This window comes from Pinus tabuliformis, chromosome 1_1 (genome assembly GCF_031772625.1).
Source record: "Pinus tabuliformis cultivar Carrire ecotype Pingquan chromosome 1_1, CPIR1, whole genome shotgun sequence".
Lineage (NCBI taxonomy): Eukaryota > Viridiplantae > Streptophyta > Pinopsida > Pinales > Pinaceae > Pinus > Pinus tabuliformis.
The window spans coordinates 827,291,986-827,364,074 of record NC_142297.1 but is presented as its reverse complement, the minus strand read 5'-3'; positions in this window follow the sequence as shown (position 1 = coordinate 827,364,074).

Below are 72,089 nucleotides of genomic sequence, written 5' to 3'. Positions count from 1 at the left end.
CGACACATTCATTCGCATGGATAGAATCGTACTATTTCGGGAAGTAGAAATGAAGACCCTGGATCTAGTTTCCGCCATCCAGGCTGCGAGGAATTTTGTATTCATTATACTGTGGACTATTCATAAACAGATGGTTGCGTCCATACTGCGTCTACATGTGTCTATACTTGTGATGTATTACAAGATCATTCCTATATCAAAGCAGTAGTTAGTTTTCTAGTCAATTTTGATCTGAGTATGGGAATGCCTACCTCAGCGATGATATGATCTCATATATATATTTTTCATTGAATGTTTTTACAGGTTCCAACCAAGCTCTCCACAAGATGATCCTCAAAATGATAAAGTACTTTACTCTTCCTAGATGATAAATGAAATCCTCACCTACTACAGACTTCGCACTTTAGGGGGTAATCTGTTACACAAAATATTGTCACCATGACTATTTGTAGTCAGTATGGGTCTATGATCATTCATACTGTCCTCCTAAGCAAGTCTCAGACCTCAGCTCTTCATGTCAAGATTTTAAAATGAGAGAAAGACATTAAAAATTAATAAATCTCTGGTTCCGCACTTTCTCTCACTGTTGCTTGCGGTCTCGCACCCCTTGTTCACATTACCTATGGACCTGCCCGCTTTGTCTCTAAAGGAGTGGGTGCAGACCCCTATGAAAGTAAAAAAGGCGCAAGTTTATTCTAAAAACTCACTTTGGGTTAATTCTAGATGATTCTAGAAGGAATTTTGACATGGATGGTTCGCTCTTAGGTGGTTCATGCATCCCAAAAGAGAAGGAGCTAATCCCTTGATGAGAGGAGCTATCCCTTTGAAGGAGGGCTTTATCCCTTTGAAGGTGGACCTAGTAACTTCCCTCCATTGCACTATAAATTAAGGCATTGGGCTGGTTGCTAGGGAGGTTAGAAGCTGAACATTTTTGAGGGTAAACGCTGGTGGAATTGAGACTTCCTAGTTAAGCTTGAGAGGAGAGATCACGTACCTTTTGGCTTCATTGGGAAGAGAGTGAAACTTGTCAAAGTAGAGGAGACTTCTTGTTGGACCCTGGGAGGAGCTTGTATAGCATCAAGGCATAGGTTGTAAAGTTCTTCTTTGATTTGAATTAATACAATCAGATTCATTTTTCTCAACAAATTGTCTTATGTCATTTGTTTCATGAATTCCTTGATCATCATAATAAGTATGCTTTATGATATTGGATTTTCAGGTGCTATTTAATTTGTGTGCTTGTTTGTGTTTGCAGATTCGCTACAAGGGAGCTCATTTGGATCAAAGGAGCGAGGCTTCCACAAACTTGCATTGGACCCAAGGTAGGCCTAAAAAACTTGTTTGCCTTTGTTTATAAATTGCATATTTAGAGAAAGATAGAGTTTGATTGGCTTGGTTGTCACTAGATATCATTAGATACTAGGGAGGTCGATCTTGTCCGCAAGAACGACTCATTCCATGTGACAACAGCTATGGGACATCCTGTAGAAACCTATTCCACAAAAAAATCCACAGCAACTCCAACCCACCTTTAGCACAAGGACTACAGGTATAAGGAAGCTCCTCTAGATATCAAAAACAACAAGAAGCCTAGAAAGAACAAAAGCCAGCTCCTGTACATCATCAAAGGAACAAACCATCAAGAAAAGAAGAAAAGAAAACAATTGAGAATATGCAGCTAGGTCAAGAACAACAAATTGACACCACTCTTCAGCATGAGTCAGCAAGGGAAAGGACCAACAGGTATGTCATCTCACCAATATTCCCTCATAGCTACGAATATGATTAAATTGTAGGAATATGCAGAAAGTTGATTTTATAAGTCAAGGTGGTCAGTTAACTTGGCCACCCTCAATCAAATAATGAGAAGAAAAAGGGTTAGTCAATTGCACACATGGCAAGGTCACATCAAAAAAATGGGAATGAATTGAAAAAGTGTTTAGTTACGAAGAATAAAAGTGGGAGATGATTACGAGGTAAGGTGGTATGATGAACTTGTAGTGGGGCCAACGGTCCAAAAGGAGGTATTCGTACTCAACCATTTAGCACATCGCCCAACGAAATCATCCACAAATAGAAATAATCATTGACTCCCATGCAAGGTATTGGTTATTTAAAAAATGTGAAGGCAGAGGTAACCTCGAGGAGTCAACAAAGGAAGAAGTTACTCTTGGCCTCCCTGCAGTGAGCACCTATAGGAAACAATCAACACCTACAACAAACAAGAGCACCTATAGGAAACTACATGAAAGCTACAAGATACAGGGAGAATTATCACACAGAGTTGTAAGTGGACACCGAGGGCCATCAATTCAAGAGTTCTCATCACCAGAGCATAGCAAAGGGAGGTAGGTGCCATACCTTCTGTGTTTCTCATTTGTAGAAAAAAGGAAGATATCCTCATTTCTTTTAAGTATTTGTAGTACGCAGAAAGGTAGACACATTTATGTGAAGGTCAATGAAGAATAAACTCTGAAACATCATCACCTACAAAAGTTCTTAAACTATAGCCACACAAACCTCATTCAGACAAAAATTTCTAGAAAATATGACAGGAGGTTTCAACAAAAGAGAGCCCACCAGCACAACTAGAATACACTAGCATCCTCCTGTGGTAGAAATATTTACAAGGCATCAATGGATGGGGTTCTTTGAGCTACTGAGGGGATACGATGATGCTGTGGCTAGAGAATTTGCAATGTCATTCATACCTCTCACTAGAGCGAGTGCCACTGCTGTAGTGAAGGGTTTGTTAGTGGAAATTACCCTGAGAGTATTAGCAGGATAACTACACTCCCCCTAGGGTTGCAGTGGAGAAATTGCAGTGGAGAAAAGAGGACAAGGCTACCAACACTTTTGCCAAGAATTGTTTTTTCTTGGAAGGAGAAGAACCAAGTGAAAACAAAAATGGGGTTAGAAGGGAAAGCATTTCATATCCTTGGAGTGAAGTAAGTTACCACATCATCAAGTATATTTCCTGTGAAGGGAGATACAATGTAGTGTATGGGTACCACTTTAGACTCCTCCATGAGCTCAGATTTGGAGGGGAGACACTTCCTCATAATAGACTTAGTGTACCTTATATTATGTTACAATAAATAATAGACATGAGCATTAAGTTACAATAAGGGAAACACTAGCACCTAGCACATCATGGGTTGATCAAACTCATCCTAGAAGATGTTATAAACAATTTAAGAATCCCTATTGCATGGTCAACATTTGCAGAAATGTAGGAAGAAGGTGCAATTCGAGCCATTGAGTATGACAGATGCCCTACTCCTAGTGAGGGAGAAGAAGGAAAAGAGGATGAAAAAGAAGAAGAAAGTGAGGATGAAAAAGAAGAAGAAAAAGAGGATGCAAAACAAGAAGAAGGAGAAGATGAAGTACAAAAGGATGAACAAAATTCTGAAAAATAGAGCAGGAAGAAGAAGAATCACTAAAGGTGTCTTCGGAGCCCACAGAGAAGGAGGCATCAGCTACTCTAACTGCCCTAAGTACACCTGTCAAATCAAAGGGAAAGAGACAGAGGCAAACTCCCCTTTACTTTAGAACAAGAAGAGCACTCAGATTAAACAAGGGAGACCTCAAACCTCTAACAAAATTCCAATTATCATAGAGGACTCACCAAAAGAACAAGAGGAAGTAGTCCCTCTAGAGAAGAAGGAAGAAGAAGAAACATCAAGTCAAGCTTCTCCTACATCATCAATTACCTATGTTAGCAGTCCTATCACCACGTCGGCCTAAACGAAACAAGTTAAACAACCTTTGACCCCCTCATAAAAAGGGAAAGGTCTCCTACAAGAAACACAGAAAGAACTACAAGAAGCAAAAATGGTCCTACAGGAAACCTTATCAAAGTTGCAGGAAACACATAAAAAAGATCAGGAAAGGTTGCAATGGCAAAGGTTAGTAAAAGAGTAGAAATTACTCAAGAAACAATAGAGGAAGAGTCTAAGGAGATGAAGGAGCCTAGCCCATAACCAAACCTCAGCTCCTATTACAAATTCATTGAAGGAGGTAGGGTGATACCACACAAATTTTCCATTCCTCTATTCTTTGAACTTGAAAAATAGAGAGCAAGGACACATCAGTGGATGCAAATTTCTAAATCAAAAGGGGTGGAGGATGTAGGCCACATGGAAGAGAAGCTACGAGAAATGGGGAGAGAATTAAGTAGCATAAGAGACAGGGAAACAATGATGAAATTTTAATTAGAGGCTAAGAACACATGGCTAAGAATGCAACTACAGGAAAAGGAAGGCCAATTGGAAACTATGGCAAGTTTATCCATGAAGGCAATTCAATGCAAGATGCTAGAAAAATTATATGCCTTATACCTCAAATAAAAATGCCTGTAGTTTCAGATAAAAACACTAGCACAAAGAGGAACTATGCATTTCCAAGACTACAAGCAATTCATTGAACTCTGTGACTAAAGCACCCTGGAGGATAGAGAAAAGATATCTAAATTCTACCTACACAATTTAGCTCTGACATATTTAGATGTGTGGGACCCCAATCCAAAGCTAGGGGACTTACAAATAATGGCCTTGGCATCTTGGATGATTCATGAGGAAGCCAAGGTTTTTTCCACAAGAGGAGGATACTACAACAGAAGCCTAGAATGTTAGGGAGGCCACCAAGGCAATGAAAGGCATGGACATAGATTTAGTTTCTCAGAGGATGAGAAAAATTTTCAGTAGGGGGTGATGATGAGGCTCATCAATGGGTAAATTATATGGACCTTAATGCACCTCCATCTTACTAAATCAATTTTTCTCATAATTCTTTACATGTTTTAATTATATTTTTCTTAATGAGGAGAGTAAAGATGAGATGGCATGTCTAGTGGTCTAATGTGCATTGATTGCAGGTTTTGAAGAAAAGTTTGGCTAATTGAAGTGCAGGAACTCAAATGAGACAAGTAAGAGGGATTCTAGGAGATAGGATCCCCCCCTTAACTCCTCACTCACTCAAAGATTCCTCAATCAAATCTCATCAACTCGGAGTTGCAAGCAGTCGAGTCATGAGTTTCATTGGCAGCCAAGCCAGTGATAGTTGAAGACTAGTTGGTCTCGAGATTGGGAGCCAAGCCTCCATAAATTTAAGGAAGTTGTTGGTAACTTCAATTGTATAAATCAAGAGGCCTAGAGCCTCATTAGGATTCGAATTTTTTGTTCAAGATAGCTAAGCAACATTTCCGAGTTGAAGCATTGTAACCAAGCACTCTTGTGTATTTATGATATTTCAATGGAAATGAAAAGCACTCCCTTGATCTAGCACTAATTTGACTTAGAGGGTTGAAGCTCTTGGGTTAGGGCCCAACCCTAGTAGCAGAGGTTCCTCTTGTTCTATATGTATGCTTAGATTATGCTCATAATTGTTTGTTGATCTGATTTTGGTGTTGTTAATTTGCAAATATTGGTAGGGTTAATTAATTTTCTTCCATTTGTGGATAGTTCTAATAGTAGCATCATAGTGAAAAGAAGATATTCCAAAAAGGTTGACATCAAGTGGTTTTCACCTCATTTCTCCCTTTCACGGATTATGGCTTGATGAACACTTCCCATACAGCCCCAAAAAAAGAATTCTTACTTTTTGCATAATCTAGGGTTTCCTGCTAATTAGGTCATTATCTTTCAGTTTCATAGGATAAGCTGTGATTGAAATTTATGATCTCTTAGGTTTTGCACTAATTTCATATCGCTTTTGTATTCGTTTCAAGCACTTACATGCATGAACTTAGAAAATAAATGGTGGCAACTCTATTTTCTTCTATTTGAATAAACCATTCTTGTTTTTAGATGAATTTATGTATAAGTGCCAGCAATGATGTGTGTTGTTGTAGGAGTTTCTACATTGAATGAAGACCTCATCTCATCAGCCTCATCCAAGTCATATCCATCCATGATTTCCAAAAGTCACTAAGGTCTCAATTCAAATTCTTATTTTATGAAAAAAATTTCCATTTCCATTGAGCAAATGCAACCATCTTAAATATTTTTCTTGAGTTCTGAGTAAGTGCCTACCACTTCCATTCCTTATTCCCTCCTTATTCACCTTTTCCAAGCTCCATCCCACCTTCTAGACCACTCCCTAAGCTTTCAGATTGTTCTTGTAGTAAAACAGGGGATCCTGTAGGAGAACTAGTACATCACGTAGACATCTTGTAGGAAAACTTGTAGCAGCCTGTTTTGAGCCCGAATTGAGAAAAATCATCACTAAAGCTAGGATTAGGCCCCTACTTGACCTCTAAGCCATCAGAACCATTGTACTCCTCTTCCTCCACACTTGTCTCCCCTGCCAAAGAACAAATAAAGATTAACATTTACATTTTCCAAGCAAAAAGATAAAGAAAAAGAGTCCTTTTATATTTATTCATGCACGTAGTAGTTAGTACTCTCTAGATCAGATTTCATGCTTAGATTATTTAAAACGTCACATGTGTTAAAGTGAGGTTATTTTGCAAGAAAGGTATGTTAGCAAGTAGATAGAGGATTTCATGTTATTTTGCAAGCATTTTTTCAGTCTTTCATTCTTGCAATAGGCAACATTTATTTTCTCCCAATTAAGGTAAATTTCCCCTCTCCAATTCATAATCGGAATTCTTCTAGTCAATAGAAGTCTATTTTGAGAAACCCTAGTGGTCTATCTCCCCAACTCAACAGTGACAGAGTAGACCAATTACATCTATTTTTTTATACAACACAGTCACCTCCAAGTTTTTACGAACTGTAGGTTTTAACCCCGTACAGAAATTACCTGCATATGAATTCTAAAACATAGAAAATAAACAATGCAAGAGCATAACACATAAAACACATATACACAGAGATTTTCCCCTGGATCCCAAAACTGGGACTACCAACTTGATTTTTCATTATATTCCTTTCAATGTTACAATACATATTTATACATGTCGAAGCATTCAATACCATGGAATGAAAACCATCGTGTCCAAAACCATGGACCAAAAACCATGCGTCCAAAAACATGGACTGAAAACCATCGTGTCCAAAACCATGGACCGAAAACCATCGTGTCCAAAAAGATGGATCGAAAACCATTGTGTCCAAAACCATGTGTGAAAAATCATGCACAAAACCATTGGTAGGTGTGCCCGGACCCCATAGAATGGGGTTACCTACACCACTCAAACCCCCTGTGACCCCCCTAGCTACACAATTGGCGCAATGAAGCGGGGGCTCCGCCCCCCTTCTAACCCCCCAGTTAACTACGTCGGCTAGTTGTGGAAAGGATACAACACAACCCAACATGAACCCCGGGTTGATGAAGTAAAGTTAGTAGCCCTAGGAGTTGCAACATCCTTGCTGCAATACTGGTGCTCATCACATTCATACCTGACATGGGTTGTTGGTTGCATGGGGCTTGACCCAGGTTTAGAAGTGAATTAGCCGAACAAATCCCAAAACTATCGGCCCTTTCAGAAACAGTCCACAGTGCACGGACTGAGGTCCCACCCGAGGTAGTATGGGAGGATGCTGGAACTAGGTTTCTGCACCCTAGGGATGTCTTTGATGAGTCTTGAAAAGGTTGTGATCCGAATTTGCGCACTGTGCTACTTCCACGATGTTGTCTATCCATCGCAACCTGCGTAACTACCTTCCCATGACGATGTGATGGGCGTGAAGGAGGTATCTTCTCAATGCGTTACTCTTACTTAGTAGTCTTAGTTTAGGCCGAATATTCTTATTTATTATTCAACATTTGTAACCAATGTGCGGATATATAAAACTGTAAAAAGATGCATAAGATAACAGAAACAAAGAAACACAATAATTCTGAATCAACTTATCTTTATTATTAGGGTTCTTCAATACAATCCCAACCCCCACCCTGTGCACTCAGCTGCAGGGGTCCGTGCACTCAGTTATGGACTCTAGGCCTCTGTGAACTCAACTGCAGAGCCTTCTATCTACTACTACAATCCAAGACTCAAACTTACAAACTCAACGTTATTCTTTTATCGACAAAGACTTTCTATCCCCAAAACCCCTCTCTTTAAATCTTAGAGCCTCGCTCTATTCATACAATCCCATGCTCCACGGACCATGGGTAGGCTGACATTACAATATAATACCTTACATACTTAAGGGTAGATAACCCTTTGACTTGACCATTCACTTTCGCACTTCATGCACTTCGCAGAGTCTTTACAATACACTTTTACCCAAAATGCGAGCTTTAAGCCCCAAAACTGTTGCATGGGGGATACGATGCCCAACAAGCCCCCAACACAAACATCGTGACTCACCCTCGATTCACTCTATTGGTGTGGTGATCTTCGCGCGGAGATCATCCAGCAGCTTCTGCGCTTAGCATAAGTCCGCAACGCATTTATCCGCTGTTTGTTGTACCAGTTGTGTGCGTATCTTCGATGCTTCACTGTCAGGAACACATCCTTGCCTTAGCACATATATGCCTTGCATCTGTGCCAACCTTCCCTCGATCTTGGTGGTGACCATGAATGCTTCTTCGAGCCAAGGCTAGATGTGCGCTTTTAGCACTGCTTCTTTCTGTCGCGCGGCATCCACTTGTTCCTTTAGGACCTGGGCCTCCTTCATCTTGGCCAGTCACTGAGTAAGGGTGACCATCTACGTGGTCCCTCGGACATTATCATAGGCTTACTGAAACTCCCACGCTTCTGTCTCTATACGATGTATAGTTGGATCCTCCTGCAGTGATGTGAGTGTGAAGAGTGATCGATCTAACAAGCCCGTGCAGTCCTGTACCATGTGTTCTATGGTTTCTAACGCTGATTTAATGGTGCAGGTGCACTGCTCTCTGACTTCAGGGGGTGTAGAAGCTTTTGCCTTCAAACGTAGCTCGACGATCTGCAGGTTCAACTCCAACTGAACCTTCGCTGTCTCCTCCTTGGCCTCACGGACTCCAACCCCCAGTCGGTGAATCTTATCTTTTGTTGGTAATACTACCGGAATAGCTAACTTTGGTATGCTACTACAGGCCTCCTCAATGCCCTGTTCCAATCCATGGGTTTGTACGACCAGGTCGTTGCTCTGCAGGCTGAGCTGCTCCATATTTATCTTCTGCTCGCTCAAGACCTAGAGTGCATGGCCCTCCCTAGCACAGAGCTCAGCAGTTACCCCATCCTGTAGTTGGTATAGGGTTTCCCTCAGAAGGGAGACCAAATTCCACCCTAAGCCTTTCATCTTTCTCACCATGGCCATGTTGCCCTCTGTTGTTGTTGAGACTGCGCCTTCTGGTAACACCAAAGTGTTCATTGTGCGCACACGCAACATTTGTTCGGTTTCGAATGTACCTACCACGACATATGGTTCCATCATTCCTGGGGGTCACACCTGTAACTCCTGCAACTGCACGCTAAGCACCCCCAACACAGTTGTCTGCTCTGTCATTAAGGCTTCAAAGGTATCCTTAGTGACATAGCGAACTGTTTCACTGATGTTAAAAAGGTCTCCTTCAGTGAGCGATATTGGATTGACGGAGATTTTTGTTACCTTTAGCTTTCTCCGCAGGGCTGGCTTCTCATGGATGCATGACCTCTTGAGTTGATTCGATTCTAGTACCAGGTTCATGTGTTCCTCTGTTGTATCTTCCCCCTGATTGTCCTGTTCTGTGGACATTTCCTGGCCCTCCACGGGCTCTGTTGTTGTTGTTTCTTTTTCCTGTGTTGTTGCTACTTCCTTGACCTTCTTCTGTGCTGTTGTTATCAATACGACTTCGCGACACGCCCTGACTTCTACGACTTCTTTCTCATTATGGTGCTTCTCTGCTAGCTATGTGACTCAGCACTTGGCTTCCTCTTTTTGTTTCTGTGCAGTGTCTTTGTCCAACTCTGTCAGGTCTAGGGTATGCCACTCTGGGGGCTGAGACTCCAATACAACAAATATTACATTGTCTGTTGCGATGAACAGAATATTTACCCAGTCCCGCATGGGGTCCTTGTGCGCTCGAATATACACATTATGCATATCTGCCTTGAATTTGGCTAAGCCCTGTAAGCTGTTATAGATGGTAGGGGAGAGGTGCGACTGTTTATTTATCCACATGTAGATGCTTGCCTCCATCAGCACCCAAAATATCTTGACCTTGCGAATCCACTTCAGGTCCTTTGTGGCTCACAACGAAGCCTACCACGTGGCCTCTGGTGAGCCCTGTTCAACACTGGGGAACTGGTTGTCCTCCAGCAACTCTCCTGCCACCAACAAGATGGATAAGAGAAACCACGCATAGTGGAAGGTCTTACCCTGCTCTTGGGCCTCCCTGTAGTTAATGAGAAATTCCTCACAAAGGAATTCCACCCAGTTGAACTGGACGCCTTCCACGCACTGTTACGCCAATGCCACCACTTCATCAGCACGACACTTCCTCATGAGCTTGTTGGCCAGTAGCTGGGTGGCCACGCGTACCCCCTTATCTCATATACTCGCGATAACATACCCTCGCTTCTTCTTTTCTAGCTTGTACTTGGCCTTCATCACCTTCGTGAGGGCCAAGTTGCTGCTCTTTCCCGAAATCGCCACGGGGTCACTCCCTTGGTAGGGCAACCGAGTAACCCTATGAATCAGCATGGTCATGATGGGGATTGGCTCTTCCAACCACAGATACCCATCATGCACTAGGCACAACAGCTGCTTGATGACAAAAATCATAATTGGCATGCGGTGATAGTGGGGTATCCATCGCAGATGGAGTAACCCAGCTTTCTCTACATTGCGTAACCATTTATGTGGATCCAAAACTATCACTGACCCTGCAACATTCTGCTTCATCAAATTTTCAACTGTCAAGTGTGGGAACTTCTCGTTATCCGCGAGTTCCAAATACTCAAATTTTAACGTAGGAATCCGGACTAATGGCGGACCCTAAAAAGTGATGCCATCAAGGAGAAGCAGGGACTGGAGCGCAATCTTCGTGGCCTCAAAATCCTTAGGAACCATTGCTTTATCTTTCCGCGGAGAAACGTACGTGGGAATCTTTGTTGAGGAAACCATAGGTGGTGTGTCCTCCTCTATATCGTCCTGCTATTCTATCTACGCGATGAGTTCCTATAGATCCTATTCCTTTTCCTCAGATTCAACGTTCACTGCCTTGCCCTTCTCTTCCATGGAAAACCGGCCAGAGGGCGGATTTCACGAGGATATGTAGACTGGCCCCTACGTCTGGGTGTTCTTCTTTGGCCTCAACATTCGCGGACATTTGGGGACCTCCGGCACCACACCCTCCAGCGCAGCTTCTGGGGCGATAGCTTCGACCAAACTCTCTCCGAGTCTAGTGGCAGTCATGATGGCTGGTCTGAAATCCGTTGATCATGCACGCAACTGCTCTATAATCACTCGATGCTTAACACTTTGCAACAACTCAATTCTCAAGAGACGCAATGTTGTTTCGTGGTAGGCACTTGTAGTTTATAGCACTTTCCAAATTCGAATTCAACTACTCCCCCCAAATTTGAATCATAAATGTCCCCTTGGCAGCAGATTTTCCAAAATCTTGTCCATAACTGTCATCTTAATTGACCGCCACCTCCTCCAGTTTGTCTTAATTTCACCATCTCATCATGAATAGTGACACCAATGGTCACATCATACTTTATTCTCACGGCAGCGCCCCCTCCAGTGCACGGGCATGAACCTTGTGACATAATGATCCTGTGCGTAACCTCATTATTACGTATCTTCCCTATAGACTCGTTTATAGTCCCGTTCTCTCTTTCAACTACTTGGAGCACTGAGACTGATCTTCCAATGGTTAGTGAGGTGGTCGTACCACCCACGCAGAGCTTTATTGCATCCCCTTGAATGGTCTGTGAAATAGCCTTCATTGTTGTTGTCACACACACTACAGGTTGTGGTGCGTTCTGCTACGTTCCAGCCTGAATAAGTTGTAGCCTCAACCATGGCATTACACCAACTAAATTTTGATGGTCCTTCTTCAATCCTTTGTTAGGGGTGTGCACACCCGGCTGCACTTTTCTAGTTTTTTCCTGAAGAATGACTTCCTTTGGCTCGCTTTCCAACTATTTGACCTCTGCGTCCAGCAACATTCTCTTCTTCCTTAGCAATATACGGTGTTCTTCCAGTGCATGAAGTTGTTGATTCCCTTGCCAAATGGCTTCCTGAAGTCTTTCATATTCCCTGTCGCGCAGCTTTGTGATTCCTTCTGATAGGTTTTCACGCGAGGTTCCTTTTGTTTGAACCTTATGTGGGGGTTTTTCAGAAATATTAGTTCTTTCTTCCTTCTGAAATCTTAGGATCAACTTCGCAAACCTATTTTTTCATATTGTGTTATAGGCCCATTTGATCGTTGGAACGCGTAGGTCCCAATTTGTACATCATAGCTTATGTCCTCTATTCATGATGATGCATACCTTGGTGAACGCTTCTCTATCGATAGTTGGTAGCACGAATCTCCTTTTTGGCTATCGCACCCTATTTTGGCTTTTAATCCTGAGACTGGTGGTCGCTGGAACAAACTACCTGTTATACGTCATGGTCCCTTGATGTGGATTGCACTAGGCTTGTGTAGGTGTTGCATATATTGCCCCTTTCAGCATAGCGTACTGCTGTTGTTCTAGTACTGCGCTTTCAAATTTTTCGAGGAGTTCATCCACCACCATCACTTCATTCATTGTTGGCTCTTCTTAGCTTCCATAAATGTCTCCTTTGCGTGTTCCAAATCGAATTTAGGTTCCTTTGAAAGAACCTTGCGAACCCATGTATCTTCTGTGGGATGCTTCCCCTTATCTTCCCCTGTGGTCGCGCCACTTCTGAGCATCATGTTCACATTCAGGTCTTCTTTGCGTGGTTCAGACCTCATCATTTGGATATTCTGAGTCGGAGGAGGCTGAAAAACCCCTTTTTTGTGCATCTGGGAGATCAACATAGGACAATCTATTGTTTCATGATAAAACTGAGCACAGTACGAATAGGATATCATTGTCGGGTTGGTAAAATAGCGGGCGTAGCGCCCTGGTCCTCTGAAATTGTAGTAAATCAATTTTTTTCGGCCTCTTCTTCATCCCATTCCTCCTCCTTGTTGACCTCGGCCCTAAAATCCAGCACTTGCCACCCTTGTAGCTGGGTCGAGGGCTTGCATTTCTGTCTGCATTCTATAGGCTGGGGTCCGATCAATCATTAACTAGTAACTACGACAAGTGCACTCATCGTGGCCTACTGCCCTGCAAAAATTATAGAACAACTATTGCGACGTCTGTGTATACTTCTGTAGTAAATGGTAATTGTCTGTATTATGTTTTCCCCTATCTGGCAGATCACGCACCATAGTTCAGGTGCCGTGTTGGGCCTTGCTTGTGCTTCTGGTCTTAACGGCATTGGCCCCCCTCCCACCAAATAGTTCGCGAACACTGGACAATGATCCTTGTCATGGCCCTGGCCTTTGCATTCTATGCACCATACTTCCTCGCACGCCTCTGGCCGCGGTGCCCTATCGTGCTTCAAACTTTGCATTTCCTGGCATAGGTTCTGTAGCTGTGCTTGGATTTGTTGAACTCCTAACCCAGGATCTTGTATCGAGGTCTCATGAAATCTCATCGCCATTTCCAATGCTTCATCCTGGGTTGAAAGTTTCTGTTGTGACAGTGTCGTCCTCAGATGTAGTGTTAGAGATGCCACAAACCATGCATGGTGCTGCGCATCTGTTAGCATCATATTAGCCTTGCGGATTGTACTTTACATCCGCTAATCCAGATCCTAGGGGGTCTTTCCTGGGAGCATCGTAATCTCTTTAAACTCAATGATTGACTAGGTCTCTGATTTTGGCTGGCTAAATTCTCTATTCAACACATTCTGGATCTCTGTTATCCCTGCGTTTGGTTGATCATTAGAGTGCTTGATATACCATGTTAATGTGCGATCCTGCAGTGCGCTCACCAGTGTAGCCTTTTTAATGTTGTTGTCCATGACCCCTTATGCTCTCCACATTTCTCTTACCACGAATTAGAACTGGTTTGGACCCTCATTCCCTACTCCTTGGAATACAGTTAGTTTGATCGTGCTCACCATGCTGAACTGCGAGGTTGGTGGAGGTGGAGTGGGTGGAGATGGAGGTGAAGGAGGTGAAGTGGGTGGTGGTGCAGGCAGAGGTGTTAACTGTACGATGTGCTGTCTTATCAAACTAACCACACTTCTCAGAGAGACCCGCGCGAGTTCTTCCTTGCTTTCACGCGATGGTGAAATTAAGGGATTGTTTCCTAATTTCCCGCTGCCTTTGTAGATCTTTCTACTCGGTGTTATCCCAAACATTAATGTATTCACATAACCCGCTTTTCACATAACAACATCTTAATCCAGGTATTCAAAGATTTAATATACCTACCTCGTGGTCCCTCGAGGAACTATTATTGTAGCTCACGGTCATGTCTACCATGAACTCAGTGATAAATCCCCCTATTATCCAGTGGAGCCAATACTCGAAAGCGCACACAATTTTATCTTCTGAAGCTTCTAATCTGCGCACTAGTTTTGGAGTCCACACGATCAGTTTATCAAGCCTGCACCATCCCTGATTGTCTTCTAACTTCGCGATCCACTCATATAGTTCGGATGGGAAGGAGGCAAAGAAAATTTCATGTATTTCAGTGTAGCAATCCAACCACCTTTTCTCAGATAGTTGCGGAGTTCTGTTTTCCTATGTCGCGAACTCATGAATCTTTTTGTCCAACCAATCTTCAATTTCCTTCTTTGTTAGATTCCAGCATTCCTACATCAGACATCCCTTAGGGAGATCCCGGTCTTGGCAACAGAACCATTTGTTGGCTATGTGGGGTCTGACCCAGGTTTAGAGGTGAATTATCCAAACCAATCTTGAAACTACCGACCTTTTCAGCAACAGTCTGCGGTGTGCGAACTGAGGTCTCACCTGAGGTAGCATGGGAGGGTTCTAGAACCAGGTTTTCACACCCTAGGGATGTCTTTGATGAGTCTTGGAAATTTCATGGTCCGAATTTGCACACTGTGCTACTTCCCCGATGTTGCCTATCACTCGCAACCTGCGTAACTACCTTCGCGCGGTGATGTGACGGGCGCGAAGGAGGTATCTTCTCAATGCGTTACTCTTACTTTGTAGTCTTAGTTTAGGCCGAATATTCTTATTTATTATTCAACATTTATAACCAATGTGCGCATATATAAAACCATAAAAAGATGCGTAAGATAATAGAAATACAGATACACAGTGATTCCGAATCAACTTATCTTTATTATTAGGGTTCTCTGATATAATCCCAACTCCCACCCTGCGCACTCAACTGCAAGGGTCCATGCACTCAGCTGCAGACTCTAGGCCTCTATGCACTCAGTTGCAGAGCCTTCTATCTACTACTACAAACCAAGACTCAGACTTACAGTCTCAGCGTTATTCTTTTATCGACAAAGACTTTCTATCCCCAAAACCCCTCTCTTTACATCTTAAAGCCTCGCTTTATTTATACAATCCCATGGTCCGTGGACCATGGGTAGGTCGACATTACAATATAATACCTTACATACTTAAGGGCGGACAACCCTTTGACTTGACCATTCACTTTCGCACTCTGCGCACTTCGCAGAGTCTTTAAAATACAATTTTACCCAAAATTCGGGCTTTAAGCCCCAAAACCGTTGCACGGGGGATCCGATGCCCAACACGGGCTGATCCAGGAAGGCCCATTGTGACACGAAACGAGGGTCAGTGATGAGTGGAGTAAAAAGGACTTAGTAGCTTGGGAGGATTTAATTATCCAGCATGTTGTCCCATACAGAGGGGAAATGAGGTACCACCCAGGGGTCCTCCGCTTCAGTACTGTGGCATGAAACTTATAGTGCCCACTCCAAGCTTTAAATGAGGGATTACTCAAGCAATAAAGGCTGAAGCGATGGGAGTCAGTTGAGTAACATAGGAGGCCAGACCATGAGCACAATTCAACCTGAAGGAGTGGCGATCACAAAGATGGGCACAAAGATATATTCTTATCATGTTCATTTGATTTTGACTGATATGTTCTCTTGTAGCGTACCACCCTTAATGAGGCATTTAATATGTGTAATTTTTTTGGGCCATAGATCCATCCTCGACCGAGACATCTAGTCAATCTGACAACTGAGACTTAGTTGAAGATAGTTTGTTGCAATCAATGTTCTACACTCCCCTCCCCAGATAAATAGGGGGAAGCAACAATTCACAAAGGTTCACAAATCTGAAAGAAAAGTTGCATTTTGTTTCAGAATGTATGACTTTAATATATAGATAATTCAGAATTTCAAGAAATGGTGGTGATTCCCCCTTTGAGTATTACTGTATGTTTTCCTCCTGTTAAAGCCCATTATGTTCATGTTTCTTCTCTAAATTCATGCAATCATAACTGCTAGAAATGTTTGATACTTCCTTACAGATTCACTTTTATTGATTTGTTAATGCATGTGCCCCTGTGAATTGCTGAAACTATCTCTTTAAAATTTTTCTACATGAATCATAACATCCAACATCTCTTCAGTCCGTTATATCTACTTGTAACTCAAATAAGTGGTGAAATTATTATTGCTTTAATCTCTATGTGTTAAATATAGAATTCTTGATGCTTTGGGCTCTATGTGATGAGTTACTCTTCTCTTTATCCTCTTTCATTTTCTCTACAAATCTTATTAAACTGTAATTCCTTGAACTACTCGGCCTCCACTGTTTTATGCACATATTTCTATGAACTGTGTATGTGAAGAAGTAACATAAATACATAGCTCATATTTTTTGATGAATGAATCAACCCATTCCTTTACATATATCTATATATCTATCTATCTATATATATATATATATATATATCTATATATATATATATATATATATATATATATATATATATATATATATATATATATATATATATATATATATATATATATATATATATATATATATATATATATATATATATATATATATATATATATATATATATATATACAGAGAAAGAGAGAGAGAGAGAGAGAGAACATAATTGATGTCTCAAGTTTCATGCAAATCATTTGAGACACACAAATCTAGATGTGCCCAGGCACTGGTCTTGTAAGCAATCCAAGGTTGTCTCTGGGAGCTACAACATGTCCTATTTTCCTTTGTCTCCTAAGTCACATTAAGGAAGTGAAACCAACAGAAACACACCATACATACATTAAACACCAGCTAAAGGACCCTCGGGAACCAATCTAATACTTTAGAAATCTTGCCTTGGGTTCCCACTGAGGTTTTGGAAAATTTAAGGCTCAGTTGTTCCCATGCTATAAGCATGATGGTGACCAGAAACCAAAAGTCGCTCCCACAGGCTTTCCTATCAGTGACCGAAGCCCAAATTTGTCAGTGCTATTCCAACAACTCTGAGATTTGAGCCACTTTTTTAGGCCTAGAGCCCAGGTCACTGCTAAGAATTAAACCATCTCTGCAAATCAATAAAATAGCATGGAAATGACAGTACTAAAGCAAATACTTGTTCAAGACCTTGATTTGATCCCTACTAGCCATGAGAGGCATTTCATCAAACATATTGCAAATGTGTAATCTACAGGTGTAATTCACAGTTCTGAGCATAGGGGTATCATACTTAGTTGAAAATTGCTAAGAACCATTGATGCCTCAACACATCAACTGCCATTTCATCCATTATGTCATATATACATTGATCATTCAATTACATGTAAAAGCAAGATGAGAGCCACACATGGTTGTTGTCATAAAACAAATACATAACTAGCATAATAGCAACGAAAATACTCATGAAAGTAAAATCATATAGGGCACATATAATCCATAAAAATTCTCAGAGAAATACAAGGAGCAATATCCTTTCATTAATGATGCAAATCCAAACCCGGGATGGGACTTCCATGTTCCACCTGACCATAGAATGGCTGAGACAAATCTCTCTTCAGCCATTCACCCTCGTGCCATATTCCAAGCATGAATGTGGGATCTCATAGAACACATCAATCAAAAACTATTTAGGGCTTCTGGAGGCCATCCACCTCAACCCATCAAATAGCGATTTAACCTCACAGTTGGACATAACAAAACCATCGTCAGATCGGTCTCTATCCTAGCCATCCAGGGCTCCAGAGCATTTGTTCCAACCAAGGCTCCAAGACTAGTAACTCAACCCACAACTGCCGCCAGGATCCTCAATGTTTGTCCAACCATGGCTCTATTACTAGTAACTCAACTAACCAAGGGCTCCAAATAATTTATCCAACCAAGGCTATGGGACTAGTAACTCAAACCAAGTTGTTATAGGGTTCCAGAGCGTTTGTCCAACCAAGGCTCCAGGAACTAGTAACACAACCCAAGCTAAGGAAACATGAGAACCAACCAAAACAAATAATGAAAGTAAACCCACAATCACCATGGCTATCCAGGAAATGGAAAGGCTAGGCAATCCACTATCAATCTAGGCAATCCTCCATGCCAATGACATATCACAACCAATAAACCACATGCATGTGCCATGCATGCCAAAACTAGTGAAGGAAACATACATGCAACTTGGTACATACAAGAAAATATGATGTAGCTACTGATCCTAATGCCTTCTTGCAATTTTCTACTCTTCCTTTACCTTCTTGCTCCAGTAACAACCTTGGTGAAAATTTCATGTAATAAAAGTTAAAAACAATAACCATGGATGAATGGGACACTTATTCCAAGTTGAATTTTGGGAAAGAAATCCTAGGGGGGTGTTCATTTGGTTGTTTATGGCTAAGGAAATTGGAAAAGGCAATGGCTAAGGCTTTGGAAAGGCAAAATGGAATTTTTGACACAATTATTTATGAAAAATATGGAAATTAGGAGGAAAAGGAGGTGAAAGGTCTGTTGATGCCCCGAAAATCGTTGTATCAACATTGGAGGATAACCACCCAGTCCGGACCTTAATATAGCTCCTTTTCCGTTTGGAATGGTGGCTTCGACTGGGGATAATGGGACCAGTTTCCCAGCAATGAATAAACGTGATGAATGAATGATTGATTGACTAATCTAATGATAGGCGAATAACTTAATTTATCAATGAAATAAAAAGAATTACTACTAATCCCGGGAACTATTGTACTTTGAAGTGTAGCGCTTGATGATCTATGTTTATTAACAAGCATGTAGATGACTCCATCTAATAAACATGGACATTTACTCATTCAAGGATTAATTTGCTTAAATAGTTAAACAAGGTGATTAACGCAATATTGCTACACTCATCATTTATATCATCAATACATATATGATCAAAAGAAAAGCATTACCATAAACATCCAATAGTGGAGGGAATAAAGAAATGATGTTAAAACACATACATATATTCGATAATAGCAAAGGCGATCAAATAACAATTCATATAAAAAGAATGGATTCAGACATAGATAATAGTACCATATGAGCTGCGAGTCACTCTCCAATATCAATCGCTATTTGAAATTCTTCCTCTAACGCATAAATACTTTCAAACAAAGACAGTAGTGCACATTTGCATGAAAGCTTCTTTTCCAAAATCAGAATGATTGGTCCAGTTTTATAAAAGAATATGCTTGAAGTACAGTAGTGCAACTTCAGGTTTTAAGTCAAGTACAAAACTTTACGACCCTTTCTAAAAATATGAAAGGGTCTATAAATACTGAATTAAACTAACTATCTATGAAACTGAAATCCTACTTAATTGGTATCAAATGATCTTGAATATCTCCTTCTCAGCAGCCCGGCAGTCGGCGGCATGAATCATCAAGTAGGCTGTTTGCCTTTAAACTTGAGCTGACTTATCGCAAGCATTGGCTCCACTTCGGGCGGTCTATTGAGGCGAGAGTTAAGCTGGGCAGCATAGGTGGCATCCTGAATATCAGGGATAATATACCTGATTGCATCTGTAAGGCATTTGAGGGCGGCTCTTTGACTGTGTGGTTTTACCAAGAAGAACCAATAGGTGTCCCATGTTAAACTGTTAATTTCAGCAATTAATCTCCCTTTTTCCTCTATATCTGGATAACATGACTGCTCCAATGTTTTCACCACTGTCAATTTACCTGGAGTGCATTGGGAAATCATGTTTGACAAGTAGAGAGTATTATTAACCAATTCAACCAAATTACTTGTGGTTGATTTGCATCTTGAAATTGCCCTCTCTGCTTTCATTAACTGGGACTGCCATTCTGTAAACAATATTTCTTTATGTGACTCTAAAATTCTTGGTAAATTTGCCGCTTGTCCCTGATCGGTATCTTGCCAGTCAAGAAATTCAGTTAGTGTTTCTTCAGCTTGATCCAATTCTGTTCTAGCCTTTTCTCTTTGTTTACTTATTGATGCCATCAATTCACATAGTGGTTCCGCCTGGGCGATTTGTTGACATAGAAGCTTGATTTGTGTTATTAATGCCTTATTTATCTGTAATGCTTCTAATTTGAATTCGGCTATCTGTGGAACGCCCTTTGTCTTCTCAAGCTGTGCTGATAGTTGAGCAATCTGCTCATCTTTTGACTTCAACATTTGTTCATTTGCTGCCCTCAGTTGTGCCAGGGCTTTAGACAACTCTTTCTGCTTCTGGATTGCGCTGCGATCAATCCTCTGTTTCTCTTCCCGCAATTGTTGAGTTAATTGATTATTTATTTGTTGTTGTGTTAACAATTGCTGTTCTGCCTGCTCCGCTTTCTGCTATGCTTTTGTTAGCTGTGCTTGCAATAAAAAGATTTCCTGGTCTTTCGTTTTTAATAAAAGACTCACCTCTGATGCCTTGTCTATTGTTGCTGCCGAATAGGCTCCAGCATATTGTGATAGTTTTGTTAGGTCATCAGAGGGGTCAAATTCCTCCTTCCAAACCACATTGCCCGTGACCGTTCGTTCTGGGAAAAGGGAAGGTTGATCAGTCCTTCTTCTCTTCCTCTGTCATTTTACCACAGCTTTGTGCCTTGGGCTATAGAAGACATCCAAGGGAGGAATTTCTTCTAGCTGCAAAATAATTTGATCGGAGGGGTCCTTTGGGATTATTTCTACTTCTTTTGAATTGGGTAGGCCGCTGGTTCCACTTGGAACCTGTTGTGAAGTGGTTTCCTGTGTATCTGCTGCTTTCGAAGTTTTGGTGTCCTTTGAACATTCAAGACTACTGATAATTGAATCAAATTGCTGCCATTCCTGGAGCAATTTGGGATCAATTTGAGTATCCACATTCACCTCTATGTTGCTCTGTTTCTGCTCTTTAGTCTAGGTTTCCTCTTGCACTTTCTCCTATTTTTCTGTTGTAACCGGCGGTTCCTTTGAATGTTGTTGTTCAGGCTCGCTTGGCCTTGTTGCTGGGGCTGTTGCTAACAGATCTAGAGGCAGAGTTTGCAACATCTGTTCTCTAAGTCTGTTGAATTCAACCAACCCTTCATCTTTGTATTCCATTATGGCCAGCGATCTAACTTGATACATTGATTCAGCCGAGGAGAATAGGTCATCAAATTTATCTTCTATATGATCGAACTTTGTCAATTTGGCCTGTTCAAGAGCATTATAGGTGATTTTGTTGGGATCAAATCGCCTGGTAGGGAGAGTCGCTAGAATTAATGATTTCATCTTCGTAGCTTCTTTTTCCGCATGTTTAAAATCATGCAAAGTGTAGACACCACATTTCAGAGGAAAGGAGGGCCAGACCTGCTTCTTATTTTTCTTTAGAGTTTGTGTAACTCCCTCGGCAATAATCTAATAGGCTATCTCCCTTGCCAGCAGTTTGTCAGGTATGTACAAAGGAAGGACATGAGGTTCGGCTTGGCTGCCGAAAATTCTTACATAAGTAAATTTCTCCTCTCCGAACCATCTTCCTATTGATGTTAAATCAATCCCCGCTTGGTAAGAAATCTTGTGAGCAGGTTTATTAAAAATAGAATAATGAATGGGTAACATGAAGCCGTTGCAGACTTGGTACAAATGGTGCTTATAGGAAGTCTTCCACAATTTTTGATGGTATATATGTGAATAGGCGTGGGGTCTTGTAGAGTCCACCTCCAGCCAAGTACAGGAAACTCAGAATTAAAACACAGGGTATCTAGTATATAAGCATTGTAGTAGAATGGGGGAATAATCCTTTCTGAGACGGAAGTTTTAGTTCTAAAACTAAGAACTGTGGTCGCTAGCTTATCTGACAGTATGGTTTCCCAATCCATTATCGCACTATTACATGCCGCTTCCATCAAGGGAACCATTTCTATAGTGAAATTAGCGGAATCGTGCAACCCCCACAATCTACACATAATTATCCCAGCATAACAATACGGAGAACATAGAGAATCAACAGAGTACTTACCGGAAGTTTCATGCTTGTGTTTCGCCGGATTTTTCCTCCATTACCGAATGGGTTCGGATTCAGTTTCGTTCTCATTTCGGAATTTCTCCATAAATGCCTTGTTGTATTTCTTCTCTGGCTCAGGCAAATGATACATTTGCCTTAAATCATCAACCTTGAATGAACCGAAGATTCTCCCATCTCTGGTGCAGAAAGTTCTGTCTGTGATTGGGATTTCCTCAATTTCCCACTTTACTACATCCGTATATGGGAGAATTTGTTCCCGAGCCGCTATCCGATGAAGGAAAGAGTCGGCCAAGTCTTTCAAAGTACCATCAAATTTTCTACTGGAACCCGCTGTAGCTTGCATTGCTGTCACCTTTGGTTCTTCGGCTTCGATCAAATTATAGGTACTTTTCCATGTGGTCTTGGCAAGTCCTGAACATGTAGTATCAGATATTAATCCTTTCTTTTTATTTGCTGGATCAACGACGGCTTGTCCTGTGGCTGGTGTAGTGGAAGCGACCGTGGTTTTCTTAGACTTCTTCCTCATTCTGCTTGAATCTATTACTTCGGAAGAATTTTGCACAGTGGTGGAAATAAGCGTAACACAGAGAATTGGTAGCGAAAACCAAATACGAGTGAGATATATTGATCAATGCATGATGAGGGATTAACTTAAAGTGGCCGCAGATACAATCTATGAGAAGATTTTTTAAGCTTACTATTTCATTAAATGGCCATTAAAACCTGCCAATCCTTTAAATGCTCATCATATCTCTTATCGGCCGCATGATTTGTTTAAGCGTGCCTTGGACGTTTTGGCGGTTGAGCGTAGGTGAATCACTGTTTGAAAGATAAGTCCTTAAATACGAATTAATCGTAATACCTCTGCTTTAGCGGCTTTTTGAAGTTTGTGCTTATGGCTTTATCGCAATCCGGTGTCGGGGAAAACTTAAATCTTTATATTGACACCTTTTGAAATCCCCGATCACTGATAGCGATATCGCATCGCATCGCATTGGGAGTATGGGCACTTTAAAAAGCATGCACGGTATATCCCCGATCGCTGATAGCGATATCGCATCGCATCGGAGCGAAAGGGACGTGATCGCATCGCATCGGAGTGAAAAGCATTTAATCACATCGCATCGGAGCAGGAGGCACTTTTGTTATGGGAACTTATTATTGCCGATATCCGATAGCCTACTGCATGTCATCGCATCGGAGAAAACCAATGGGCCTTTAAGTTATGCCTCCTTTGTCATTGCGATATGCGATCTTGCGATCGCTTTATCGCAATGATAAAAGATTAATTATTTATATTATAAGACCAAATAATTGGTTTGTCAAAAAGGTTTTTTATAATGCTTTCATTTTGTTTTTCGGACCTTTTTGAATAATACAAAGTTGATACCAATTAAAAACAAAAAGGGACCCATTTCATATTATAGTTTTATGATTAAAATGGTATGAAATGGGGGGTTGTTGTAGAGCACAACAATTGGCGATTCGCTGGAAGAAACAGTTATCTCTGAAAAGTATGGAAATACTTAAACTTTTTCAAAATAGAGTTCTCATCAAAGGGGAAAATTCTAATATAACTAGGTATATATGCATTCCGAGTAAAATGAAACTATCTTTGCTAATTTCTTCTCTTGTTTAAAATTAGATACATTCTAAGTTTTAAATTGGCCTCTATTGATTGATAATGATAAAACAGAAAACCTTTCCAAATCAGCTTTTAGAATTGACTCCTTTTTCATAGGTAGAGCCTCTGCTGCCAGCAAACGTTCATAGTTTCGACAGGGATATCTTTTAACCATGCTATTGTCCATTATCCTGCTCATTTGAGAGTATGATTAACAAAATCAATTCCAAAACATGCTTTTCATATTTTGTATTTCTTTTCCACTTTTCTATTATTTTGTAAGATAAAAATCCATTGTCCTGGTTTGGTGGCCAGCTTAGTGACAATGCCATTCACTAGTAGTAATTTAACTGAACAAGCTGGCTCGTGATGAGACCCCTTGTCTTATAATTCTAAGCCATTACTCTGTTTTGGTATGCAGTAATGGTAATGTCGGTTAAACTATTTCCCTATGATCATGGTAAGCAGGCTTGTAATAAGACCTCTTATCTTTTTTATCAAATATTTTAGAATTACACTCTGAGTAATCATAAGCTTTGGTGAGTGGGATGGACAATTTTCTCCTTAAGAGTAAATGGATGACAAGGTAAGAGTTAAGGATGTTGAAATTGGATTAGTTTCTATTTTGATATTGATAACCTTTTTGTGACCAATTTATAAACATAAAATGATTTACAATATTTCTAAACTTTGGGAAGTGTTTACAAAAATTGAAGTGTAGTTTCAGAATGCACTTACACCTAATTTCCCAGAATTATCCCTCTTGTTTAAGACTTCTATTACTTTAAAAGTAAATATCAACCCTACTTGTTTTGAGTAACTTTCAAGTACAACAAAGGTCAATGGTAGATATCTCACAACTTTATTTTCTAATGATCCTACAAACTATAAAATTCTAAAAAAGGGGAGAAGGGGTTACCTTCTCAATTGAAGAATTTCTTTAAGATAAGGCCATTAACAGGGAGAGAATCTCTCAAACCTGATAAATCTTGTAATATGAAGGTCGAATGGCCTATCTTCTCACAGATCTGAAATGGCCCAAGCCACATCTTTTGGAACTTGGTGTGTTTTCCCTTGTCCTCATGGGCTTTGTCCCATTTTAGGACCAAATCACCGACTTGAAATTGTTTTGAACCGGATGAGACTAAATCAAAGGATGACTTGATGATTTGCTGATGTTTTGCATGAATAACCTTGGCCTTTTCTCTTTCCTCTTCTAATTTTAAAATTTGGTCATGTCTAAGTTGAATAGAAGAAGAAGGGCTTTCCTCAATAAACTGCACTAGGGCTAGAGAAGGAAGAACAAGATTTGTTGGTAGTACTACTTATTTTCCATATACAAGGTTGAATGGGGAAGATCCTATGGAAGCCTTTTGCGTTATCCTATCAGCGCAGTGCGAATATTAAGGATTTGTGCCATTTTTTATGATTCTATTCGATGGTTCGCTTAATAATTTTAATCAGATTTTTATTTGTAGACTCTGCTAAACCATTACCCTGGGGATAGTAATTAGCAGAATATTTTAATTTAAATCCTCTTTTAATAGCGAAATCAAACATAGAATTGCCTAAAAAGTAGGATGCATTATAAAAAACAAGAGCATTTGGGACACCAAACCTGGTAATGATGAATTGATCTATGAATTCAATGATTGCCTCAGAATTTGTTGTCTTCAAAGGAATTGCTTCAACCATTTAGTAAAATAATCAGTAGCAGTAAGGATATACTTATGCTGTTTAGAAGAATGAGGAGTAATTTCCCCAATGATATCTAATCCCCATTGCTCAAATGGCTGTTCAATGTTGACTGGTTGCAAAGGGAAAGCTGGTTTTCTTTGCCTTCCACTAGAAGTTTGACAATTTCGGCATTTCCTTACATATTCATGAGCATCTTTAAACAGAGTGGGCCAGTAATATCCAGCATGAATGATTTTATGGGCTATTGTATCAGCTCCAAAATGTCCTCCTGCTGGTCCATCATGTAATTCCTACAAGACCTTTTGTGCTTCAGGTTTTTCTAGGCATGTTAATAAGGTTGAATCATAATTTTGCCTAAAAAGCACATCATCAATAATTGTGAAATTTTTTGCTTTTAATCTAATAATCCTTTTGTTTTTGTAAGACAGGTTAGGAGGTGCATACCCACTTTTCAAATAAAAGATTAAGTCAGCATATTGTGATTCCGAATCAGTAATACTTATCTGGTTGATTTCTTCAGTTTGATCTGTATCAACTGATTCTCGAATGTTGGATGCTCCTGCCAATAACCTGCAAAAACCTTGGCCTCTAACAATCTTTGCTGGTTTAATTTCTAAATCATATTATTGAAGTGCTGTAACCCAGTTTGCCCTTTTTTCACCTAGTTCTCTTTGGATTAATAGTTTCCTTACTGCAGGGAAAGGAACTATAACTTTTGTGTGGGCTTTTAAAAGGAAGGGTCTGTAATGTTTGACAACTTTATATACAGCAAAGGCTTGTTTTTCTACCTCGGAGTAATTCAATTCACCACCCTGAAGATTTGAACTATAGAATGAAATGGGTGCTTCCGAATTGTGATCATTAATCTGTGTAAGTACTGCTGCATAAGATAAATCAGATGTGATAGTATACAGTGTGAAATGATTAGAAAAATTGGGGGTATTTAAGGCGGGGGCATTAATTATTGATTGTTTGATTAAATCAAACGCTTCCTTTTCTGCTGATCCCACTTAAAGACTGAATTTTTCTTAATCATAGTTTGAAGTGGCAAAATGATTTGAGAAAATTCTGGAACAAATATTTTGACAAAATTGATTTGGCCTAAAAATGACTGCATGGATTTTTTATTATGAGGGAAAGGGATTTCAGAGATTTCTTCGATCCTATCGGGATCAATATAAATGCCATCTTTAGACACAATAAAGCCTAAGATCTTTCCTTGGTCAAGAGCGAAGAAAGATTTTTTAGGGTTAAGTGAAATACCATATCTTTTGCAGCGTTGAAGGATTTGATTTAAATCATGCAAATGATTGGAATTCTCCTTAGAAAATACAGTAATATCGTCTAGGTAGACGACTACTGTTCTGTTAATCAACCCTTTAAAAGCTATATCCATCGCTCTTTGGAACGTCGCTCCTGCATTAATAAGTCTGAAAGACATTTTCTGATACGCATATGTTCCCCATTTTGTTCTGAATGTGGTTTTGAGTTGGTCATCAGGATGGACCAAAACTTGGTTATATCCTGAGAAACCGTCTAGAAAGGACATTAACTCATAGCCTACTACTGATTGGAGTATCTACTCCATAGTAGTTAATGGGAAATTATCTTTTAAGCTTGCCTTGTTCAAATTTATGAAATCTATACAAATCCTAATGTCGCCATTTTTCTTTCTGACTGGCACCATATTGGAGACCCAGTTTGAGTGCCGAACGGGAAAAATAATCTTAGCTTTCAAGAGTTTATTAAGTTCAGATTTTATTTGACTCTCTAAGTTCGGATGTATTTTTCTCAACTTCTGCTGAATTGGTTTCTGTTAGGGAAGCATTGGAATGGTATGCTAGATGATGGATGTATCATATGTCTTTAAATCATCATATTTCCAAGCAAAAACCTATTTATTTTTCCTTAACAGTCTAATGAATGCTTCCTTTTCTTCCAAGGAAAGTCCTAATCCTAAATTAATGTTTTGAGGAGTTTGCTCAGTGCCAAGGTTATCAATTCAAACCTTAGGGTAGAAATTTGGAGCTTTGTATTAGTCACAGGTTTAAACCTGTCTTTAATATCATAAAGATCCTCAAGCTTCACCATAGGCTTAGGGATTGAATTCTCCTCGGGTTTACCTCTCATTTGATGGTCATGCTCGTTTTCCTTGATGATTTGATCATCATAGGACTTTTTGGAAGTTAAAAACTGTAAAATGTCTTCATCATGGTTGAATACTCTCCAATTAGTTACATTGTCGGGAATTGATGGCCTAAAAAGCAATTCTACTGAAAATCTATCTAGGGTATAGTCTTCGGAAGGTAGAAGCTTGGAAGCAACATTGGCTAGCAGGTCGGCTGCCGAATTTTGAGACTTGGGAATAGAAGAAATATTGAATGCCGAAAAGTGGGAGGTGAGTTCCTGTACCAGTGATTGATAATGTTTGAGATGGGTGGAAAATGAATTGTATTCCTTACCTGTTTGATAATAATTTCAGAATCTTCAAACACTTTCAAATATTGGACCTTGAGGCCAATAGCTTTATATAGTCCTTGGACTAAGGCTTCGTATTCTGCTGTGTTATTTGTGCATTCAAATTCTAACCTACAGGACAACATTGTTTTTTCTCCTTGCGGGCTAATCAAAATACATCCTGCTCCTGAGCCCTCACTAGATTTGGACCCATCGAAATATAACGACCAAAATAAAGAAGTATTAACAATTTTATTTACAGTTTTCTCAGTATCATTGAAACATATTGACCTATCTGTTTGTGAATAATTTTCAATCTGAGATGTAAAATGGTTTACTGAGAAAGGGGATGGTTGGGCAGCGAAGTTTCCAAAGAATGACTCTGATGAATAATTCCACAAAATGTTGTTATTAAATGCTATTGGTTGGTTTTCTTGTTCAAATTCAGTAACTGTATGGGTCATATGCTTTTCCCGATCGATTCTTATTTGATTTGGCTTACCCTTATAGGGAAGCAACATATGTGACCAATCAGTAGAAATATACCCATGTAGTTTTTCAGACCAATCCCTACTTAAGATCAAACCATAAAATTCAGGTATATCGGCAATTAAGATATCAATCCTTTGTACTATTCTAGGATCAGCAGATAACCTGATAGTTACGGAGTTGATCTCTCCCAAAACCTGTACTTTAATCCTGTCCAACTGTACAATATGAATAGCAGACTTCTGGGGTTCAATGTTCAATTTGGAACAAACTGAAGCTGGCATTATGTTAGAAGATGCCCCTGAGTCAATCAAGCAGTTGTGCAGGTTTCTATTGTAGATTTCATAGGTTAGAAGGAAAGGTGGAGTATGAGAATTTGATCTATCTCCTATTAGGACTGCATCAGTAGCTTCGACCATACCAGAAGGTGGTTGACCTGTATCGTTTGCGGCTTTAGCACTGGGAAGAGGTGAAGTAGGAATAGCATTTAATTCTTTGAGAAGCAATTTTTGCTGATGTTTCACTTTACTAAGTTAAAACATTGTAATGTTTGCCTTAGTCTTTTTCATGTCATCAACAATATTGTAATCCATTGAATCAGACATTACCAGTGTCTTAGATGTTGATGGGATTATTGAGGTTGAAGGTTGGTTTTGTGGAATTGTTACAGGTGGCTTCTTCAGGGGTACCTTTTCCTTTGTTGTAGCAGCACTTGCACTTCTTTTCTTCGAAGTTGTCTGAACAGGTTCGGAGGTACCTTTACTCCTGGTAGTGACAGGAAACGCTTCTTCTTCGTTTTCTGTATCGGAGTTAGGTAATATAAAATCCCACATTCCATGACATTCAACAACTTCCTCTTCTTCATCAGTTGGTGTAGCTGTTTCTTCTTCTCCTTCTTCAAGATCTGAATCTGCATTTGATATAACATTTGGTGGTTTTGATTCAGTTTTCTTATAATTTCTAAAGGGTCTTTTGGTTGAGGTTTCGGCTACTTGTTTTTTTATTTCAACCATTTCATTTGACATAGTCTTGAGGACCTTTTGAAGACCTTCCATGTCATATGGATCTTTAGGGGTTTTCTTCTTTGAATCATCTTTAAAAGAATCTTTTTTGGTTTTTCTATCTTCGAGAGCGGCTTTCTTCTCTAGAGCATTAATACGTTTCTCCACAGCAAGTGCTTCTTTCATGTTTTCAGCTAAAATAGGTTTTCCAGCCCTATCTACAAAAATAGCTATATTGGCAGGTAGGGCAGTTATATACCAGTCGCTTCGGATTTGCTCACTTGGTCTGGAGGCCGTTGGGATTTTATTCAAGAGTTTATTGAATCGTGCATTGAATTCTTTAATTGGTTCCCTATGCTCTATCCTAATATTGGAGAGATCATTTATTGGTGTAGCGAAAGACCTATCATCACCATACTTAGTAAGAAATTGTTCTTGGCAAGTCGTCCAACTGGTAATGGAACCATAAGGTAAAGAAAAATACCAGGATCCTGCTAATCCTTGCAAAGTATAAGGGACAAGCCTAACGACAACATCTTGCTCTGTTACTCCCTTCAAGTTAACTGCCAACATGAAGTTATTAATATGTTCCTCAGCTTGTGTTCCATCATCTGGATTAAACTTGGGTAGCCATTTTTCAGGTGCATCAGGTAATGCATGTAATGGGGCAGGCATATTGACTGCACTAGGCCTGGTCCATGGATCTGCCATTGTAACCGCAGTAGTGGATGATATTACTGTTGAACTTACAGTAGTCTGGGAAGGAGTTAATATTAATGATTGAGTAGATTGGGATGCTGTAGTTGCTAATCCCTGATGAACAACAATGTGTGATGAGGGAGTGGATGGTTGACTTCGCGCGGGGAAAGGTGAGATGGAGGATGTGGATGAAAGTTCTTCACTGTCAGATCCTTCAGTGTTTTTCTTCACTTTTTTCCTTTTGGGTAAAGGGAACTCAGTAGGTTCAATACCAAGCTTTCCACTCTGAAGTTTGGTGAGAGGGTGAGGTAAATTGAACTGCGAAGTTGCACTGCTTTGCGATACCTCAGATTTCTGTGGTGAAATCAAGAAGCTCTAAAGTTTGTGGATAAGAGACTGAACTTCAGGGGATTCAAGACTTAGCTGTTCTGGAGTATGATGGGTTTGAGCAGTGATAGTTGATTCCTCTTCTTCTTGTTTGGATACTGGAGAACCAGCATGCAATTGGGAAGTACGAGGTGATGTAGAGGGAGAATTACTCTTAGAATGGCCTGCAGATTTGGGTTTGCTTGCCATTCAAAGTTGAGGCCCTCCTTCTAGCGCCAAAAATTTTGATGCCCCGAAAATCGTTGTATCAACATTGGGGGATAACCACCTGGTCCGGACCTTAATACAACTCCTTTTCCGTTTGGAATGGTGGCTCCGACTGGGGATAATGGGACCAGTTGCCCAGCAATGAATAAACAGGATGAATGAATGATTGATTGAATAATCTAATGATAAGCGAATAACTTAATTTATCAACAAAATAAAAAGAATTACTACTAATCCCGGGAACTATTGTACTTTGAAGTGTAGCGCTTGATGATCTATGTTTATTAACAGGCATGTAGATGACTCCATCTAATAAACATGGACATTTACTCATTCAAGGATTACTTTGCTTAAATAGTTAAACAAGGTGATTAACGCAATATTGCTACACTCATCATTTATATCATCAATACATATATGATCAAAAGAAAAGCATTACCATAAACATCCAATAGTGGAGGGAATAAAGAAATGTTGTTAAAACACATACATATATTCGATAATAGCAAAGGCGATCAAATAACAATTCATATAAAAAGAATGGATTCAGACATAGATAATAGTACCATATGAGCTGCGAGTCACTCTCCAATATCAATCTCTATTTGAAATTCTTCCTCTAATGCAGAAATACTTTCAAACAAAGACAGTAGTGCACATTTGCATAAAAGCTTCTTTGCCAAAATCAGAATGATTGGTCTAGTTTTATAAAAGAATATGCCTGAAGTACAGTAGTGCAACTTCAGGTTTTAAGTCAAGTACAAAACTTTACGACCCTTTCTAAAAACATGAAAGGGTCTATAAATACTGAATTAAACTAACTATCTATGAAACTGAAATCCTACTTAATTGGTATCAAATGATCTTGAATATCTCCTTCTCAGCAACCTGGCAGTCGGCGGCATGAATCATCAAGTAGGCTGTTTGCCTTTAAACTTGAGCTGACTTATCGCAAGAATTGGCTCCACTTCGGGCGATCTGTTGAGGCGAGAGTTAAGCTGGGTGGCATAGGTGGCATCCTGAATATCGGGGATAATATACCCGATTGCATCTGTAAGGAATTTGAGGGCGGCTCTTTGACTGTGTGGTTTTACCAAGAAGAACCAATAGGTGTCCCATGTTAAACTATTAATTTCAGCAATTAATCTCCCCTTTTCCTCTAGATCTGGATAACATGACTGCTCCAATGTTTTCACCGTTGTCAATTTACCTGGAGTGCATTGGGAAATCATGTTTGACAAGTAGAGAGTATTATTAACCAATTCAACCAAAGTACTTGTGGTTGATTTGCATCTTGAAATTGCCCTCTCTGCTTTCATTAACTGGGATTGCCATTCTGTAAACAATATTTCTTTATGTGACTCTAAAATTCTTGGTAAATTTGCCGCTTGTCCCTGATCGGTATCTTGCCAATCAAGAAATTCAGTTAATGTTTCTTCAGCTTGATCCAATTCTGTTCTAGCCTTTTCTCTTTGTTTACTTATTGATGTCGTCAATTCGCATAGTGGTTCCGCCTGGGCGATTTGTTGACATAGAAGCTTGATTTGTGTTATTAATGACTTATTTATCTGTAATGCTTCTAATTTGAATTCGGCTATCTGTGGAACGCCCTTTGTCTTCTCAAGCTGTGCTGATAGTTGAGCAATCTGCTCATCTTTTGACTTCAGCATTTGTTCATTTGCTGCCCTCAGTTGTGTCAGGGCTTCAGACAACTCTTTCTGCTTCTAGATTGCGTTGTGATCAATCCTCTGTTTCTCTTCCCTCAATTGTTGAGTTAATTGATTATTTATTTGCTGTTGTGTTAACAATTGCTGTTCTGCCTGCTCCCCTTTCTGTTGTGCTTCTGTTAGCTGTGCTTGCAATAAAAAGATTTCCTGGTCTTTCGTTTTTAATAAAAGACTCACCTCTGATGCCTTGTCTATTGTTGCTGCCGAATAGGCTCCAGCATATTGTGATAGTTTTGTTAGGTCATCAGAGGGGTCAAATTCCTCCTTCCAAACCACATTGCGCGTCACTGTTTGTTCTGGGAAAAGGGAAGGTTGATCAGTCCTTCTTCTCTTCCTCTGTCGTTTTACCACAGCTTTGTGCCTTGGGCTATAGAAGACATCCAAGGGAGGAATTTTTTCTATCTGCAAAATAATTTTATCGGAGGGGTCCTTTGGGATTATTTCTACTTCTTTTGAATTGGGTAGGCCACTGGTTCCACTTGGAACCTGTTGTGAAGTGGTTTCCTGTGTATCTGCTGCTTTCGAAGTTTCTGTGTCCTTTGAACATTCAAGACTACTGATAATTGAATCAAATTGCTGCCATTCCTGGAGAAATTTGGGATCAATTTGAGTATCCACATTCACCTCTATGTTGCTTTGTTTCTGCTCTTTAGTCTGGGTTTCCTCTTGCACTTTCTCCTGTTTTTCTGTTGTAACCGACGGTTCCTTTGAATGTTGTTGTTCAGGCTCGCTTGGTCTTGTTGTTGGGGCTGTTGCTAACAGATCTAGAGGCAGAGTTTGCAACCTCTATTCTCTAAGTCTGTTGAATTCAACTAACCCTTCATCTTTGTATTCCATTATGGCCAGCGATCTAACTTGATACATTGATTCAGCCGAGGAGAACAGGTCATCAAATTTATCTTCTATATGATCAAACTTTGTCAATTTGGCCTGTTCAAGAGCATTATAGGCGACTTTGTTGGGATCAAATCGCCTGTTAGGGAGAGTCGCTAGAGTTAATGATTTCATCTTCGTAGCTTCTTTTTCCGCATGTTTAAAATCATGCAAAGTGTAGACACCACATCTCAGAGGAAAGGAGGGCCAGACCTGCTTCTTATTTTTCTTTAGAGTTTGTGTAACTCCCTCGGCAATAATCTGATAGGCTATCTCCCTTGCCAGCAGTTTGTCAGGTATGTACAAAGGAAGGACATGAGGTTCGGCTTGGCTGCCGAAAATTCTTACATAAGTAAATTTCTCCTCTCCGAACCATCTTCCTATTGATGTTAAATCAATCCTTGCTTGGTAAGAAATCTTGGGAGCAGGTTTATTAAAAATAGAATAATGAATGGGTAACATGAAGCCATTGTAGACTTGGTACAAATGGTGCTTATAGGAAGTCTTCCACAATTTCTGATGGTATATGTGAATAGGCGTGGGGTCTTGTGGAGTCCACCTCCAGCCGAGTACAGGAAACTCAGAATTAAAACACAGGGTATCTAGTATATAAGCACTATAGTAGAATGGGGGAATAATCCTTTCTGAGACGGAAGTTTTAGTTATAAAACTAAGAACTGTGGTTGCTAGCTTATCTGACAGTATGGTTGCCCAATCCATTATCTCACTATTACATGCCGCTTCCATCAAGGGAACCATTTCTATAGTGAAATTAGCGAAATCATGCAACCCCCACAATCTACACGTCATTATCCCAGCATAACAATACGGAGAACATAGAGAATCAACAGAGTACTTACCGGAAGTTTCATGCTTGTGTTTCGCCGGATTTTGCCTCCATTCCCGAATGCGTTCGGATTTAGTTTCGTTCTCATTTCGGAATTTCTCCAGAAATGCCTTGTTGTATTTCTTCTCTGGCTCAGGCAAATGATACATTTGCCTCAAATCATCAGCCTTGAATGAACTGAAGATTCTCCCATCTCTGGTGCAGAAAGTTCTGTCTGTGATTGGGATTTCCTCAATTGCCCACTTTACTACATCCGTATATGGGAGAATTTGTTCCCAGGCTGCTATCCGATGAAGGAAAGAGTCGGCCAAGTCTTTCAAAGTACCATCAGATTTTCTACTGGAACCCGCTGTAGCTTGCACTGCCGTCACCTTTGGTTCTTCCGCTTCGATCAAATTATAGGTACTTTGCCAAGTGGTCTTGGCAAGTCCTGAACATGTAGTATCAGATATTAATCCTTTCTTTTTATTTGCTGGATCAGCGACGGCTTGTCCTGTGGCTAGTGTAGTGGAAGCGACTGTGGTTTTCTTAGACTTCTTCCCCATTCTGCTTGAATCTATTACTTTGGAAGAATTTTGCACAGTAGTGGAAATAAGTGTAACACAGAGAATTGGTAGCGAAAACCAAATACGAGTGAGATATATTGATCAATGCATGATGAGGGATTAACTTAAAGTGGCCACGGATACAATCTATGAGAAGATTTTTTAAGCTTACTATTTCATTAAATGGCCATTAAAACCAGCCAATCCTTTAAATGCTCATCATATCTCTTATCGGCCGCATGATTTGTTTAAGCGTGCCTTGGACGTTTTGGCGGTTGAGCGTAGGTGAATCACTGTTTGAAGGATAAGGCCTTAAATACGAATTAATCGTAATACCTCTGCTTTAACGGCTTTTTGAAGTTTGCGCTTATGGCTTTATCGTAATCGGGTGTCAGGGAAAACTTAAATCTTTATATTGACACCTTTTGAAATCCCCGATCGCCGATAGCGATATCACATCGCATCGCATTGGGAGTATGGGCACTTTAAAAAGCATGCATGGTATATCCCCGATCGCCAATAGCGATATCGCATCGCATTGGAGCGAAAAGCATTTAATCGCATCGCATCGGAGCGGGAGGCAGTTTTGTTATGGGAACTTATTATTGCCGATATCCGATAGCCTACTGCATGTCATTGCATCGGAGAAAACCAATGGGACTTTAAGTTATGCCTCCTTTGTCATTGCGATATGCGATCTTGTGATCGCTTTATCGCAATGATAAAAGATTAATTATTTATATTATAAGACCAAATAATTGGTTTGTCAAAAAGGTTTTTTATAATGCTTTCATTTTGTTTTTCGGACCTTTTTGAATAATACAAAGTTGATACCAATTAAAAACAAAAAGGGACCCATTTCATATTATAGTTTTATGATTAAAATGGTATGAAATGGGGGGTTGTTGTAGAGCACAACAAGTTCATAGGTTGCATGTGAGGAGGAAAATGAAGGAAAATAATGGAAAATGAAGAAAATAGAGGCCTCATTCATAAAAAGGCTTTAGAGGATTAGTTGGTAACCTTTTGTCAGATTAACCTTTTTTTAGTTTATCTTTGGAGCTCTTTCATTATTCTCTCTCTCATGCTCTTGGATAGTTAGATTTTTCTTGGAGCACTTTGGCATTGGAGAAAAAAGGAAAAGAAGGCAAGAGGAAGCAAAGATCAACTAGGGAGAGGCAGGATCAAGTAGCTACAATAGGCTTCATTGTAGGTATCAACTTGCATGTGTATTTTCCTTGCTATATTTGGCATGCATGGGATTTCATGTTTTTATTTTCTACCATGGCATGGGTTTTGCTAGGTATGACATTATTTTCAGCCTAGCATTTATGTTTCTTCATATATTTGTTGAGATGGGTTCTCTCATTCAGTTTATGTGGGATGACTGGATTGGATTCGAAGCTGAGTGGGGTAGATCTATGAATTGACAAACATATGGTGTAGTGGTCAATGAACCAGAATGAGGATGCATGAAGCCACTAGCCTAATAACCCCTGAACAAGACTGTGGGTTGTGATAAAGCCAGATTGTGTGCCTTGGTGGGCTTAGGAATCATTTTTAGTGAATGGCACGATATACGATAAAGCCAAGAGGTGGATTTTCTCTTTGTTGGGCCTAGTGATTCCAGGTTGGAATGCATGGTAAATCCTGGAGAGTATATCTCAGTGTAGGGCCTAATGATCCCTGGATCGAACTGCGAATGCACAGTAAAGCCTGAGAGACTAGGAGGCACTGAAATTCCTCACAGTGTAGGTAAAGAAATTCGATGGAATCCACATCAATTGGTGCTTTTGATGTGTTCTATGAGTCCCATATTCATGCTTGGAATATGACACGGGGGTGATTGGTTGAGAAGAGACTTGACTCAGCCAATTTATGGTCAAGTGGAACATGGTAGTCCCATCTCTAGTTGGTCCATTGTATTCATTAATGAGAAATTAATTTCCTTGATTTTCATGTGTAAATGTACTAATTTATGTATGGACTTTGATGGCTGATATGTTTATTGTATTTATGTTCCTATTATGCTGGTTATATGCACATTTTATGACAACAACTGTGTATGGATCTTAGCATGTTTTTCCTTGTATATGAATGGATAATGTGTTTATGGCCTAATAGATGAATATGCAGCAAATGACATGGGGGAACAATGCTTTATAGTGATTCTCAGATAACTATGAGATCCATACACTTAATTCTGTTGTTTACACCTGTAGGTTACATGTCAATGATATGTTTGATGAAATGCTTGTCATGGCTAGTAGGTTTCTGGTTAAGGTCATTTTTGAGTTTATTGCTTTTGCTTCATTGCTACCCTGTACCTTTCTTGATTTCAAGATTTCATTCCATTCTGGGTAGTGGCTTGGGCTCTGGGCCTGAAAAGGTGGCTTAAATCTTGGGGTTGTTGGCATGGGACTGGCAAGTTTGGTCCACAAGCCCTGGCATTCAAGCCTATGAGAGTGAATTTAGGTCTCTGGCCGCTCCTTGACCCATAGCATGAGAGAGACTATGGCCTCAGAGGTCTAGAACAACAGTGGGACCCAGGGACAAGCTGTCTGAGTGGCTAATTTGTCTCCTATGGGTTCTTTTGATGATGTTGGATGACTATGTGTGATGTTTCATCAATTCCACTTCCTTAAGGTCACCTAGGAGGTCGAATCTAATAATAGTAGCCTCTCGTCTCATGTTTACCCTAGGTGGCATGGTTACTTGGGTGGATGTGGGAGGAGGGTGTTATAGAGTGGTATCACAGCATGGTTCAACTCTTAGACTGGATGGGTTGAATGTGTTAGTCATGCATCCATGTTAGTTTCAAGTGTGTCTCTTACACTTATATACTTGTTGTAATTTCTTGATGTTGGATTAGGATTGTAGTATGGTTATCATGGAAAATTTGATGTTGATTTCATGAAGAGTATGTGACTGAATGTATATGGTTATTTGTCGCTTACATGTTGATTTTATGTCACCTACTTACATCCTTTTATTTGAGGTTACATTTTCAATATTTTGATTACATGTATCAATCTTTTAGGTTGATTGCAAGAATTAATCGATTATGTTCGACTACCTGCATTTATGTGTATTTGTAGTTTGCTAGGCATTGCTTATGCACATTGTCGGTTGCATGTAGAAATGTGTATAATGGAGTAATGGTTGTTGTCATGCATGAATTCATAGCATGCATTGTTATGGCCTTGCATTGAGGACTAGATTCTAACTAGAGTGATGATTATGTGTTGATACAATCACTTGCGAATGTCTATATGCTATTATGATTATGTTATACATGTATCACGTTGATTTGGTGATCTCGCAAACAAGGTATCCTCCCCAAGATATACTAAGGTACGTTGGTTTATTTTTATTTTGTTTATCTAACATATTATGCATTGCTGAAAGAGAAAGATCAAATGGCTAGCAAGGTGGTAGATTATGTAGAATCTCCCTATGCATCAGACGAGCAGCGTGGTGTGGGGCATACTTCTGATTTGGCTGACAGATTGAGAAGCTTGAAGGAAGAGATAATAATTTGTAAGGAAGATAATGATCAAATCATATAGGAACAAGAGAAGAAAGCAAATGTCAATGCTATACTTCTTCCGAGTTTGTTAGAGCTGCAACAACAAGGGCTGCTTCAGATCAGCCATGCACACGAAGATGGGACTAATGGAGCATGTGGAAGTAGATCTAGTGGTAGACACAAGTCAGATAGATCTGACACAGTAAGAGATGGCAAGTTGATGGACAGTCCATAAAAGAGGGGAGATTAGTACAGATATTGTTCTAGTTCTATTTCTGATAGACATCATGATCATCATCGCTATCATCCTTATATGAGGAATGATAGGGGATACTTACCAGATGAATTCAAGAAAGAAAAACTACCTACTTTTGATGGAGATGTGAAGAAGTCGAAAGATGCAGAGGCATGGAAACTTGGGATGGAAAAATTCTTTGAGTTGCAAGAGTACAAAAATAACATGAAGGCTAAAATAAATATCTTCATCTTGAAATATAAAGAAAACATTTTGTGGGAAGATGTTAAGCAGGTTACAGATATTAGGATAGAAGACTTGAGTTGGTAGGAATTCAAGAGGCTTTTCAGGAGGAATTACTTGTTAGGAAGGTACTACAAAAGTAAGGATAAAGAATTATATGAGTTAAATATGGGATCAATGACAGACGAAGAGTACACAACTAAGTTTCTAGAACTATTGGGGCATGTACCATATATTACTGATGAGAAGCCTAAAGTTTAGAGATTTGTTAGTGGGTTGCCATTAGTATTTAGAGATCAGATTGAGTATGATGAGCCTTGGTCACTTGAGGAATTTATTGGGAAACTGAAGCATTTCTATGAGAAATCAAAGCGTAAGAATGAATCTCAGCATGGATGGAAGGGAAAACATGAAGGTAGAGGTAAATGGAAACCTAAGGGGACAAGGCCTCAACAGGCAGATGGGAAAGAAAATGTGGCTCCACAAAAAATATTTAATGTAGCTAGATAGGGACACGGGTCACAACAGTAGTAGAAATAACATTGAAATGAGGACACTATTTAGTTGGAGTGTTGGACATGTTGGGATGAACACCTTAGGAGAGATTTTTTGTAGCATCAGGGTGGAAGGCCTAAGATATACAGTGCATAGGAGGCACAGGCTATTGGGGATGTTGGCCAGAGTATTCGGCGTATCTATGCAGTGATGGACAATGAGAAAGTAGAACACCATGTATCTATCATTGAGATGGATGGTAAGCTCTCTGATCAAATTATTTCTATGTTGATTGACCTTAGATCTAATTATAACTATGTTAGTTCTCACTTGGTGGATAAGTGTGCTTTGAATAAGTAACTGCATGCATAGTCTTGGTTAGCATAGTTGGCTACATGTACAAAGTAGAAATTTCATCACTGGGTAAGAGCTTGCACATTTGAATTAAATGGTATGCCTACAACAACACATTTGAATGTGTTATTGTTGGGAGTATATTGTTGGGAATGGATTGGTTGTATCTACATAGAACCAAGGTTTACTGCTATGACAAAGCCATTGATTGTGTTGATGAAAATGGAGAACCAAGAGTCTTGCAAGGTAAGAAGATATCCACATCTGTTAGGATGGTGATAGCTATGAAAGAAAAGCATAGCCACATGAAAGGGTGCAAGCTATTTGCAGTACACATTTCTAGTTGTTGGGAATCGGATCCCCCACAGCAGGTTTTGGGGCTCAAGGCCCAAGTTTTGGTCAAAGATGGTGTAAGACTCCGCGAAATGCGGGCACGGAGCGTGAAAGTCTAGGATGAGTCATAGGGTTGTTCGCCCTAAGAATTGTAAAATAATGTAAAGTTGTGTCGGCCTACCCTATAAATAGAACAAGGCTCTAAGTGAAAAGAGAAGTTTTTGGTAATAAAGTAATAGATAGATGCAAAGGCATGGTTAGAGCATAGGAGAAAAGTTGAAGTGTATTGGGTCGTAATAGTAGGAAGAGGCTCTGTAGTTGAGTGCGCAGGGCGGAGTTGGGTCTATAATTGGATTGAACTTGAAAAGGATTATTAATAAAGATAAGCTTGAATGGAAGTACTATACATCTGTTCGTGGATCTATATTTTGATGTTATGCATTATTTTTATCTGGGTATTTATATGTGCACACTTGATAAACACTTGTATGAATGCTTATATTCTAAGGAACCAGTGAACAGAGCCTAAATAAGGAGACTTGGGTGATTAATATGGGTCACGCTGCGGCTAGAGTTGCGTGAAGGTAGTAACACACGACCCAAAGTGCCCGCTGGTGTGCGTACCCAGTAAGCATGAAGGTTGGATCATGTCCCTATCGTCCCATATTAGACATCCCCAGGGTGCGGAAAATTGGTTCCAGCACCCTCCCATACTACTTTGGGTGAGACCTCAGTCTGCACTCCGCAGACTATTACCGAAAGGGCCAATAGTACTGGGATTTTTTTTTCTAAATCACTTCTGAACTTGGGTCAGGCCCCATCAAGCCAAAAAATGGTTCCGTTGCTAGGACCAGGATCTGCATAAGGGATGTCTGATGTTGTGCCACTGGAACCCAACAAAGAAGGAAATTGAAGAGTGGTTGGACAAAAAGATTCACGAGTTCGCAACATAGGAAAACAAAACTCCGCAAGTATCTGAGAAAAAGTGGTTGGATTGCTATGTGTTGTTGTGGCCACCAACAACCCCCCTCTTTGTTTGGTATTAGCAATAACACCAAGCAAATGGGGACCCTTAATAAAAATCCAAAAAACATTTTATCAAAATTTTTCTTTGTATTTTAACTCCCTAAAGCTGTATCGCATCGCAAGAAGAGAGTGAAATGTTTTCCTATGCGCATAATAAGCTGCGAAGAAGCGACGTGAAATTCATCGCATCGCTTATATTATGAAGCACTCTTAAATGAAAAAACTTAAGGAATCTCCGACGGCCGATATGCAATGCCGCATATCGCAACATCGCATAAGCAGCACACAATGATTGGATGACTAAGCGCGATTTGCGATTTGCGATCTGCGATATTGCGATATGCAATGTTGCGATCTGCGATGTTGCGATCTACGATGAATGCGATCATCAATTCCTGCGATGATACATCTCGACGAAGCGATCCTCGATACTGCGATGCGAGTCGCAGAAATCACCCATCGCAAAATTTCCTCGGCACAGTATTCAAGGAAAGATGTCTGTAGACCAAAATTGGGCGCGCGCCTTAAAAGAAATTAATGATTGTACGCCAAAATATCCAAGAAGGATTGTGTTGTGTTTTTCGAAGAGTCAGTTCATTATGGGTGTCATGATTATGCATTCATTAGAGCTTAAAGCTTTCATGTCAATCTTTTCATCATTACTCTTTTCCTTTGCGTAAACTGTAAGACAGCAAATAACATAAAGCAATGTGCAGGCAACATCTAAGGAAAAGGGGAAAGCGTCAATGCTTGGAGAACAGAGAAGAGATGCCTTCACAAACGGATGCCGCATGCAACAGTACCACAGATTCTAGAGTATCACTCAACAGATACTGATGTCAATAGGCCATCCAAAACTCAGAATCAAAGGCGCACAAAAGCAGCATGTTTGCAAAAGATCCTGAAGCTTATGCCCGGTAAAGAAAAAAGAAAGAAGGCGCTAAAGAGGGAAAACACACCAGAAAAGCCCGGAACAAAGAACGGAGGCAGTTTTCAATACAGAAAATTGTTCAGAGAGCAAAGTCCCTAACTTATTCAGTCATTCGCAAGGCTGGAAACCGAAATAGCAAAAGCAGAATTAGTTTGAGAGAAATTTGGGTTATTACCAAGTATACACACAGTGAATACACCAAGCCAGAGGAAGATTTTCAAAAATATCTTCTAGTTTACCAGAGAAAGGTGCCAGTGCTTGTTATTTCTATTTTCGTAGCTCAAACGAAAGGAGAAGACGACCAGCCGACTCTTCCCAAGCGAATGTTGCATGCTTACAGCACTAAGGAGCAAATACAGAAATGGTTAGGAATTAGATTCAATTTTTAGAAATAATTTTGCTTTAGTAGAAGGGCGGTCATTTAAAACCGTGTCCTAAATTTATGTAATTAAGATTAATTAGCTAGCAGTATTTAAACCCTTCTCAGGCATTTGGAGAAGGGTCCAGAAATTTGTCAAAAAACTTGTCCTCAGAACATGCACTTTTGCACCCTCGGAGGGGGTTTTTGATGAATGGTTGGATCGAGATTTATCAATGTTTGCATTTGATATCTGCTACTGATGTTGCACTTTTGTACTCTTAGTAGATGTTAGAACAAGTAGAGATAAATCGTTGTTGCTTGAAGCTTATGAGTGGAACCAGTCATAAATGGTACTTTTATCTCTTGACCATTTCTGCTTATATTCTTAAAGTGATATACAGTTTTCAGTTGTTTATATGTCAATGCATGAATGTGTGGGTTACCATTTGGCACTTCTGTACGGTGGAGTCATTTATTTGTGTTTGATATATGAATAACTTATTATGTGATATGCTGTTCACAACTATTTTGCTTAACTTTTTATGCAAAGTGGTTTATCTTAATTGATTTCTATTCTTATGATAGCTGAATGATCTTTATTATGAGTTATTGTTCGAAATCTATTTAGATCGCATAATAGAAGGAATACACCCCAGGTTAGCGTAGATTAGATGTGTTGTTTCTCATTAGATTACAATAGCATAGAGTTAGTTTAGAAGTTTGAATTAAATTAGCTTTAAGTACTCCTAGATCAGCATCATCCAACTCTAAACACACACACACCCCTAGATTGGGAAACTGGTCCCATTATCCCCAGTCGGACCCGCTATACCAAACGGATAAGGAGCTGCCAACCAAGGTCCGGACCGGGTGGGTATCCCCCTTGTTGTCGACCCAATTTTTGAGGCTTCAACATATTTGGCGCTAGAAGGAGGGCCCGAACTATGAATGGCACCTAAATTAAAATCTAATTACCATTCTGAGAGTAAATCGCCGTCATCAACTCCCCCGACTTCCCCAGTACGTTTAAATCCAGAGTCAAAAGTTGCTCGAGTATCAACCGCTGCTACATACCCTAATATTTCAAACCAATTTACCATTGAACCCCCTGAAGTTCAAACTCTGATTCGCAAACTCCAGGGATTTTCTATTTTTACACAGAGGTCTGATAAATCTCAAAGCAGCGTGACTTCGCAGTACAATCCTGCTCATCCCCTGACCAGATTAAAGAGTGAAAAATTTGGCATCCAGCCAACTGAATTCCCTCTCCCCACCAGGAAAAGAGCAAGGAAAACACCTCCAGAGTCTAACAGTGAGACTCTTTCATCTACGTCGTCCATTTCAACTCCCTCACCATGAAGTCAGCCACCCAAATCTTCATTCCAAACCACTCATCCATCTTCCACAACTCCTCCTCTTCAATCATCAAAGATCATAATATCTTCATCTTCCCAGCCTCAGGGATCATCCTCTACACTTTCATTTACTAGCAGCTCAACGATGGCCCAGTCTCCATGGAACAATCCTAGGGCAATTTTAATGCCTCCACCCCTGAGCCAAATACCGGCCCATCCTGAGAAATGGCTACCCAAATTCAATCCAGAAGCAGGCATGCTAGCTGAAGAGCATATTAATAATTTCATGCTTTCTGTCAATCTCAACGGAGTTACCAACGAGGATGCTGTTGTCCAGATTTTTCCATATACAATGCAAGGAACAACCGGGTCATGGTACTTTTCATTACCTTCCGGGTCTATCACAAGTTGGGACATTTTTCAAAGTCAATTCCTTACCAAGTTTGGTGATGACAGATCAACGGCGACGTTAATCAATGACCTATCCAATCTTAAAGCCGAGGCTAGAGAACCCATCAAAGATTTCAATTTACGGTTCAATAAAATCCTCAACAAAATTCCCACTGCTTCCCAACCCAGGGAAGAAGTAAGATGTGAATGGTATATTACGGCCTTACCATCAAACTTGGCAATCTTCGTGGATAGGGCAAATAAGACAACCTTAGTTGAAAACTTGACAGAGGCGATAGCAGTAGAGAAATGCGTAGTAGCCCTGGAAAAAAGATCTGCGATAGAGGAACGCAATTCTAAGAAAGTCTCCTTCAAGGAAGACCCCAAGAAGAAACAAACGAAAGACCCTTTCGATTTGGAAGCATTACAAAAAGTGTTAAAAGCCATGTCCAAAAAGATGATTGACATAAAAAAACAAGTAGCAGAAACTTCTTCAAAAAAGCCCTACATAGCTTTTAAAAGAAGTCCTTCAATGGATGTGAAACCACCCAACGCTATCTCAAATGTCGAATCCGAAGAAGAGGAAGAAGAAGAGAATACCACTGAAGGGCAGAACGATGACGAAGAAGTTGTGGAACTACAAGGAATGTGGGACTTCATCCCCCCACAAGAAGAAGATCAAGAAGCATTTCCGGTTAGCACACGAAGCAAAAATCAACTTGATCCTCCCCAAACTACCCCTAAGCAGAAGGGCGCAAGCCCTGCGGCAAAATATAAAGTCGCAACAAAGAAAATGACCGCTAAAGCGACTCAATCTAGCCCAGTCCAATCAGATCAAACACCTCCATCAAGAACACTGATTGTGTCAGATGAAATGGAGTACAATATTATTGATGACATGAAAAAGACTAGGGATAATATCACCCTTTATGAATTGAGCAAATTGAAACATCAACAGAAGATAATGATGAAAGAATTACATGCCGTGCCTACTACATCTTTGCCTACAACTGTAGCTTCCCACTTATGAAATTTTCAATAAAAATGTGCACAATTGTTTGGTAGATTCTGGTGCTTCAATGAATATTTTACCAAGATCAATATGTGCCAAGTTGAATGTTCAACCACAAAAATCCGTAGTACGCATAGTTCAGCTTGATCGATCTCAAGTCGAAGTGATTGGTGAACTTAATCAAGTGACCATAAGATTGTCGTCTAACCCGAAGGTATGTCAGGTTATTGACATTCTAGTAGCTGATATCCCAGAATTCTATGGCTTGATTCTTAGCAGGGATTGGTCCGAAAAACTCCATGGATACTTCTCAACTGACTGGTCGCACATGTGGTTACCCTACAATGGTAAACCGAATCAAATAAAGGTTGAACGAGAGTTACACCAGAAGTACATAGTAACGGAATTGGAGGGAGAAAATGAAGCAATAGCATACAACAGCAGTATCATAGGCAATTACTCGGTAGATTCTTTCCTCGGCAATTTCAATGCTCATACCTCACCTTACTTAGAAAATTTAGTTTTGTCCCAAGTCGAAAAATTTTCCCAAACTGATAATTCAAAGTGTGTTAATTTTTTAGATAACCTGTAAATACATCTTTGTTTTGGAAATTATATTTTGATGGCTCTAAATCTAATGAGGGAGCAGGAGCAGGATGCGTTCTGATTATCCCAGAAGGAAATAATACCATGCTTACGTGCAGACTTGAATTCGATTGCACAAACAATACAGCGGAATACGAGGCCTTGGTGCAAGGCCTATACAAAGCAATTGGGTTGAACGTTAAGTAGCTTCAAGTCTTCGGAGACTTTGAGATTGTCGTCAAACAGGTACGTAACACCATACATTGCCTATCAGGTCATTTGAAACACTATCAATCTTTAGTACAAGATCTCACTGCACATTTCATAGCATTCAATATTTCGTCAATCCCAAGACTCCAAAATGCGAGTGCAGACCTGTTAGCTAACGTAGCCTCTAGACTTAATCCCTCCGAAGATTTTAGTCCAGATAGATTCTCAATAGAATTAATCTTTAGACCGTCCATCCCTGACAACATTACAAACTGGAGAGTATTCAATGACGATCCTGACATTGTAAATTTCCTCACTTCTGAAGGATCCTACTCCAATCAAATAATTGACGAAGACCATCAGGATCGACAAATACAACAAAATAGCACTGATAATGCTATACCTAAATCGGTGGTTAAGTTAGAAGACTTATATGATTTGAAAAGTCGGTTTAAAAGGTCTACCAATTCTAAGCTCTACAGTTCAACTCTGAACTACGAATTAGTAAACCTAGGAACCAATGATAAACCACAAAACGTTAATCTAGGCCACGGCCTAGCCACTGAAGAAAAACTAGCATTTATCCGTCTTTTGAGACAATACAAAAATGTTTTTGCCTGGAATTACGATGAGCTGAAGACATATGACACTTCTATCATTCAACATACTATCCCTATGATTGACAATGAAAAACCTGTCCAACAGAAGCTCAGAAAAATCCACCCCAATTTAGAAAATTAGATAAAAACTGAGCTAAATAAGTTATTAAGAGCCAGAATAATTTTCCCCGTCAGACATTCCAAATGGGTCTCCAATATGGTACCCGTTAGAAAGAAAAACGGAGATATTAGAATTTGTATCGATTTTCGGAATCTCAACAAAGCCTGTCGAAAGGACAATTTTCCCCTCCCACCTATGGAGCAGATATTACAGGCAATAGCAGGCTCAGAATTAATGTCTTTTTTGGATGGATTTTCAGGATACAATCAAGTGTTGGTACATCCCGGTGATCAGTTAAAGACCACATTCCGAACTAAATGGGGCACATACGCATATCGGAAGATGCCATTTGGTTTGATCAATGTCGGCGCTACATTTCAGAGAGCCATAGACATCACATTCAAGGGTTTAGTCAATAAATCTGTAGTGATTTACCTGGATGATATAACAGTGTACTCCAAGAAGCGAAGTGACCATCTCAAAGACTTGAAACAAATCTTTCAACGATGTTTAAGGTATGGGTTTTCACTTAACCCAAATAAATCTTTTTTCGCATTAAGTGAAGGAAAACTTCTAGGATTCATAGTGTCAAAATCTGGTATTCACATTGAGCCTGACAGAATCAAAGAAATTTCTGGAATATCCATACCTCATAACAAAAAAGCCATGCAATCTTTCCTTGGTCAAATCAATTTTGTGAAGAGATTTGTCCCAGATTTTTCACGGATTGTTTCTCCTTTGCAAAACATGATTAAAAAGAATTCAAATTTTAAATGGGGTCAAGATGAGCATGAAGCATTCAACCTGATCAAACAAGCTATCATTAACGCTCCATCTTTAGCAACCCCAAAATTTTCAGAATCTTTTATCTTATACACATTTGCCTCAGAGAAATCATATGCCGTGATTCTAACTCAAGCAAATCAAGAGAAAGCGGAAGCTCCAATCGCATTTTTTAGCTCAAATTTACAAGGTGTTGAACTCAACTATTCAGACATGGAGAAACAAGCATATGCTGTTTTTAAAGCGATCAAATATTTCAGACCTTTCTTACTTAAGGCCCATACTAAGGTCATAGTACCATTTCCAGCGGTAAGAAACCTTCTAATACAGAAGGATGTGGGTGAAAAAAGAGCAAATTGGATCACCGCTTTACAAGAATACGATCTTGAGATCAAACCAGCAAGCATTATAAGAGGTCAAGGCTTCTGCAAAATGTTGGCTGGAGCATCGCAAATTCCTGAGGATTCATCTGAAGAGGTACATACGTATGAGGTAAGCCTAAATAATGCAGAATCATTATATGCTGACACCATTTATTATCTTAAGAACGGGTATGCTCCATCACACCTGGATCACACCAAGAAAAGAGCTCTGATACTGAAAGCTAAACAATACCAGCTCATAAATGATGTTCTGTTTAAAAGGAATTACGATTCTGTGCTTCTTAGGTGTCTTGAGAAAACTGAAGCCGAAAAGGTTTTGCAGGAACTCCACGATGGACCAACAGGCGGACACTATTCTGGAGATGCTAATGCACATAAAATCTTATGTGCAGGATATTATTGGCCCATGCTGTTCAAAGACTCACACAGTTACGTGAGGAAATGCCAAGTCTGCCAGACTGCTACAGGGAGACAAAAGAAACCGTCCATGCCACTATAGCCAGTAAACATCGAGCAACCATTCAGTCAGTGGCGCTTGGACATAATAGGTGAGATCGTTCCTCACTCTTCTAAGCAGCATAGGTACATCCTCACAGCAACAGATTATTTTACTAAATGGGTAGAAGCAGTTCCTCTCAAGACAGCTAATTCTGAAAACATTATTGAATTCATAGATCAATTTATAATCACTAGGTTTGGATTGCCAATGGCCTTAATGTTTGATAATGCCTCATACTTTTCTGGAAATACAATGACTGAGTTTGCACTTAAAAGAGGGTTCAAACTGAAATATTCGGCCAACTACTATCCGCAAGGTAATGGATTGGCTGAATCGACAAATAAAAACCTGATCAGGATTATTAAAAGAACAGTTGACCAGAACCAAAAGAATTGGCACAAAGCGTTGGTAAATGCTTTATGGGCAGATAGAATAACGAGAAGGCTTCAATCGACACTTCTCCCTTTAATTTAGTTTATGGGAAAGAAGTGGTTCTTCCAACTCACTTAGTCATCCCCTCTTTGTCTTTAGTACAACACATCGACGAGGTATCTACTTCATCCATACAACTAAGACAAATGGAAATAATTAAATTAGAAGAACGACGAGAACAAGCTAAGAAAACCCATGCTCATCACCAAGCGCTGATAAAATCCTCTTTTGACTCAAGCATAATGACCAGAAAGAATTTTCAGATGGGAGATTTAGTTTTGAAATGGGATAAGGCTCATGAAGAAAAGGGCAAACATACAAAATTTCAGAAGTTGTGGCTTGGTCCTTTTCAGATTGTAGAAGTCATAGGCCCATCAACGTTTGTGTTGTAGGATTTAGCAGGTCGAAGGGATTCTTTGCCTGTTAATGGATAGATCCTTAAAATATATTTTCCATAGAAGATCACTCTTCTATTTTGTAGGATAGTTTTATTTTTTATTTGTTTTTCTCTTTCTTATAAATAAAACCAGTTGTAGATGGTTACTAAAGGGGTTCATGGAAAAGACACCAATTCTCTATCAGATTTTGAGCTTTTTCGCTTGTACAAGTAGCAAAATTTTTCGAAAAATCTGATCTTTATTATTGACAGGTAGAGTTAACTTTAGCCTAGATATGATACTAGTTTCAACTTCAAAAAATTTGATGAAAGCAACCTTTGGTAAAAAAATTGTTTTATATCAGCACAATGAAAGGTATCAATAATAAAATAAATATTCTCTGTAAAACTGCTGTTTTCAAACTCTATTATTGTCGTCCAGAGCTTTCTTAAGGAAAAACAATGACTTCCTCCCTGCTAAAGGAAATCACAACATTCAGAGGAACAATCCCAGAAAACACGGTATCTCAAAGAATAAGAGGTCTCATCACGAGCCGGCTTATCATGATCACAAATATTATAACTTGCTGACTTTGCCAATACTGTCCACCAAAACAGGGCAACGACTCAAGATTGTTGCAATCAAAAGACAAGGGGTCTCATCACGAGCCAGCTTGTTTAGCAAAAGTGTAAATCAAGTGAATGACTGTGTCATAATTTGGCCACTAAACCAAGACATTGTTCTTTAGAGAATAAAAAAGGAAAAAGTGTCAGAAGGGGTTTTTCTCTGAAAAGTTGTAAATAGCCTTAAGCAGGATAAAGGATCATTGCTAGGTAACAGGTAACCCTGTTGAAGCTATGGGCACTTGCGGGCAGCTGAGGCTCTACCTATGACAAATGGGCATATTTTAAAAGCGAGCACGCAGAGAAGACCTTATTTTTTCTTTAAAAGATCAAGTAATGTCTGATGTGAATACAAGGACTAAGCCTAAGGAAACAAACAATTGGAATATGAAAAGGTTGAGACAAAATATCATTGATAGGATAAGGCGTAATGTACTCTATCTGTCCATAACAAAATTTAGACGTATGAAAATTTTTCTACTTTGGAAGTTAAAATTCAATAGAAAAGCAGAGATAACTGGTTCTTCACAGTGAATCGCCATTGTTGTGGCCACCAACAACCCCCCTCTTTGTTTGGTATTAGCAATAACACCAAGCAAATGGGGACCCTTAATAAAAATCCAAAAAACATTTTATCAAAATTTTTCTTTGTATTTTAACTCCCTAAAGCTGTATCGCATTGCGAGAAGAGAGTGAAACGTTTTCCTATGCGCATAATAAGCTGCGAAGAAGCGACGCGAAATTCATCGCATCGCTTATATTATGAAGCACTCTTAAATGAAAAACCTTAAGGAATCTCTGACGGCCGATATGCGACGTCGCATATCGTAACATCACATAAGCAGCACACAATGATTGGATGACTAAGCGCGATTTGCGATTCGCGATTTGCGATATTGCGATCTGCGATGTTGCGATTTGCGATGTTGCAATCTGCGATGAATGCGATCATCAATTCCTGCGATGACACATCTCGACGACGCGATCCTCGATACTGTGATGCGAGTCGCAGAAATCACCCATTGCAAAATTTCCTCGGCACAGTATTCAAGGAAAGCTGTCTGTAGACCAAAATTGGGCGCGCGCCTTAAAATAAATTAATGATTGTACGCCAAAATATCCAAGAAGGATTGTGTTGTGTTTTTCGAAGAGTCAGTTCATTATGGGTGTCATGATTATGCATTCATTAGAGCTTAAAGCTTTCATGTCAATATTTTCATCATTACTCTTTTCCTTTGCGTAAACTGTAAGACAGCAAATAACATAAAGCAATGTGCAGGAAACATCTAAGGAAAAGGGGAAAGCATCAATGCTCGGAGAACAGAGAAGAGATGCCTTCACAAACGGATGCCGCATGCAACAGGACCACAGATTCCAGAGTATCACTCAACAGATACTGATGTCAATAGGCCATCCAAAACTCAGAATCAAAGGCGCACAAAAGCAGCATGTTTGCAAAAGATCCTGAAGCTTATGCCCGGTAAAGCAAAAAGAAAGAAGGCGCTAAAGAGGGAAAACGCACCAGAAAAGCCCGGAACAAAGAACGGAGGCAGTTTTCAATACAGAAAATTGTTCAGAGAGCAAAGTCCCTAACTTATTCAGTCATTCGCAAGGCCAGAAACCGAAATAGCAAAAGCAGAATTAGTTTGAGAGAAATTTGGGTTATTACCAAGTATACACACAGTGAATACACCAAGCCAGAGGAAGATTTTCGAAAATATCTTCTAGTTTACCAGAAAGTGGTGCCAGCGCTTGTTATTTCTATTTTCGTAGCTCAAACGAAAGGAGAAGACGACCAACCGACTCTTCCCAAACGAATGTTGCATGCTTACAGCACTAAGGAGCAAATACAGAAACGGTTAGGAATTAGATTCAATTTTTAGAAATAATTTTGCTTTAGTAGAAGGGCGGTCATTTAAAACCATGTCCTAAATTTATGTAATTAAGATTAATTAGTTAGCAGTATTTAAACCCTTCTCAGGCATTTGGAGAAGGGTCCAGAAATTTGTCAAAAAACTTGTCCTCAGAACATGCACTTTTGCACCCTCGGAGGGGGTTTTTGATGAATGGTTGGATCGAGATTTATCAATGTTTGCATTTGATATCTGCTACTGATGTTGCACTTTTGTACTCTTAGTAGATGTTAGAACAAGTAGAGATAAATCGTTGTTGCTTGAAGCTTATGAGTGGAACCAGTCATAAATGGTACTTTTATCTCTTGACCATTTCTGCTTATATTCTTAAAGTGATATACAATTTTCAGTTGTTTATATGTTAATGCATGAATGTGTGGGTTACCATTTGGCACTTCTGTACGGTGGAGTCATTTATTTTTGTTTGATATATGAATAACTTATTATGCGATATGCTGTTCACAACTGTTTTGCTTAACTTTTTATGAAAAGTGGTTTATCTTAATTGATATCTATTCTTATGATAGCTGAATGATCTTTATTACCAGTTATTGTTCGAAATCTCTTTAGATCGCATAATAGAAGAAATACACCTCGGGTTAGCGTAGATTAGATGTGTTGTTTCTCATTAGATTACAATAGCATAGAGTTAGTTTAGAAGTTTGAATTAAATTAGCTTTAAGTACTCCTAGATCAGCATCATCCAAATCTACACACACACACACCCCTAGATTGGGAAACTGGTCCCATTATCCCCAGTCGAACCCGCTATACCAATAGGATAAGGAGCTGCCAACCAAGGTCCGGACCGGGTGGGTATCTCCCTTGTTGTCGACCCGATTTTCGGGGCTTCAACATGTGTATACGGGAATTCATGAGATTTTCTTTGCATCCTTTCCTTTTGAATTGTATGAGTGGATCGCGAGGTTGTCCGACAGCCAGGGAAAGTGTAGGCTCAACCAAAAGATAGTGTGAACTCCGGAGTTAGTGCACAGACTCGAAGCTTCAGAATATAAGATAGCGCAAGGTGTGGACCATTGGCTTGATCGAATAATAAGAGGATTTATCACTGAGTTTGCAGTGGACACGACCATCAGTTACAGCGAGGCAGAGTGATGTTTTCTCAAGGGACTGCGAGGTAAGTATATTAAATCTTTGAATACCTAGATTAAGATGTTGTTATGTGAAAAGCAGGTTATGCGAATAAATTAATGTTTGGGACTATGCAGAGCGGAAGAATCTACAGAAGCAGAAGTAATGAAGAATTAGAAAATAGTCCCTTAATTTCACCTTCACGAGAGAGCGAGGAAGAGATCGCTAAGGTCTCCCTGAGAAGCGCGGTCAGTTTGATAAGGTAGCGCATTCCGCGGTTACCACCTCCATCCATGCCACCACCCGCTTCACCTCCCTCACCTCCATCTCCACACACTCCACCTCCACCACCTCCACAGTTCAGTATGGCGAGCGCAATCAAACTACCAGTATTCAGAGGATTAGGGAATGAAGATCCGGACCAATTCTTGGTTCATGGTAAGAGTAGTGAGGGAAGCGCAAGGTGTCATGGATGAAAACATTAAGAAGGCTACATTGGTGAGTGCACTACAGGATCGCGCATTAATGTGGTACATCAAGCACTCTAACGACCACCCAAATGCAAGGATATCAGAGATCCAGAATGCATTGAACAAAGAATTTAGCAGGCCAAAATTACAGACACAATCAATCATCGGGTTTAAATAGATCGCGATGCTTCCGGGTGAGACCCCCTGGGATTTGGACCAAAGGCTAAAAAGTATGATCCACGAGGCCAATATGATTTTAATGGATGCACAGCATCATGCATGGTTTGTAGCATCTCTGACACCGAACTTGAGGATAGTGCTGCCACAACAAAAACTTTCCACCCAGGCCGAAGCGTTGGAGATGGCGATGAGATTACATGAGACCCTGATATAGGACCCTGGGTTGGGAGTTCAGTAAATCCATGCTTAACTACAAAATCTGTGTTTGGAAATGCAAAGCTTGAAGTAGGATAGGGCACCACGACCAGAGGCACGTGAGGAAGTATGGTGCATAAAATGCAAAGGCTAGGGCCATTACAAGGATCACTATCTAGTGTTCGCAAACTACTTGGCAGGAGGAGGGACAATGCCGCTAAGACCAGAGGCACGGGCAAGAACAATTATCATTTGCTGTGGAAATATACACAGACACCCCAACAATTGTTTTGTAATTTCTGCAGTCGGTAGGCCATGACAAGCGCACTTGTCACAACTATGAGCTAATGATGGGTTGGACCCCAGCCTATAGGATGCAGACAGAAATGTGAGCCCTCGATCCAGTTGCAGGGATGGCACACACTAGAATTTAGGGGTGAGGTCGAGGACGAGGAGGAATGGGACCAGGAAGGGGCCACAGATAGTTAATTTGTTACAATTGCGGAGGACCAGGGCACTATGCTTGCGATTGTACCAACCCGACGAGGATATCCTGTTCATATTGTGCTCCGTTTGATCATGAAACAATAAACTATCCTACGTTGATCACCTAGATGCGGGAAAAAGGAGTATTCAACCTCCCCCAACTCAGAATATACAAATGATGAGGTCTGAACCGCGCGAAGAAGACCCGAATGTGAACATGATGCTTAGAAGCGGTGCGACCACGGGATAGGATAAGGGGAAGCAGCCAGAGGAAGATACATTCAAGGCTCCTGTAAAGGAAACTAAGTTTGACTTAGAATGCACAAAGTAGACGTTCATGGAAGCTAAGAAGAGCTTCACGGAGGCCTCCACCTCAAGTATTAAGGATCAACCAGAGCCAGGAATGGATCCTTCAATGCTCACTACCTTTCTGGTGACATGCATGAAATTGCTGCACGAAAACAAGGTAGTTAAGGGACTACATGAGCTAATCACCAGGTGTGCGGGGTCAGGATAACCGCACGTAGTCTGGAAATTGGGAAAGAATTCCTTGCGCACTAGAAGGGAAATGAGATTGACTGCGCAGATTGGTGAGTATGAAATGGATTAGGTAGTCCTAGATCTGGGTTTGAACGTGAATGTGTTACCAAAGCAAACATGGGAATGCATGGGCAGACCTGCGTTACAATGGTCCCCTATTCAATTACGAATGGTGAACCAACAAAATATTTTTCCATGGGAATGTTGCAAGGGGTAATAGTTGATATTGAAGGTGCGAGCACACAGACGAATTTTGAAGTGATAGAGATTTTCAATGACAGCAATCCCTATCCAGCGTTGTTAAGAATAGACTAGGCCATTGATATGAACAGAGTCATCAACCTGAAGAAGCGAAAGATGATCTTCTAGAAAAAGTCACTACACATAGTAGTCCTGCTAGACCCAGTCGAAGGAGTGCGCTACACTGAACATGTGCGCGATGACGATAGAGACGATGAGCTAGATTATATTTACAAGATAACTGTGCAAGACCAAGATTGGGTGAATCTGACTGCAGATGGGAGAATATCGTGGGAGCGTGAAATCTCCCGCACTTCGGATTCAGACGAAGAAGTAGAATGATGGCAGAATCAGTTACACGAAATGACAACACTGAATTGTAACATGATGGTTAGATCACTGCGCTATGTGACAACAGAAGCGAGGGAGCTGCCGACATATGATGGATTGACAGCGGTGGATGAATTCTTGAGCAAATTTGAAAGCGCAGTACTAGAACAGTAGCGGTTCGATGCATTGAAATGGGCATTGCATGCAACACTTGCACGATGGTGGAGTACACATCAATAAAACTTTGAGGACTAGCGTAGATGTAGAAGGATGATGTGCCTACAGTTTGGAAGCCCCCAGCTTCAAACAAGAGTCAGGAAGCTAGGACGGAGCAGCTTGCGCACCCACCTGTGTCGATTGGTATAGACGTGTGTTGTGTAGCTCACACAAGCACACCCCAAACTAAGGATTGAAAATCGGAACAGGACACGACAACAGGAAAGGCAACATGCACCACAAACATTCCATGTAGAAGCATTCAATAAGGTATGCAAAATCTTGAACAAAGTTCACCAGGCAAGACGAACTGATTGGGACCTACGCGTACCAGCAGTCCGATGGGCGCGGAAATGATTCCAAAGCTGAAGAGCAGAGTCGAGACCATAATTTTGGAGGAAAGGACTCCTCACGCAATAGCTCTCATAGGTGGGACAACGCGCGAGGACCCAAATAAAGGAATTATGCAGTTATAGGAAGCCATTCGGTGAGGGAACATTAAAATTCGTGAACTCGAAGAAGATCAGGTATGGTTGAGGAAGAAAAGCATGTTAATGGACACAGAAATAAACAAACTGGAAAATGAAATCGTGAAAGCATATCATGTTGATAAACTAAGAATGATAGGACAAGATATGGGTATCCATACTACTGCATTAGAAGATTGCCGCCAATAATTTGTGGCTCTGCTACCGTGGCTGCGATTGCACCTTGCCAGAAAAAGTAACCAGGGGAGCGCACCGCAGACGGAAGAATGCACGGTGCTGATTGTCGCAAGGATAATTAAGGAATTCCCATAGGCTAGGCTAGATGGTGAATTGAAGTCTCGCACAGGCAGTGCGACCACCTAACTAGCCGAAGGGAGCACAGTCTTAGCACTCCAAGCAGCTAAAAGAGAGCATGGGGCTATAAAAGAGTCTGTGGGGAAGATGCACAATAAGGAGGTTTCACGTAGGATCGACATGTCACATTGGTCGCGGTCGCGCAGAAGGGGATGTGCTACTGCGCAGATAGGCTGGGAAGTGACCGTTGGTGTCACTATTCACGACAAGATGTCCAATTTAAGGCAAAGAGGAGTGGGCGGCGGGCAATTAAGACACGAATTAAGAGCTAGATTTGGGACAATCTGCCGCCAAGAAGGAATTAATGACTCAGAAGTGGGGGGAATGGTCGAATTCAAATTCAAAAGATGCTATAAAATCCCCAGGGCTAGCCATGAGGCAACACTTGGTTGTGTGAGAATTGAGCAGTTACAGAGCAGTGAGCGCCACATACTCTTACCACCTTTGACTATATACATGATGACTTCTACTAGAACAAGAGTGTGATTCATTAAAGATACTGCGGAGTTCCATATGGCCCATGAGGAGCCTGGTGAGGTGGCAGTTGCAACAGAAGTTCGAAAATCACCACGAATGCCACGACCAAAGAAAGATAAGCAGACTATGGGCCCAGTCCATGTATCCCCAAGAAACCCATAGTTTGGCAAATTGTTAATGACAGAAAAGGGAAAAGTTGTCACCGTTGAATCAGATGAAGAGGAGGAAGACTTGCAAGCTCTAATCGCTTAGATTGGGGCATAGGATGACGTGGCAGAGGATGTCTCACCAATGCTTTCCACAACAAAGTTGCCTACTTATATCCCCCCATGGAAAGGGAAAGCCAAGATACCAAAAGACTTGGAGGCCACGAAGAGTGTGCTTCAGACCCTGCTCCTCCCCGATGGTATAATGTTTGAAGGTCCGCCTTTGGGACGATTACCTACCATGAAGTTCGAGGATTGGGACCTCGCGGATAGCGAGAAGTTCCCACACTTGGCCACGAAGATTTTAATGAAGCAGAAATCGTTGCACGGTGTGGAGAAGGCTGGGTTACTCCATCTGCGATGGATACCCCACTACCACGGCACGCCCATCACCATTTTTGTCATCACGCAGTTGCTATGCCTAGTGCATGATGGGTATCTCTGGTTGGAGGAGCCTATTCCCATCATGGCCGACCTAATTCATATAATTTCTCACTTTCCCTTCAAAGGACATGACCTCACGGCCATAGGGGGTAAAAGCAGTGACTTGGCCCTCATAGAAGCTATGAAGGCCAAGTACAAACTAGAGAAGAAAAAGCAGGGGTACACAATTGCAAGAATTAAGGACAAAGGGGTGCACGTAGTCACCTAGTTCCTGGTCGACAAATTGATGAGGAAATTTTGTGTCGATGAAGTACCAACATCTGTGATTGTGGTGGCAGAGAAATGCGCGGAGGGGGTCTAGTTCAACTGGGCATAGTTCCTATGTGAGGAGTTTTTGACGAACTACAAGGAGGCTGAGGAGCAGGGTAAGACCTTCCACTACGTGTGGTTGCTCTTATTCATCCTGTTGGTTGCAGGGGAGCTGCCAGAGGATAGCCAGTACCCCAGTATTGAGTATGATCTACCAGAAGCCGCGAGCTACGCCTCACTCTAGGCTATAAAAGACATGAAGGGTATTTGCAAGACAAAGGTATTCTGGGGGTTCATGGAGGCGAGCATCCAGATGTGGATTAACCGTAGGTTGCACGTGTCTCCCACGGTTTATAACAGCTTGCAGAGCTCGGCCGAGTCAAGGTAGATATGCATAACTTGTATATTCGGGTGCGCAAGGATCCAGGACAGAAATGGGTGAAGCTTTCGTTCATTGCAACAGATGATGTGATCTTCACAATAATGGAGTCTTGGCTTCTGGAGTGGCGCGCCCCAGACTTGACCGAGTTGGAAAAGGGAGCCACACAGAAGCAAAAGGGAGTAGCCAAGCATCGTATGACCAAGCTAGCCAAGAAGCGGTGCAATGAGAAGGCAACTGCGCAGGCTAGGGATCTCCGTGAAAAGACAATAAAGGCAGCAATGCAGAAAAAGGCTGAGGAGGCAGCAGTAGCAGTAGCGCAGGCAGTAGAATGAACTACAATAGAAGAGCCTGAGGAAGGCCAGGAAATGTGTACAGGGCAACAGACTAGGGAAGGGGACAGGACATAAGGGCATGTGGACCCTAGTTCAGCATCAACCCAACTCAAGCAACCACGCGTCCCAGAGAAACTAGCTCTCAGGAAGAAGGTGAAGGTGACCAAGATGTCTGTGGATGCTATCATGCTCACAGAAGGTGATCTGTTTGACATTGGTGAAATGGTTCGTGATGTCACTAAGGATGCACTCCAAGAGGTGATGATGGAGTAGCACACTGTGTTGGGGGTGCTCAGAGTGCAGCTGTAAGGCTTACAGGTACAACTCCCCAAACAGGTACAATGGCTCTGTACATCGTAGCAGGAATCGTAGAGGCTGAACAGATGTTGCATGCCCATATGGACAACCCTTTCATGTTGCCCAAAGGTGCGCTAGTAGAAGCAATCGAGGTTTACCAAGCTACAATGAGCAGCATTAAAGGTGTCAGATTGAACTTGGAAGCCCTGCTGCATGAAACTATGTACCATTTGCAAGATGGGGTCATCACAGAGCTCCGCGCTAGGGAAGGCACGCGATCCAGGACTTGAACGAGCAGAAAATCAACATGGATCAACTCAGTGTCCAGCTTGATGAGTTGGTTACACAGGCTCTCGGACTAGAGCAGGCGATAGAGGATGCGTGTAGGAGCATCCCAGAGTTGGCCGTGTTGGCAGAGTTAGTAGCAACAGAGCGAGTCCACCGATTGGCAGTTGGATTCTTCAAGGCCAAGGAGGAAACGACAAAGGTTTAGTTGGAGCTGAACCTGCAAATTGCGGAGCTGTGGTTCAAGGCACAGCCCTCCACAACCCTAGAGGTCAGAGAGGAGCATGCCCGCGCTATCAAGACAGGGTTGGAGAAAATTGGTCAGGGGATATAGGATTGCACCGGGATGTTGGATCAAGCTCTAACCATGCTTACACACCTGTAGGAAGATTTGCACCTACAACACCTAGAGACAGAGGCACGCGAGTTGCAGCAGGAGTACGACAGTGTCCGAGGGACTGTGCAAACAATCATCCTTACTCAATGACTTGCCAAACTATAGTAGGAAAGGGCACTAAAGGACCAGTTAGATGTTGTGCGACAAATATAATCCTTGCTTAAAGTGTGCATCCAACCATGGATCAATGAAGCTTTCACAATTACAGCTAATATTGAAGGAAAGTTGGCACAAATGTAGGGACTTTATGCGGTTCGACAGGAATGTGACCTTGCTCATGAAAGCTCAGAGACACGCATGCAGCAAGTACATCAAACAGTGGAACTGTGTGATGTAGACCTCCAAGCTGCGTGAGACTTGCTAGATGGACTCTGCGCAAAGATCACCACACCAACAGAGTGACTTGGGACGAGTCACGATGATTGTGTTGGGGGCTTGTTGGGCATGGGATCGCCCGCAACGGATTTTGGGGCTCAAGGCCCAAGTTTTGGTCAAAGATGGTGTAATACTCCGTGAAATACGGGTGCAGAGCGCGAAATTCTAGGATGAGTCATAGGGTTGTCCACCCTAAGAATTGTAAAATAATGCAAAGTTGTGTCGGCCTACCCATGGTCCACGGACCATGGGATTGTATAAATAGAGTGAGGCTCTAAGTGAAAAGAGAAGTTTTTGGAAAGCAAGAAATAGATAGATGTGAAGGCATGGTTAGAGCATAGGAGAAAAGTTGAAGTGTATTGGGTCATAGTAGTAGGAAGAGGCTTTGCAGCTAAGTGTGCAGAGGCCTTGTAGAGTCCGCAGCTGAGCGCGCGAACCCCTACAGCTGAGTGCGTAGGGCAGAGTTGGGTCTGTAATTGGATTGAACTTGAAAAGTGTTATTAATAAATATAAGTTTGAATCGAAGTACTGTACATCTGTTCGTGGATCTATATTTTGATGTTATGCATTATTTTTATTTGGTTATTTATATGTGCGCACTTGATAAACACTTGTATGAATGCTTATATTCTAAGTAACCAGCGAACATAACCTAATTAAGGAGATTTGGGTAATTAATACGGGTCACACTGCGGCTAGAGCTGCGCGAAGGCAGTAACACAGGATGAAAAGTGCCCGTTGGTGCGCGTAGCCTAGTAAGCGTGAAGGTTGGAATGCGTCCCTATTGCCCCATATCAGACATCCCTATGGTGCGGTAAATTGGTTCCAACACCCTCCCATACTACTTTGGGTGAGACCTCAGTCTGCACTCCGTGGACTGTTGCCAAAAGGGCCAGTAGTACCGGGATTTGCTTAGCTAAATAACTTTCGAGCCTGGGTCAGGCCCCATCAAGCCAAAACTAGTGATAAGGGTAAGGAGTTTGAGGATGCAGATGTGTTGAACAGATATGTAGTGTTGTATAAGTTTTAGGGTGTATTCCCTGAGGATATTATAGAGTTACCACCTCACATGGAGGTAGGATTTTCGATTGTTTTAGTACCAGGGGCAACTCCAACATTGAGAGCACCTTACAGGATGAGCACACCTGAGTTGGTTGAGTTAAAATTGCAACTGAAGGAAATGGTTGACAAGGGATACATTAGGCCAAGTGTATCACTTGGGGCGCACCAATCTTGTTTGTGAGGAAGGAATATGGTACCCTCAGATTATGAATTGATTACAAATAGTTGAACAAAGTGACTAGTAAGAACTGATATCCTTTGTCAAGGATTTATGCCTTGTTCGATTAGCTGAAGGGAGCAATAGTGTTCTCAAAGATTGACTTGAGATATGAATACCATTAGGTACGCATCAAAGAGGAGGAAATTTACAAGATCACGTTTAGGACAACGTATGGGCATTATGAGTTTGTCGTTGTTCCATTTGGCTTAACTAATGCTCCAACTACATTCATGTGTTTGATGAATGGTGTGTTGCATTCATATTTGGATAAGTTTGTTATTGTGTTCATTGATGATATACTAGTATATTCTAAAAATGAGGAAGAACACGCTGAGCACTCAACAAAAGTATTGAGGTTGTTGAGAGAGCATCAGTTGTATGCTAAGCTCAACAAGTGCAGTTTCTTTTAGACCGAGGTACACTACTTGGGGCATGTGGTCTCCAAGGAGGGCATTGTAGTAGATCCAGAGAACATAATGGCCATCATGGAGTCGGTAGCTCCTAAGAATGTGGATGAGGTGAGATCTTTCATGGGTCTAGTAGGCTATTATAGGAGGTTCATCAAGAACTTCTCATAGATTACTTATCCCATTACATTATTGCAAAGGAAAGGTAAGAAGTTCAAATGGACAAAGAAGTGTGAAGCTAACTTTGAGCAGCTTAAGGAGTTTTTGACGCATGCACCAGTACTACAGATTGCAGATGCATACAAAGAGTTTGTGGTATAAACATATGCTTGCAAGAAAGAGATTGGTGGAGTGCTTATGTAGGATAGATAGGTGGTATGTTATGAGTCCCGAAAACTAAACAGGCACGAGCAAAACTAACTGACACATGATCTTGATGTAGTAGCAATTATACATGCACTAAATATGTGGAGGCACTATCTTTTTGGTAGGCGGTTTGTGCTTATGAGTGATCACATTGGGTTGAGGTATTTGTTTGACCAGCCAAATTTGAACGCCAGGAAGGTTAGATGGTTTACCACAATTAGCGATTTTGATTTTGAGATCAGGTACATCAAAGGTAAAGAGAACAGGGTTATTACACAACATTTTTTCACTATCCCTGTACTCCTCGTTCCTTGATCCTGGAGGACCTCTACAGTGAACCCTACATGATTTCCCTTCATGAAGAAACTCCCATTGTGTCCCTCTTCATGAGCAAAACAATTCCCTTTTGCACCATTTCCCCAAAATTTTCTGTTTTTCCCAGTTTACAAGACCAACGCTAATGACCTTTGTCATCCTAGTGTCGATATGCAGGGATTAACATTGTCCCTAGCGCCGATTGGAGCGACTGAGATTTGTTTCAGTCACGCCGATCTTATTTTGGAAAGTTTTTTAAATAAGGAGCTGAAGCTTCCAGCTCTAGAAGCTTTGTAATAGAAGTCTGGTAAATGGTGGAGCCAAATGGGGTTGAGTATGTCAGTTTGGGCTCCTTTCCCCTATAAGGATGGAACTACCCAAGGAGATAAGACCTTCTACCATGAGAAGAGGAACCTTCTCTAATGAGAAGAGGAACCATCTCCCATCCATTCACGCTATATAAACCTCCATTTTTCCCAAGCACAAGCTAGTGTTGAAGTGTTAGTGTGTGTGTGTGCAAATTCTAATTATACTCTGGTTGAAGTTTTGAGCTTGAAGTATCCAAGTTATAGCCTTCTAGTTGTGTGAGGGAGAAGTGTGAATTTGGTTTAGTGTGAAGACTAAAGGGAAGAGCCTTGAGATTACTATTATTGAGGCCATCATGGAATGCTGACAGAAGTGTGTGGGAACCCGAATTTGTCAAGGGAGAACAACAACGTCAAGACAATGGTTGTAACCTCTTTTTGATTTAATATATATGCAACTATCGATTGATTTCCTACATAATCTGTCATATGAAATGTTTATGTCTTAATTCTTCTTGACTTGTTAAGTAGATTGAATTGCAATTTGTCTATTATTACACGTGTTGTTTTTCATTGCTTTTTTGTTTCAGGTGCTCGGAGAAGGAAACAAGAGATAACTAGAGTGAAGGAGCAAAGGCATCACCAAACATGATAAGCATACTAAGAGTAGGCCCTCTTAATTGGTTCTAAACTAAGGAAATATTCCATAGAATTTCTTGTTTGTGGCTAGACCCACTCTTGGGCTAGAGGAATTGTTTGTGTCCACACTTAGAATTTTACTTCACAACAAATTGGCGACTCCACTAGGGACCCTACCCTTCTATTTTCTTGCTTGAAGTTTCATGGTTTTGTGTGAAATTTTCTAGTTTCACCATCTCCCTTTAGGTCTATCTACTTTTCTTTGTTTACTGCTCTGGGTTTGAAATTCACAGTAGCAAGTCTGGTCTCAACCTTTGAAAATTTTTATTTTTTTCTTTGCATCCTCGCTCAGTGCGCTTATTTCACTGACAGCCACGCCGATCAACGTGATATTCTCAGAAATAGTAGCATCGACTTGCTTCTAGCACTTGTTGTTAGTTAGGAAGTTTCGCTGATGCCTATAGGTGAAGATTAGGGTTCACCCTAGATATTTACTAATGTGTCTTTCTCTCTTGATTTCTACCTCTTAGCTTGTTCTAACTGTGTTCTCCCTGAATAGAAAGCTTCAATTAGCTTGGTTTGTGTGCTTTCTTGGGTTAGCCCACCCTTTGATGTGTTAAGTCTGGCACTGTGTGAAGCTCTTTTTATTTTTTCTTTGAATCCCTTGACCAATCCTAGTTGTTAGTTAGGCAGTCGCATCGATTAGACCATCAATGCTAGTTGTAGTACTGGTCAGTCATGCCGGTCGTGCCTATCGGTGCTAGTTGTTAGTTAGGCAGTCACTCCAGTCTCTGAGTTAAGAAAAATCAGAATTTCTCCCATTCTATTGCTAGTGTGTCTTGAGCCTAAGACTCTCTTCTTCCACCAAAAGTGACTAGGATGCTTTATTTTCAATTGAATGAGTGAAAGAGTCTCGTTTGTTCTCTTATTTTGAGTGTCTCTTTTCTCTTTCCAAGCATAGATTACATTGCTTGCTTTATCGATTGAAGAATTTATGTGTTTGGTTTGTTTGATTCAGGGAAGAAGTTGCTTTTAGTTTCACTTATAATTCTTTGGATTTGATTGATGCTTGTTTGTTCAGAATTGTAAAAATTTTCATTAAAGTGATTTATGTGAAAGATTCATTTTGCATTTTATGATAAGGAGAACACCATTCCAGTTTACTTGAGCGAAAATATTGCATTAGTAGCATTATTGAGAAGCTAGAATTGCATCATCATAAGCATTGGAAATGAAATGAAACTTCTTTTGTTTTTGTAGGAAGATTCAATGCATTTAGGAGATTTATTAGAGAAAGATTTCATTCTTTGATTGTTGCATTGATTTTGTGTTCCCTATCTCTTAATTAGTGTTAACTTTCATCGAAGACAAAGATATCTTTTCTCATATAGCTGCATGTAGGAGTTTTGTCAGATGATAGTGGTAGGGCCTTGTAATTGAAACCCAATTCAAGATCAACTGTTATTTATCGAATTAACCTAAGGAAGCATTGAAACTTAACGCTTACATTTAGAGGTCTAGGCTAGAGACGTCTTCCGACGTCTCTAAACCTAGTAGTTGTTGTTCGCTTCTGCACTAGACAACGCTAGTATGGACTTGTGCTCCATGTACCATCGCGTATATAAAGGGATACCCCACTAGGTTTGCAATCCTTTATTCGTAGGAGGACAAGTCTAGCACCTTGTAAACATGATACACCGAACACAGCATTTGGGGAGATTGCCTACTTGTACTTCTCGATTCATCGGGAGGTATTCTGCAGTTCATGGTTACCTAGTAATCCCTTTGCCTAGATTATCCCGAGCAGCCATTGTTGATCATTTTTACTCTTCAAATTTAAAATATCATCGAGAACTTGTCATTTCGATCTTGTTAATTCCAAAAGCGACTAGAGTCACCTTTCATCCTTTTCTTGACTCTTAAAATATGAAAAGACAAAGTTTTGTTTCAGTGTCTTAAAATTAACTGCCCATGATATATTCCTAGTTAAATTTATCTTCCTTAGTGTTTCTTTAAAAGTCAATTCCAATGGCAACATTCCTCGAGTCTATCAGTCAAGGGTTCCCTTCAAATGGGAATCCTGGTCCTTTTCCTTCTTTTGGAAACACTGGTGCCCCTTATATGGAAAAGTTGTCCCTTCTTAGGTTAACCATTGGTTTACCTATTTGGTTATTCTCGACCTCAGTGGTCCCGAGCATCCCAACTCCTACCCCTCCATCTCCATTTTATTCACATCATGTTGATTCTAAGGTTGACCTCTCCCCTTCTTCCCCCAGTTCTTCACCTTCCTCTTCTACTTCACCTGGTGAAAGTTTGAAATCCAGTAACTAGGAGGCTAAGAAGAAGAAGAAGAAGACGAAGAAGAAGAAGTCAGATAAGCGAGAGGCCAACCATGCGACTGTTACTCCAAATGCACCTTCCGTAGACAAACCTTCTGATCGTCCACGAAAGGTCAGATTCCATTGCAAGTTGTGTAAGGGTGACCATCTCCTTCAGGACTGTCCTGTCATTCCTAGAGTCTTAGAGGTATGGTCTCAAAATCTGGATCGACCATCCCCATCAACCTCTGGAGATCATGTCGACGTTGCAACCTCGGTTCGATATGGTAAGAAGAAAGGGAAGATTAGATTCCCCTATAGGTTATGTGAAGGAGAGCAACTTCTTCACCTTTGTCCTCTTATTGATAAAGCTTCCAAAGTTTTGGAAAACCTTACAACTCCTCAACCCCAACTTCCTGTTGGTTATCAGAGGCTTTCTTCTGACCCTCTTCTAGTTTGTAAGGAAATTGACTTGGATTCATCTCTTGCCTGTCCTACTCTTCCTGAGCATGACTCTCTTGTGTCTGTTCCCGAACAATCATTGGTCAAAAAGAGTGCCGACTTGGCTCTGACTTCAGTTGCTCACTTTGTTTTGGAAGAGAGTGGTGATCATACTGCTCATGTTCTTCTTGTCTCCTCATATTCTCATGAATCAAAGAGTGACCCTCCCATCCTAGTTGTTCAAGAGATTCCTTCTCCTTCTCCTGTAGATCATGGGGAAAATCATATGATACCCCCACCAAGTAGTTCTATTGTTTCTTTCGATTGGATTCACTTGAATACTTTCCGCCTCCCATCTTATGTGCCTTTCCAGATCACAGTACAAGCCTATAATATGGTAGTACCTGGCACTATATTAGATGAAGGTGCATATGTTAGCATCATGTCTTCAGCTACTTGGAAAGCTTTGGGTTCCCCACAGCTTGTTCCTGTCACTCAGAATCTATTGGCTTTCAATAGAGGAACTAGTCAACCCTTAGGGGTCCTTCCGAAGTTCCCTATTACTTTGGGAGGAAAGACCATCTATATAGATGTGATGATAGTCCAAGGTCGATTAGATTTCAATATTCTCCTTGGATGCGACTATGTTTATGTCATGGGGGCTCTTTTTTCATTGCTTTTCCATGTGGTTTGTTTTCCACATGAAGGGAGAATAGTGACCTTTTATCAATTGTCGTTCATTGGTCACTAGATGCCTCCTTTGCAACCATCGTCTCCTATTGGCTCTTTTTTGCAAGCAGTACCTTCCCCACCACAAGTCAATTATGTGGCTACCCGTTCCATCTCCACATCCTCTGATGATCACATAGATGGTATAGTACATTATGTACTGGGGGCATTTGAACCCAATCTGTCTTTAGTACTAAATGACATGTATTCCTCTCGAGGTGTGGTTCTTCTGTCTAGTGAAGACATCTTAGGAGCCATGTTCTCGTATGGTCCATGAACAAATGTGTGATCATAGTTCCTTGTCTTGTGTCAAGCTCGTTAAAAAATGAAACAAGTGTTCAAGGATAGTTCTTGTACTGTGTCAACCTCGTTAAAAAATGAAACAACTCGCTTTTCCAAATCGAGTCTTTGATTAAGATCTTGTAAAATCCCAGTCGAGTCTTTCCTAGATCTCGAAAGTGAACCTTCATTCCATCCACCTAATTGACTGAAATGAAGCTTAGGGGGAATGTATCTCGATTGAGTCATTATGTTGGGGGCATGCAAGCTTAAGCCAAGCATAGTTTGTCTTTGTTTCAAGCTTGTGTAAACATGAAACTAAATCCAAGCATAGTTCTCCATGGTTCAATCTTGTGTAGAAATGAAGCCATGTCTGATTTACATCTCGTAATTGCCGTTTTTATCAACTAATTTCTGCTAGATGAGCCTTGGTTGTTTATTTCCATCACCACCATCTCTTTAGCAAATCATATGCTTTCACCTGGTTATTTTTCCTTTCCTGAGGGACTGCAGCGATTAGTGGTTTGATTAGCTAGCCTCTTGACCATTTCATGTTTTGAGTAGTTCCACCAGTACCGGAACCAGTTGCTACCCTTTATACCACTCGTTCCTCCAGGACAAGTCACCTTTAAACTCTTTTCTGACTTGTAAAAAATGAAAAGATCACCGAATATTTTTCCCTTTTGACTTGTTAAAGAAAATAAAATGGGGGGTCCACTTTCAAGCTATTTTCTGACCCTTTAAACATGAAAATATTGTCAATCCCTTGTCATTTAAAACTCATTAACACATGCGAAGCATCGTGCACCTAGTATAAGTTTACCCATTTTTCTTGCTGGGATGCACTATTTATGAAAAAGGTACTCCTTGACTGAAATGGTCAAGCGGCTCTCTCAAGTATCGTTTTCTACCTTTTTGGGCTCGAGAAACACAAATGTACGAAAAGGGACACGTGGAGTTTTCTTTTCCGTGTCTTTTTCAAACTCTCTAAACATGAAAAGATACTAAGTTTTACATTTGTCTGACTCGTTAAAATATTAAATGACATCAGATTTGTCACCATGATGAACATGAGCTTCTCCTTCCTAGGGCTCATTAAGCTCACTAGGTCAGATTCGTTCGAAGGATGAACTTATAATGCAAGCATATGCTATTCCCTTCAAGATTGTGATAAAAAATACTTGGGGAACCTACCAGAAATGATGGGGGAAATTTGAAAATTCTATCAGTTGTGTCGGCAGCACACTCTTGAACATGACACTTTATGTTTCATGTTGGGTTGGGATATCCTCACTTCATCTTTGACCTTCTTTGGTTGGGCCATTTATTTTTTCCTTCCATTTGATCTCTGCCACGTCATCATGACCACCGATCCTATGGATCCAAAAGCTACCAAACTCCCAGTCGTGTCGCTGATATGTTCAAGAGTTGTCCTTCTATAGTCACACTTACCCCTAATTCTCTGTATCATCCAAAATCATTTACATGCCTTTGTATCATGTAGATGATGTGGGATACATCATGACCCTCCTTCGACACGGTCACTTCCGATCGACTTCAACTCATTATCCAGGAAGTTGACCGAGAGACTCCCTTCCGGTACCTTAGAGCTTGCATGCCCTAATGGCAAGTTCTTCAAACTCGACAAGTTCACATCATTGGCTTTCGATTGAGTGATTTCACGGGTGTTCGACTTCAGTTCCTCTATTCACATTTTGTGAATTGTGTTGATAGTACCTTGAGGACCATTGTCATTATTGGTGGTTTCTCTCGCGCTTGTTAATGGTTCACATCATTAGCTGGTAATCAAGAGATTTTATAGCATGTTCGATGTCAACACATCTATTCACATGCCAGAATTTGTACTTTGATCGGGTCGTGTTGGAGCACAAGACCTTGGGCTCAGATTACAAAAGTCCAGGTTGCAAGGTGATGTGACAAGATTATGTTGATATGCATGTCTCTCTTATATGGATGGCTATGACCATACCATGGGTTATCATATGTGATCCTTCTCATTATTGGATGGTTGTGACCATCTCTTGGTTTCGATATGGTCCTCTTTATTGGATGGTTGTGCCCATGCCTAGATCCATTTACATGATCATTCTCTGGATGGTTGTGTCCATGCCATAATTCATGTATCATTTGACATAATTTTCAGTTATGTATATGTATTTTCACTTGCTTGTAGTTTTTTTTATGACAAACTCCGATTCCCCACGCTAATTCATAAAGTGTTTCATCCCTCACTCTAGTTCGACCTTCACGCTTTAGGGAGCATTTGTTACACAACATTTTGTCATTGTCCCTGTACTCCCCGTTCCTTGATACTAGAGGACCTCTACAGTGAACCCAACATGCTTTCCCTTCATGAAGAAACTCCCATTGTGTCCCCCTTTATGAGCAAAACAATTCCCTTTTGCACAATTTCCCCAAAATATTCCGTTTTTCCCAGTTTACAAGGCCGACGTTAATGATCCTTGTCCTCCTCACTCCGATATGCAGGGATTAACACTATCCCTAGCGTCGACCGGAGTGACTGAGCTTTGTTTCAGTTGCGTCGATCCTCTTTTGGAAAGTTTTTTAAATAAGGAGGCGAAGCTTTCAGCTCTCTAAGCTTCATAACGGAAGTCTGGTAAATGGTTGAGCTGGATGGGGTCGAGGATGTCAGTTTGGGCTCCTTTGCCCTATAAGGATGGAACTACCTGAAGAGATAAGACCTTCTCCCATGAGAAGAGGAACCATCTCCCATCCATTCATGCTATATAAACTTCCATTTTTTCCAAGCACAAGCTAGTGTTGAAGTGTTAGTGTGTGTGTGTGTGCCAGTTCTAATTATAATTTGGTTGAAGTTTTGAGCTTGAAGTATCCAATTTATATCCTTCTAGTTGTGTGAGGGAGATGTGTGAATTTGTTTTAGTGTGAAGACTAAAGGGAAGAGCCTTGAGATTACTATTGTTGAGGCCATCATGAAATGTTGACAGAAGTGTGTGGGAACTCGGATTTGTCAAGGGAGAATGATAACATCAAGACAACGGTTGTAACCGCTTCTTGATTTAACATATATGCAACTATCGATTGATTTCCTACATAATATGTCATATTACATGTTTATGTCTTAATTCTTCTTGACTTGTTAAGTAGGTTGAATTACAATTTGTCTATTATTACGCTTGTTGTTTGTCGTTTCTTTTTTGTTTCAGGTGCTCGGAGAAGGAAACAAGAGATAATTGGAGTGAATGAGCAAGGGAATCACCAAACAGGATAAGCATACTAAGAGGTAGGCCCTCTTAATTGGTTCTAACCTAAGGAAATCTTCCATAGAATGTCTTGTTTGTGGCTAGACCCACTCTTGGGCTAGAGGAATTGTTTGTGTTTGCACTTAGAATTTTACTTCACCACAAGGGTGGCAGATGCTCTCAACAAATGAGTATAGATACATCACTTGGCAACTATGAGCTCCTATGAAATAGACTTACAAAATAGGATCTTGCAGGCAAGACAATAGGATTTCAAGTATATGGATATTATTCACAAGTTGCAATAGGGTGATAGTACAGGTCATGGTACAAGTACATGTGAAGGAACAGGTACATGTAATGGTACTGATACAGGTGGAAGTATAGGTATAGATACATGTACAGGTATAGGTGTAGGTGCACAGGGCATGGACTATCGTCTTACAGTAGATGGATTGGCCAAGTTCCGAGACAGGATATATGTACTGGATAAAAGTGAACTCAAGAAGATGCTCTTGAGGGAATTTCATGTGAAACAATATTCAGGTCACTCAGGTTATCAAAAGACACTGACAACAGTGAAGAGATATTACAATTGGTCGAATTTGAAGAGGGATGTAGCAGAGTTTGTGGCTAGATTCTTTGATTGTTAGCGAGTGAAGTTATATTGTACACATCTAGGTGGACTGCTACAACTGATTGTGATTCCAAAATGGAAATGGGAGGTCATTTCCATGGACTTCATCATAGGGTTGCTGAAGACAATGAAGTAACATGATTCCATCATGGTCATTGTGGACATCATCATAGGGTTGTTGAAGAAAATGAAGTAGCATGATTCCATCATGGTCATTGTGGACAGGTTAACAAAGGTTTCACATTTCAATCTGATGAATTCTACATTCTTAGCTAGTGATGTGGCACATGTGTTCATAGAGATGTGGTTAGACTACATGGTGTTCCAAAGAAGATTGTGTCAAAAAAGATGTGAAGTTCACTTCCAAGTTTTGGAAGGAGTTATTTGCAGGTTTGGGCACCGAGTTAGCCTTCAGCACAACTTATCATCTGCAGAAAAATGGATAGAAAGGGAGGTTCAACAAGATATTGTAGGACAATGTGTTGAGGATGTATGTGATGCATCAATAGTGGAAGTGGTGGGAAGAATATCTCCATTTGGTAGAGTTCACATAAAAAAACGGTTCTCATGAGTCAGTGAGGATGAGTCCTTTTGAGGCATTGTATGAGCGGAGTTGTAATGCTCCTATTAGTTGGAGTGATCTGGTAAGAAAGGTATTGATTGGACCAGATATGTTGGCAGACATGGAATAGGAGATGCAGGTGATTAAGAACAATCTCAAGGCAGAACATGATAGATAGAAGATTTATGTAGACAAGAACAGGTTGTTCAAGGAGTTCCAGGTTAGGGAACAAGTGTACTTGCGTATACAGAAGGAAAGCTCCTTGCGGATTGGATCATGTACTAAGCTGGCACCACAATTTTGTGGACCCTTAAGTATCATTGAGAGGATTTGGCTAGTAGGTGAATTGCACTGCCTTCAACAGTGAAAGTCCATGATGTTTTCCATGTATCTTTTATTAAGAAGTATGTTAAGGATGTTGATCATGTAATTGGCTGGTTTTTATTGCAAGTGGAACCAAATGGAGAATTCCAACCGGAGCCTTAGTGTATATTACAAAAAAAGGTGCTCATGCTCTGGAACTAAGCAATCGAGCAAGTTAAAGTACAATGGAAGAACTTTGGGCCCGATGAAGCTACATGGGAGATGGTGGATCAGATGTGGGGCATGTATCCTTCCTTGTTTGATGGTTGAGGCAAAGAAGCTTGACATGGTGGTTTGGTATTTGCTTATGGTGGTTTTACATATGATTTATGGTGGTTCAATATCTGCTTTATGATGGTTTGGATATATTCTTAGATATGATGACTAGTATATGTTTGATATATGTTTTGGTATATGATTTGGCATATGTTTTGGTATCTATATTTATGGTGATGTTGTTATATGTACCCATGTGTATGGATGTAAATACCGTAATGAGTTGTGTTATAAAGAT